We start from the raw sequence: 72,089 nt of genomic DNA on the forward strand, positions 1-72,089 counted from the left end.
TAATGTAATTATGATGTGCCTTGGTGTGTTCCTCCTTGGGTCCAACTTCTTTGGGACTCTCAGAGCTTCTTCAACTTCCTGAAAGACTATTTCCTTCGCCAGATTGGGGAAATTCTCCATCATTATTTTTTCAAATAGGTTTTTAATTTCTTGCTCTTCCTCTTTTCCTTCTGGCGCCCCTATGATTTGGATGTTGGGATGTTTAAAGTTGTTCTGGAAGTTCCTAAGCCTCTCCCCATTTTTTTTTAATTCTTGCTTTACATTCTGTTTTGACTGAATGTTTCTTTTTTCCTTCAGCTCCAAATTGTTGATTTGAGTCCCAGTTTCCTTTCCATCACTGTTGATTCCCGGCACATTTTCCTTTATTTCACTTTGCATAGCCTTCATTTTTTCCTCTAATTTGCAACCATATTCAAGCAATTCTGTGAGCATCCTGATTACCAGAGTTTTGAACTGTGTATCTGATAGGTTGGCTATCTCTTCATTGCTTAGTTCTATTTTTTCTGTAGGTTTTTTCTGTTCTTTCATTTGGGTCATTTTCTTTTGTCTCAGCATGTGTGTTTTGTAGTAAGGGGCAGAGTCTTAGGTGTTCACCAGGGCAGGGCAACCTACATTGCTGCATCGTGACCATGTATGTGGGGGAGGGGTCCGAGAGGAAACTGCTGCTTGCTCTGCTCTCTGCTGGTTTTCATTCACTTCTCTTGCTACCCACAATCACATTGGTTCCTTCTGGTGCTGATTCCTGGGTGCGTAGGTTTGTGAACATTCTAGGACCCTGTGGGTCTCTCCAACGAACTTTCCTGTGAGGCTGGGAGTTTCTCTTGCCGCCTCAACCCCCACAGGTGTTTTCGGTCAGAGGCGTTGAGGCTTTATTTCTCCTCACTGGTACCCTGGGTTGTGTGGTCTGTCTTGCTCCCCAGTTGTTCCTCCTGGCTTATCTGCACTCGAATGTGGGACTACCCTGTCCTTTTGGAGTTTTATCTGTTCTTTCCTTTGGGCCATATTTATTCGTCTTGGCGTACCTGTTACATTTTAAGGGCCAGAGCCTGGCCTGGCCTGGCTGGCATAGCTCAGTGGATTGAGCACGGGCTGTGAACCGATGTGTCACAGGTTTGATTCCCAGTCAGGGTACATGCCTGGGTTGCAGGCCATGACCCCCAGCAACCACACATTGATGTTTCTCTTTCTCCCTCCCTTCCCTCTCTAAAAATAAATAAATAAAATCTTTTTTTAAATTTTATTTTAATCATTGTTCAAGTATAGTTTTCTCCCTTTTACTCCCAATCCAATAAATAAAATCTTAAAAAAAAAAAAAAAAGGGCCAGAGCCTTAGATATTCACCAGGGTAGGGCAATGAATGTTGCTGCATTGAGACGCTGTATGCGGCGGAGGGAAACATGACGGCTTCCTTAGCTCTTGACCTGTCCTCCGTCACTTCCTGTGGTACCCACAGCAAATTGGGCCCTTCCGGTGCTGATTCCTGGGTGTGTGGGTTTGTGTATTTCTAATACCCTTTGTGTCTCTCCAGCATACTCTCCTGTGAGGCTTGAAGTTTCTCCCACCACCACTATCCCTATAGGTTTTACAGCCAGAGGTTTTGAAACTTTCTTTTCCCTGCATTGGAACCCTGGGTTGTGTGGTCTGTCTTGCTTCCCAGTTGTTACTTCCGGTTTATCTGTTCGCAAATGTGGGACCAACCAACGTGCTATCCACCGCCTAGCCCACCCAGTCCTCTAACCACAGCCTTGTTGCGTGTCCTCTCCTCCCCAGCTGCCCATCTACTCACCTCCTATCAGTCTGAATGAATGTTTTGTCTTTAACTCTTTGGTTTTTGAACTTCAATACATTTAGATTTTTTGGCAATTATGATTATTTTTTGTTTTTAAATTTGTTGTTGTCCTTCTTTTGGTTGTATGAAGAGGCAAAGTATATCTACCTATGCCTCCACCTTGGCCAGAAATTTTAAAAAGTGTTTCAGAATTGGTGGATTAACTTCCTATTGCCACTATAACAAATTATTGCAAAGTTAATGACTGAAGATAATGCAAATTTATTTTTCTTATTAATTCAAAAGGTCAGGAATCTGAAATGAGTTTCATTTAGTTAAAATCAAGGTATCAGAAGGCCTGTGTTCCATTTGGTGGTTCTAGGAAAGAATCTGCTTTCTTGCTTTTTCTTAATTTTAGAGGCTGTGTGAATCCCTTGGCTTATGAGCCCCTTTTCCCATCAAGTCTAGCAGTGTAGCATTAAATTTCTAATCTCTCATCTCTGCTTCCTGTTTCATATCTCTCTTTAACTCTGATCCTCTGCCTCCACTTATAATAAATGATGTGATTATATTGGGCCTACCCAAATAAACCAGTTTATAATGCCCCCATTTTAAGACCTTAATCACATCTTCTTTTACCACATAAGGTAACATTGTCACAGGTTTTAGGGATTAAGACAGGGGCCATTATTCAGCCTGCCAAAGATGTTCTTTTTCAGTGGGAGTAAATTCCCTTATATTCCTACTTTGTTGAATGTTTATATCATGAAACATTTTGGATTTTGTTAAAGTATTTTTTTTCTACATTGATTGAGATGATCATGCCATTTTTGTGCTTTCTTCTATTAATAGTATGATTGATTTGTATATGTTTAACCAACCTAGCTTTCTTACAATGAATCCCACTTGGTCATGAAATGTAATTTTTATATATTTCCAGATTCAATTGGGTGGGATTTTGTTGAAGTTTACGTGTCTATAGTTGTAAGAGGTATTGGTCTGTAGTTTTCACTTCTTATGTCTTTTTCTGGTTTTGGTATGTATCAACATAATTCTGGTCTCAGAGAATGAGTTGGAAATTGTCCCGTCCTCATTTTTTTTTTGGAAGAGTTTGCAAAGACTGTTAATTTTTCTTTAAACTTGGTAGAATTGAACCCAGGCTTCTCTTTATGGGCTTTTCTTTGACTACTAATTCTATCTCTTCACTTTTAAAAGTCTATTTCTTCTTAAGTAAGTTGCTAATAATTTGTGTTGTTCTAATTTTGCATGCTATTTAAAACTATTTGAGCCCTGATCAGTGTGGCTCAGCTGGTTGAGCTTCATCCCACAAAGTGAAAGGTGGCAGTTGAATTTCTGGTCAGGGCACATGATTTGGTTTCGGGTTAGGTTCCTGGTTGGGGGATTTACTAGAGGCAACCGATTCATGTTTCTCTCTTGCATCAGTGTTTCTCTCTCCCTCTTTCTCCAAAAAAGTAAAAAAGAGAACTATTCGAGAAGAAATTTTTACAGGACTTAAGTTACCAAATTTTCGTGAACCAAGTCATTGGCTGCTTTTTGTAAATCAGAAGTGTTCATAGAAAGTAGTTTTTCTGATTAAAAATGAAAATTGTTAAGGTACTCTTATTAACTTTTTGTATCTCCACTTTAAGTGTAAAATTAGGACATCTATAATTTTCTTAATTTCTATTCGATATGTGTGTTCTCCACAATAATTGATGCTCTCATCTAGTGATTTGTACATTTTTAATTATTTACTTTTATTTTTCATTTCTTCTCAAATTTTTGAAGAATATTTGCATCTCTCTTTTTTTGCCCATTTGCAGGTAATATTTGCATCTCTTGATAAAGTTTTATATTTATGTAGCATACTTTAGTTCTTTAAAAAGATTTTATTTATTTTTAGAGAGAGGGGAAGGGAGGGAGGAAGACAGGGAGAGAAACATCAATGTGTAGTTACCTCTCACATACCCCTACTGGAGACCCAGCCTGCAACCCAGGCATGTGCCATGACTGGGAATTGAACTAGCAGCACTTTGGTTTGTAGGCTGGCACTCAGTCCACTGAGCCACACAAGTCAGGGCAATAAAACATACTTTCTAAGTTGGTTTCTTTCATTACTATTAAAAATCATAAAAACATGTATATGGGAACACACAGTTCTTTTTGCTTCAGGCTCTAATATGGCTCAGCATAGCACTGCCAGTTTCTGTCTTTATTTAAAATTTTTGTTCATGTTTTTTTTGTATAAAACTTTTTAAAATATTTCACATATAATTTCACACCCATTTGAATGGGTGTAATCAAAAAGAAAAAAGATCATTGGCAAGAATATGGAGAAATTGAAACCCTCATACATCGTTGCTGTGAATGTAAAATTAAGAATAATTTGGCAGTGCCTCAAAAAGTTAAACCCAGAGTTACAATACCACCCAACAGTTCCATTCCTAAATATATGCTCATGGGAATTGAAAACAGTTCCACACAAAAACTTGTTCATAACAATGTTATTTATAATACCTGAAATGTGGAAATAATCAACTGATGAATTGATAAACAAAATGTAGTGTATCCATACAATGAATGAACCTGGAAAACAGTATACTAAAGTAAGCCAATCACAAAAGACCACATATTATATAATTTCGCTTACATAAAATGTCTAGAATAGACAAATGTATAGAGACAGAATATAATTTTGTGGTTGCCTAGAAGTGGGAGGAGAGGAATTGACTGGAATGAGGACTGACCCTTAATGGTTACAAGGTTTCTTTTAGCAGTGATGAAAATGTTCTAAAAATAGATTATGGTGATGGTTGTACAACTCTGTAAATAACTGAAAACCACTGTGTTGTGTATTTTAATAAGTGAGATTTATGACATGTATATTAAAACTCAATAAAGTTGTAAAAAATAAATAAGTAATTAAATTAAAATATTATTTATCTTGAATACTGAGGTTTTTATACCCTCTTAAATTTTGTATCAAAACAAGTGTCATACTTTACCCTAATCTCGGTTCTGGGACTCAGTGACTTCCAAAAGCTTATTGCAGGAAAGCAGGCATTGCCCAGAGGCTGAAATTCCAACCATTAGAGATTGTTAGTTAGGTTTTCACTCCTATTAAAATGTTAATTCCCCAAGAGGAAGAGGGGCATAGAATATCTGAGTAAGTATTGTTCACCATTGACATCTTGTAAATGAAGTTAATGGTTCTTTTCTCCAGAGCTTTCTTTAGGAGAAAGTAGGAGACCCTAAGGCTCTGAAAGGGAGAAGCTAGTACAGATGGGGGATATCAAGATAAAAAAGATTGAGTGTCATGGAAGCAAACTCTGCCTTTTTAATATGAATGTCTTATGATCAATCTATCTAATAGTTATTGAATACCTACTCTGTGTCAGGCTTTTTATTTAGTGCAGGGTTATAGCAGTGAAAAGGGCAGACATGTTCCATGCCTTCAATGATTTTACAATCTGGTGAGATGGAACAGTAAAGACCCTATTTTGTATAGAAGGCATGAAATATTACACAGAGGTGGCAAAGTATTGGGTTTGCACAGCACTATAGTTTAGAAAGCACCTTCTTATCCATGATCTCATTAAATCGTTACAACAACCCTTTGAACTTTGTAGAGCAGAGATTATTGGTATTCTCATTTTACACAGGAGAAAACTGAGGTTAAGGTAAATGGTAGTCAGGACTACAATAAGTTTCATTTTTTCACTACTGGACTTGTCTGACAAGGACCTGCCTATTTTCCTTGGCTCATAGTGCTGGAGCTATAAGAGGTGTGAGTAAATGAGCTACACTTTCTATCCTTCACATCCTTGAAAATCTACTTTCTTGAATATTTCTAAAAACTCAATAAATACTTTTAAAAAATTAGGGAGGCCTGAGTGTATATATTAGGCAAAAAATATATACACATTGTACAGACACATTAGAGTTCTTCATGAGTCTTTTGCCAGCCCCTTGCTTTAGCCAAGTAAAATAATAAATGGCATTATTGATCACTTCTAATAAAAAAAAAACTCAGTCTATTCAAATATGAACTAAAGTTCTCTGTTCTTGGTTAATTTCAGGGAAATCCAAAACATGTTTTTGATATACTTGCATTTTTCTCATAAAAATATTTAGAAAGGGCTATGTGCTGCCCCAATGCCTCTTGTGGCCTCTTTAATAAGCTTTCTAAGTTGTCTTGCTGTTCTTAAAACTAGGCCCTTCTGTGTCAAGGATGGGTATTTGTTTTTCACATGGCAGAGTGCTACCCTTTAGCTCAAATACGCTATAAAATTTAATTAAGTTTGAAAGCTTTATCTAAAGAATGAAAAGCAACATTCTAAATTTGGTCATAATAACCTTACTCAGATTTCAGGCTTCTCAATCAGATCACTTTCACACTTTGAATTTAGATTCTAGGCACACCTTTGAGACTGGATTTTAAACTCAAAGCCAGGTTAACTCTCCTTGCCTTTATACTCTTCTACTTAAAGCAAACAAATGAAAAAACAATAATTACTCTTCCTTAATGACCACACAAGAAGATACTGGGCTTTTTTTTTGGAGTGTATAAGATTTGGTCTAGATTTTTAAAAAGCATCTCAACTTGGCCTTAGAGTGAGACTCTCTGGGTGGAGTGGTTTAAAGATGACCCTAATATTCCAAGGCTGTAAATGTCTGGATGTTGAAATAACTATAGATTTAGAGACTAACTGATTTAGATGAACTGGTAGGGCTAAGGAAGCTGACAGGCAATAAAGACTATAAGAAAGTTTCTGAGCATTTATAACAGTAGTAACTAACAGATAGTGTACCAGGTATTAGTCTAAGAGCTTTACATATATCTGCTCCTTTATTTGTGCAGCAACCCTAGCATATCAGTACTATTATCTCAATTTATAGATGGAAAACATAAGGCACTAAGAGGTCAACAACTTGTCCAAAGTCACACAACTGGCAAGTGACAGAGCTAGTATTTAAACATGGACAACTAAGATCTGGATGCATATTACAGTATATAAGCCCTTAATAAGAGACTGGCTCCTTTTTCCCCCTTCTCTCTCCTAAATACCAGTGCTCAGGTACGTGAAACTCTATAGACATATATCCTTTTGGCTTAAGGTTTTATATTCTATTAAAATGAAAACAGAGTATGGTCTGTTTTCAGAATGAATGGGTTTTGTTCCAAACATTTGCTTTTAAGTTCTTGGAAACTCAGAATGCATTTTCCCATAGAAACAACATTATACACAGTAATTAAGTTTTCAAACCAAATTGTGGAAATCTATTTAACTTTTGTAAAACTGAAGCATAGAAATAATAGGACTGACCTGAGCTTTGGGTCTTAGAAAGGAGGTCCTGTTGTTCATAAGATGTAGCATAAAGGGAGGAAAGGAAGGGTTATCTTCCATTTCTTGACAGAGAACAAGTACATCAGCAAAATACTAAAAGAAATGTGTGTTTTCTAGTCTCTTGCTTTATAGAAACCCTCTCCCCAGACTCTCGAGTGCCAAAACCCTCAGACTTATCTTAGGAGATCACATTTGTACTAGTTTCTATTGCTACATAACAAAATATCACAAACCTAGTGGCTTAAAATAACAGCCATTTGTTAGCTCACAGTTTCCTTGGTTCAGGAGTCTCCTATATGTTAGCTGGATACTGTGCTAAGGTCTTACAAGGTTAAAATGAAGGCATTGCCCAGGGCTGCATTTCTCATCTGGGCCCCAAGGTCTTCCAGGCTAATTCAGGTTATTTACAAAATTCAGTACCTTGTATGCATAGGACTGAGGTTCCTGCTTTCTCGCAAACTTCAACCAGGGACCACTCTCAGTTCCAAGAGGCTGCTCACACTCCTTTCCATTTATCCTCCACTTTTAAACCAGCAACACAAAGTTTCTTGTCCATTGATCCCACTAGTACCTCAAACCTCTGACTTTCTGTTCTGCCATTAGATGGAGAAAACTTTCTACTTTTAAAGGTCTCTCTGATTAGATCAGTCCCACCCAGATAATCTCTCTATCGTGTGGTTTATTTTCAGGCAGTATGACAAATTTATGAGAATAATTCAGGCCACTTAGTAAAAGATTTTTTTCAGGGCAACGGACCACCACGTGGTCACACAAGACGTCTTTGGGAGCTTACTTCTATCCGTTTCGATGTCTTCTAAATTGTTCCTATTTATCACAGCTATTCCCCTTCCTCCCACAGATTTTCTGCAAATTAATTTTATTTTCTTCTCAATAGCTCAACTGCCAATGGCATTAGGGGCCTTGGAAGGAGGGAGGCAGGGGAAAGGAAGAGAAGAGATGACAGTAGATGGTTGAATGGAAGTATCATTTGTGAACTAAGCATTAAACATTTTAAGCTAAGGACTGTGAAAAATATAATTGCAGAGGTTTGTCAACCTAAAAATAAAAGGACCTTTCAAAGCGAGAGGCAACCAGCATTTATCGTATCAGTAAGTACAGCTATTCTGATGCAAATGTTCAGGCAGAAACCCTATTAAGAGACAAAGGCAATGGGTATTTAGGAGAAAGGACGGGAAACCACTGCATCAATAGAAGGCAGGCATATATGTAGATAATAAAACATGATGTTATTTCTAAGCAACGTTTTTATTTCAGTCCAGTAATGATAATATCTGCTTTCATGTTTTCTTTGTAAACAGTTCTTTTGCAAGGCACAGGGTTGCTTAGGCCCAGTCCAAAGGTTATCTTGCACTATTTCAACATTCCAAAGCTCTGATGCATAAGACGTGCAGGGCAGTTCTTGTGGAATGGCTGCTCCAACTTTGTTTTATGCATTTTTATTTATTTTACCATGCAAAGTATTTTTAAAATATTTTATTTTTATTTTTAGAAAGAGCGTAATGGATGGAGAAAGAGAGGGAGAAAAATATCAATTGGTTGCTTCCTCTGTGCCCCCAAGGGGGAACCTGGTCTGCAACCCAGGCAAGTGCCCTGGCCAGGGATCAAACCTGAGGCCTTTCAGCCTACAGGAGGATGCCCAACCCCCTGGGCCACACCAGTCAGGGCCATCTAAAGTATTTGTTTAACAAGGACAACAGAAAACTCTCCTCACGGAACTATTGTAAAACATTCTCAGTGGGTGATCATGGTGGTCATTGTAATATACAATACAAAGCAATTTCCTCAGAAATCTGAGAAGCACCAAATGGGACCATTTTTTTTTAAATGTCTGCTTTTCAAACAAAAAACCCCCCAATAACATGGTGGGGGAACTTCCCCAAGTCTTAGGTGGCTGATAGTTGTGTACGGGAAGGTCGGCCTGTCCAGTCAATTCCCCAGCCCTGGGCGGGATTCAGCCTGAACCCCTGAGCTGCTGATCTCAATTTTGTTCTTTAACCGCGGCGAGGCGCTTGGAAGGACCAGCGAGCACTTACTCCCTCTCACCCCCGGGAGGGCAGGGGTCTGCCGGTCCTGGAAGATGTTGGAAGATAGAGGTTCAGCGATAGAAGATGTGATCTTTCGCTGAAACACAAGCTGCCTCAGCTGCCAGGGCCCTGATCTCATCTTTGAGAATGTGAGCAGAGTCCTTGCAGGGAGCCCCTGGCCCCTGGAGGGGTCCCGACTTGAGATTCTGAATTCACCTCTAATTCCAGGTGCCAGATATAGTCAGAGGACGTGCTGGAGGAACTCCACTCGTTTCATCTTGTGGTTTGGGCGCAGGATGGGCACCAACTCCTTGAGGCGCAAGCAGCAGCCGTTCATGGTTCGTGTCGTAGAGCAGCACATTGACTTGCTGTTCCTACAACAGGGAGAACCACCTGCGCATCGCGAGATGGCCACGCAGTGCTCAGACAGGACAGGCAGCGCAGCACCTCGCCTTGTCAGTGCTGCCCGCAGTCTCGTTGGCCTTCAGTGCTCAGCTGGAACCAGCAGGGATTGCAGCAATGGCACTGGCAACGTTGATGATTCTGGCGACCAGGTAAGAGAGAGAAGGTAGGACCTGGGTTCGCAGAAGGATATTTAAGTGCTAAAAAAAACCAAAACAGTTGTAGAATGTTTTCCAACTTCATTTTAAAGTGGCGCCGCCAATATTATTGTTTATGGGTTTCAGGTAGGCTCTTTACCCTACAAATGACTTCTAACAGTTCACTAATTGCCCAAGGAGAACAAATCAGGAGAACTCTCTTATCACCTTTAGTTTAGGGCCTTGAGAGCAGAGCTTGAGTTCCTCAAAGGCACTAGTCATTCCTTGAAGAGACCTTGATTTCATATAAATACAAGGAATCTTTCTTGCTCTCTCAAGTTCTACATAAGTTTTCAGTTTTATTCATTTGTTTTTCACTTACCTTGAATTTTCAAGTGGATGGTAGTACCTATTTTTGTTTCACATATTTAACATATGGCCACAAACAAAATGAGGAATTCAATGCATAAACCAAATGCCAACTCCTCCTTTACATTCCTGGTTCTTTCACTTATATTCCTGAACATTCTGGAATTATAAAAATGAAGGATACCAGTCTCACCTTAAAGTAGCTTGCAGTCCAGTAGAGGAGCTGGAACATATAGAAGTAACAGTGATATTGAGGCTGTAAGTACCAAACAGCTGCCATTGCTTCCTGAATAAAGTCCAAGTTCTTTGGCCTAGAAGCCAAACCATCCTCATCTGCCTATGTCTGCTCTAGCCTCATCTCTTACCACTCTCCCTACTTCACCTAAAACCACTTTACACATTATCTCATTATACCCATTCTGTGGATATATACTCTTGCCTGGCCTTTGCTTGCACCCCTGCCTTCTTCTTCACCACTCTAAATTTTACCCATCCTTCAAGGCCTTGCTCCTGAATGAAATCTTTTCTCACCACAGCAATCTTTTCCCTTTTCTGCACTATAATGTTGACTATCAGTACTGTTCATTTTGCCTTAGAGTACAACTTCTTTGTGTGAAACCTGTTTTTTATTCATTTTAGTCTCTTTTCTCCCATCAAGACCAGAAGGGGTTTAAGGAGTCTGAAAATTTAAATCTCTGTATTTCCCATAAAGCCTGGCTCAGTACTCAGTTCAGATTTGGTTAATCTACTGATCAGGGTCAGGAAAGGGAGGGAGAGTGGTATGAAGTGACTTTGTAAAGGACACTCAGGCCTCTTAGAGAAGAATGTATTCACAGCTCACTCTAGCTAGCTATTTCATTCATTCATTCATTCATTCATTCATTCTTTTCAATAGGAGAACCACAACAGAGTCAACAGAGTCATTTTCCTCTCAAAAGAGTAAAGCCAATTTCTATAGTAAATCTGGCCAAGTTGTTTCTAGGAGGCTACAGCACCAACTTGAGATCATATCTTTTTTTTTCTTCCTTCCCTTCTGGTCCCCACCCCACCAACCCTATGTGGTCACTAATATTTTTGTCTGTCTCTGTCGATTTTCCCATTCTGAAATTTTTTATTTATTTAAAAAATTATATATATATATTGGAGACCATGTCTTCTCTTAAACTCCCACTTCCAACTCAGTGGAAAGAAAAAGCCTAAATTTTAAAAAAAGCTCATTTATGGAAATAGAAAGGCAATTTTAATAGAAATTCAATACTTTTTCTGCAATCAGAATAACTGGCAGAAATGGGTCCAACCTGATGCTTGGAATGAAGGAGAGAGAACACGTTCCAAGAGCCTTCCCTGTGCATATAGAGAACTCTTGCCCCTCTCGAACTGTGTTACTTTGTGGGGCTGCTGCTTGCCACACTTCTTACAGAAAGTCTGGCAAGTTTTAGGAACGTTCACCATGTTTGTGAGAGCACTGTTGGCATGGAAATCTGTAGCTTTCTTTTATTTGTAGTATTTTTGTGTGGCTTTGGTATCATAGAATGAGTTAGGAGATGTTTTCTACTCTTTTATTTTTTGAAAGAGTTTGAAAACTATTGATGTTAATTCTTTTTCAAATTTTTGGTAGATTTCACTAGTGAAGTCATATATGCTTCTGGAGCTTTCTTGTTGGGAGGTTTTATGTTATTGACTCAATCTCCTTAATTTGTAAAGGCTTGTTCAGGTTTTCTGTTTCTTCTTGGGTCAGATTTGGTAGTTTGTATGTTTCTTGTAATTTGTCCATTTCATCTAGGTTATCAAATTTTGTGGCTTTCAATTGACCATAATAGTACTGCATCTGTGAAGTTGTAGTAATGTCTGTAACTTTTTAAAAAAAATTACAGAACAATGTCAATAATTGTCTCCTCTTGCACCAGTAAAACCACAATAGGAGTGCAGGTTGCCATCCACAAAGCGGCAGCTCAGCTAGGAAATGAGGAGTGGTAGGTTGGTAAGCAAAAACACCAAGTCTTTCAGCAGTGTTTCTTCATTAAGCTCTCCTCTGCTTGCTCTAGTTATTTTTTATTAGTTTGAAGAGTTCTGAAAATGTTGATTCTGACAGTTTATTCCAGTTTAATGTTTGCTTCAGTGGACGATGAATCCTTGGAACCCCTCCTCCTTCATTCTCAGTGATGTCACCTGCCCCCAACATTTCATTTTGATTAGGGAAATTTTAAGTCCTGCAGTAAGGATGAAAGAATAATGCAGTGAGGACCCACCACATAAACTCTACCATTAACATGCTATTATACTTGTTCTTAATCATATAGCCATTTATCTATCAATTAACCTTATTCTTCGATGCATTTCAAAGTGAATTTCAGACTTCCATATACATTTTGACACTTCCATTTGTATATCATGAATAGAATTTAATATTTCTTTATAAGATTTTAAACTTTGATTTAATTATATATTATGCATAGTGAAATTCACAATTCAGAAGTATATGCTCACTGAGCTTTGACATGTATAACTCCATGTTCTTTTTTTATAAGCATAAAAACCTCTCCCAACATTTTAATATATACTTGAAGGACACCATAAATATGTGTGTGCTGGGGCAGGATTAGAGGAATTCTCCAAATACTCTAAGGAGGTTCATAAGACCTTGAGCTAAATAGAAGATTGTTACAGAGCATGTAGGCCAACTTTACTATTTGATGATAATCTCCATAGCATCCCCACAAAATCCACCACTGGCTTGCATACTTTAAGGCATTGGCCTCTCACCAGTTCTGAAGGTAGGCTGCTAAAACTTTGGATAGCTTAGAGTATTCAGAAACCCTTAGTTATATAGAGATACACACAACCAGGGTAATCATCTCTTTCTGCATTGCAGACTGTCCTTACGTTTGTAAATAGCCCTTCCTCAAGTATTTTTTTACATAATGTCTTTGTTCCTTTAACTGCATTTCACTGATAATGACCGCCAATTAGCCTGCTAATGTGATTTTGAATGCTTTATCAAAGCCCTCTTTAAAAGGCACTGTGTTGAAACCAAAGACAAACTTCCAGTGAGGGGAAGGGGGGTGTTCAAATTAGAGGAAGTTGAGTACTTTTTGCTCTTCTGGTGCTGAATTTGTGTTAAGACCTTGGATTCTTCCCCACAGGCTGACTAGTTTCTTTAATAATTTCATGCTGCCATCTGGTGACTAAATCAGGTAATTCTTACCATTTGTTTTGAACTCCAGCAGAAAGGAAGCAGAGGTTAACAAAGTGACAAACTGGAGGAATCTTCAAAAGAAGACTTGATTTTTTTTTTTTCTCCCACATATGCCATGCATTTTGGTTAAGTAAAGCCGAAGGCAATAAATGGCAGGAGAAAGCAGAGTTGCTCCAAGATATGATACAGAATCCTAAGGAAATATTCTTTGGGAGTCCCTTTCTGTGTAAGTAACCTGATTAAAATACAGTCATGCCTTGATACTCGTCAGCTTCAGAACTCATCAAATCCTGTATTTGTCACGTTTTGATGAAAAAAAAAAGTTTCAGCACTCAACGCTTTGCTTGGGTCACACTTGATACAAGTTGGAAGAGTCACCATGCTGCCCTGCAAGAGAAAATGCTTCATCCTTTGATACTCATGGGTTTTGGCACTTGTCGCAAGTTCCGGAACGAATTAACAAGGAGTACTGAGGTACCGCTGTATATTATGAAGTTCATGGGCCCATGTGAAGTGAGGTAATTTAACAATGAACATTTAGAATAATGAACTGAGAAGAGATACTTTATATATTTCTTTATTCAACAGTTCATGTGAAAATTACTTTATTTTGTTTTACAAAAGCACCTGTGATCATTTAATGAACTTTCCTCCATGTGGCTTTTCAAGCTACCAAGACACAAGCCCTATGAACACCCTTCATCTTCTCCTCAGCTCTTTTTTGAAGAACTTGGTCTTCATGATAACAGGCTGCTTTAAGAACTTTCCCTCCCCCAGAACTTTGTAGTAGCTTGATCGCACCACGTCAATGATGGGAGCTGCTCCAGTCTGGTTTTTGGCAGCATTTACTTGTGTGTCTGCTCACTGACCGAGGTCCACAGTTTATCAAGACTGACAGAAAGGCAGATCTGGTTCCTCTTTAAGTGGTAATGGTTCATACCGACTTCCCTGAAGTAACCCGAATGATACACATCAAAGTTGATTCTGAGATGAAGCGTGCAACCAGTGCTACCTTGACCTCCTGGATGCTTTCTGTGCTTGCCAATGTGGCTGTGGCTGTTGCTCATATGGCCCCAATGTTTCCAGGCCTTCCTCAGTCTGGATGACTTATTGGTGGCAGAGATTCAAGAGCTATAATTCCTCATAATGTCCACATACCATCTCTTCCTCTGCAGTTCCGTTTGACTAGTTTATCAGCAGTAGACCGTGGTAACTAGAGCCCAAAAACGTATGTCCGAAGTAAGTGGGAATCACCCAAAATCGTCGTGTTATCATTTCGGTAGCTTAATCTTACTCGATCTCATGGAAGATATTACTGTGATAATCAATGGAAGTGATTTGCTACCCTGGCTGTTGAACCCTGGGACAACCTGTTTATAGCTCTTGTCTTTTCACCTTTTATGATGTTTTTGACAAACAATGTTTTAACTTCATAAAATAAAAAGTTTTTGGTAGTTGATTCTCTTTGAGTGTTGATATTTTCCATAACTTACAATCTAAAAGTATAGAATTGTAGAAAATTCTATTCGACAGAGCTGTGTTTGGCAGACCTAGTTACCTTAACAATTGGTAGCCTGTGTTAAAGACACAATAAGCTGAAATAGGTTAAATTCTATAGTGGGGTCAGATTCCTAGTGATACTATTATTTCATAGCCTAGAGAGGAGGAGTTTAAGACTGGTGCGGTGGCCTGATAGTATTGCTGCTGGTGGTAATCAGTTTGCTTTTTAGGTCTTCCTGGTTAATCCAGGCTGAGATCTCAGGTGTTGATGGAATACTACATATACATAATCATTTTTTATTGATGACTTAGTGATATCAAAGTAGTTGTAGCTACTACCTTTTACAGGTATCGTTGTTATTCTTCAAATACACCATGATCATTGCAGTGACTTAATATTCCATACAAATCCCACAGTTCTCACTAGAGAAATGTAACACACAAAGTAGTCTTGTCAACTGAGTTATTTCACTAAAGTACAGTCTGAGTCCAAGTATTTCTACTCCGGGATCCTCATGCTGCTACTAGCTTTTTAAAGCAAAATGAAAGAAATCAACACCCCTCAATGTCAGTTTACCAATCTATACAATGGAATAATTCTTTCCCTCTGTTTGTTTCACTAGGAACTTGTAAAAGCTTAAATTGGGATAAAATCTTATAGCAAGGGTTGTTTATAAGCTTTTGCTCTCTAGTTTATTTTTTTGGGTGTTCAGGAAGTCTCCTGTAGAAAATTATCTTTCAGAATGACAATATTATTAAATTCTCTGTGTTAAGCATTGTCTTCTCAAGAGTACCACTTTTGTAACAAAATATCCTTCCTTTGGCAAGACAAGTCAGATTACTCTTTTGTGTGAACTGAGAGCACTTAGAAAATGGAGTATACCCTTTAAGAAAGAATATTTGCATACTTTATTATTTATCTGGAGACCGGAGGAAGTGTTTGCTTCATAGTATCATTTTCCAGTTCAGCTAGTGGGAGGGCAATGTATCCTTTGACTATCTAGGAGTTATTGTGTGATACTGATCACAGATAGTACTCCTTGATTATTTAGGAACCAAATAGGCATTCTGTGAGATTCCTTTCTTTCCATTCTCTCTCTTGCTCTCCATCTGACTTATAAGCACTTCCAGTATCTTATGATCAGGGACCATACAAAGACAGTACTGGATCAAGAAATACATTGACTCTGAATCATGGTGTGTGACCTCAGGCACATCATGTAACATTTATGGGTGTCTTTCATAATCCATAAACAGGAATAAACCCTCACACTCACATTAGATAATGGAAGAGAAAGTCCCTTGAAGAGGGTTCTAATCTTCTAGCCCCTTCTTAGTTTCTTTGGTTCAGAAGTTTGGTGGGGAGTTTTACATTCTGGCTGAAGAGGGTATTTGGATACTTCATTAACATATCAAAGCTCTACCCCTCCCTATCTTCTTTTTCAAAACCAAACTAAAGTAAAACGTTTTCTTTTGTTATGCTGTTTATGGAGAATTTCAGCATCCGTTATGTAATTTTATTTATTCAACATCCCTATTTTATGGGTAACCCATTGAAGTAGTGGCCCCTAGAGTATTCATGAAGACTATTTACAGCCTATTCTTTTGGATATGTGTCTGTTTTCTTGTAATTTCCCTTTTTGTCATTTGTGAATAAATTTTAAGCTATCTAAACCACAGAAATGTCTGGCTTTCAATCTTCTAGGCCACGCCTCTTCCACTCCCTCCGCCTTCACTCTCCACCTCCCTTACTTTTTAAAGCGCTGCAGTTTGCTGCTGACGCCATTATTTCTTCTTCTTCTCTTGAGGTGGAATGGACTCTTGCTTATTAGCAGATGTCTTCACCCATGAGGTTCTTCTCTCTGGAACATTTTCCAGCTTGTACTGTTCTTTATGGCACATTTCTTTGAAAAAAAACAAAACAAAACACCGAGATTCTATAGAATACTTTAAAAATTCTAGATTTTCTTCCAGTATTTTCTTGACAGTTCCCTATTTTTCATGTATTTGGGGTCTTTTTAGGCCACTTTCTATTTTAGAGGAATTTTTCTTTGCAACAATCTTTGGTTGAAGCTTTTTTTTGGGGTCGGTTTTTTTGTTTTGTTTTGTTTTTCTCTTCCGTTTTCTATTCCTTCCACTTTTGTATGTTTTGCCTGTCAGGGTGGCGGACACCCGGTGGTATTTATTCGTTTTTGAAAGTTTGCCCATCGGGGCGGTGGATGCCTGCTTTTAATTTTTTACCCCCCCTTAGCCCATCGGGGCCTCGGATACCTGCTGTGTACCTTTCTCCCCCAAATATTCTGGCCCATCGGGGCAACGGATACCAGCTATTCAAAAATATTCTTTTTTGGCTCATCGGGGCCTCGGATACCTGCTTTTATTATTTTTTTTTTCCCTTGCCCATCGGGGCCTCGGATACCTGCTTTAATTTTTTTTTCTTGCCCATCGGGGTCGTGGATACCTGCTTAGATTTTTTTTTTTTTTACTCGCTCGAAAACTGATTGTTTTCTGTGGTTTGTTATACTATCTGGAATGTCTACAGATTTTTGCTGCTAATCGTTTGGTGTTGTGTGAGTGGATCTACGGCTTTGGCTGGGAGATGACTTTGCAGTTAGGCTAAGGGGCTAGTTAGGCTGGGAGGAAATATGGCGACCTGCCACTTTAGGATTGCTATGTGGCTCGGCTTATGGTTGAGCTCAGTATCAACTAGGGAGGCAATAGGGAGACCGGGACAGGCAGAGGCAGTTAAGTGTATTGCATATGCTAAGTATTCTGAATGAACTGATTTGGGGCTTCTTTGGTGCTTAGCGTGAATAAGAATAGGGTCGTCCCGTGTTAGATTACAAGGGGCTAGTGAAAGTGAGAGGGAAAAGACCCGAGGGCAGGGTTTAAAATGGCGACTGGACTTTGCAGTATTGCTCAGCATGGCTGTCAGCTTTGTTAGTGTCCAAAATGGCGTGTGCAATTTTGCCGCAGTGCTCCAGTGGCGGGAAGGCCACATCATGGTGGTGTCTTTGTTCTAGTGCGCAGCGTGGTGGTAGAAATGCTCTGTTACAAGTTGTAAAATGGCGGCGCAAATACGTGAAGTGTAAAATATGGCGGGACTGGATTTTTGCTGCATGCATTTCCTGACAGGTTTTGTCGTAGTGACAATATGGCATGTAGATATAATGGCAGTTTGTCACGTGGACATCCTGGCGGGGTTTTTTTTGCGCGGTACATTCTTGGCGGGCTTTCTCCAGGTGGGCCTGCAGCATTGTTAAAGATGGCGAACATTTCCGCATTTGCTGCAAAAAGTGAAAGTGGGATGGTCAGTGTTGGATTGTCACGTGACCCACCCAATCAGATAGGGTGGTACAATTGGATACAGCCAATGAATGGAGGATGGAATTAAACCAATTTAGCGTGACTCCTCGAGGGCCATCTGTATTTAGCCAATCAGGAGGTAGAAGCAGAGGTGCCACTTTCTTAAGTCCGCTCCCAGCGGGTGGTGCCCAAGGTCTTTCGAAGGACATTTGGCCTTTCCAGCTCCCTCCCTTCTTACCAGCTCCCTCCCTTCTTACCAGCTCTCTCCCCTCCAGCACTGCCACTTGCCATGCTGGGTAAATAGTTGTACGTGTTGAGCCTCACCCCATTCCTCTGCATTGGTACTGTGGCCTAAGGCTAGTCTACTCCCTCTGGCCTCTGCTCATAACACTATAGGAGCAGTGCTCCATGCCTGCCAAGTGTGAATATGGCGGAGAGTCGTGGCAAGGACCAAAATGGATCTCAGATGATCGTTGGCCAACAGGTGGCAGAAGAGGAATCCCTGCTTTCTTCAAGAGGAACACCTACCCCGTGGCTAATGCTGGGGTTGGAATTTAATTTCTACTTACTTTTTGGATGTCAGTCATAAATAGTTCCATTATGTGTTTTGCTATGTTTAGATTTAAGCCTCAAGAGACTATTATGGCTTCATTTGCAGAATTTATTTCAATTACATTTAATGTGTAATTGTTCTTTAAAATTTTCAATTTCTTTAAATGTCAAACTTTTCCTTCTAATGATTTAATATATCCAAAGTCAAATAATTTGGCATTAAAATTTCTTCAATAATTTTTCTTTTACTTTAAAGTTGACTTAAACTATTTAACTTTGGATTTTTGAACAGTCTTATAGCACATAGTTAATTAAAAGTTAACTTTATGACCGAATACAAAAAAACATTTGAGGGTCCATTCCAGTTTCGGCCTTGCTTTGTTCCCATCTTTAACGCTGCACAAATTGACTAACAACCAACCTATCAGGCAGGAAACTAGAATTGCTCTAGACTTGTTTCCTCTATTCAAACCTATGTTGGAGCATTAAATGTCCACATTTTCAATTTTCTGTGGTGACCTGCCTCCAGAGTCCCGAGCCATGCCCCCAGAACTACTCCATCTAGCCTTAGTCTTTCCAAATCTGCCCCCACCAACCCCGGCCCCGGCCCCGGCACCAGCTCCAGCCCCAGCCCCGGCCCCGGCCCCGACTCCGGCCCCGACTCCAGCCCCGGCCCCGGCCCCGACCCCGACCCCTACCCTGCCCCGGCCCCGGCCCCGGCCCCGGCCCCAGCCCCAGCCCCAGCCCCAGCCCCGGCCCCGGCCCCGGCCCTGGCCCCAGACCCGGCCCCCAGACCCACCCGGACCCGGCCCCGGCCCCAGCCCCGGCCCCCTACCTCTCTCTAAATCCACTCCAATTATTGATTCAGTACTAAAAATAAGTCATCTGTCATCCATCCCTTGCTCATCCGTTAGAGTGTGATGCCTTACCTGCCTCTAGTATTGCCGATCGGTGCTGACTGAGTCATCACTTTCAATTAATGTACAAAATTCCACTTGTCCATTGTCCCATGTTAGAACAAGGAGTCTATGCACCATTACATTAAGAAATGTTAATTAATCAAGAGTTTCATACTAGACAATTGCCCTTAATTCTAGTTACTACTCATCTTCCCGATCCTCTGCCCTTTAAGAGAGGAGAAACCATTCCTCTGTCATTGCTGCGGTAGTCACAGTACCAATTCTTTTGGCAGCATTTATATACTGTGCTGACCACATAAACTCTTTGCACTGAGTGAAATTATAATTATCCTAATCGTGCCAGTCAGATTATATTCCAATTCGAAAAACTTGCATACTGCAGTGGACGCAGAAAACCCGTCTTTGCTCAACAGTTAACATACTCAGCCCTAGTTGCCATAGCCTTGTCCAAAACCACCCTACTCACCATCTTTGCCTTGCGCCTGAGGAGTCCTGTTGCTCTAAGACAATTAAAAAACCAAAATGTAATTTTACATTGTCTCACCTGCAATCAGCGATCCTCCATACCTTTAGTGTTGCAACGAGGCAGTGCCATCTGAGACCACGTTCCGTGAATAAGTAATCAGTAGAATTCCAGTTGGCCGTGTCGCTGGTAATTACAGAAATCCTTTGCAACTTCGGGCTATTGCAGAGATGTTAATGCTCAAGGCCGTTTACTTTGGAATATTAATGGATACAATTGTTCGTGGTCTTGCCTAACAGGTAAGACCCACCCATGCTCTTTTCATTACTTACAAGCTTTAAGAATATGTAAAACACTCATTGCTCATAGTCCCTCCCACCCATTAGTTTAGGATATCCCTAATCTCTGTAGCATTGTATTTTCTCTGAAAGAGTTGATATGCATAATTGCATATATTCATACTCCTGTGCAATAAAAAAACAGGAATCCTACCCCATCACACCATCTAGGATATTACTAAGGAGTGATTTATTCAAGAAATTAGCACTTGAACAGTAAAATTTCAGTTACAGTTATCCAAAGTATTACTCACTTGAAAGGTCCACTGTATCCCATTTGGTAGCTATAACGTGGGCCCAAAACTCAAGGACCCTTCGCTTGAGTTAATAATATCCATAATTGCTTTTGCCCGTGTCTGAACTAGCCACAGCAACTCCCTTAGAATTCCAGCAGGAATTCTCAAAAACAATGTACGAGGAGGACAGATTACGTGCACAATTCTAATTGATTAGTAGTGACCATTGTATCAGGAATGAAGCACCAACTTTACATCTGAAAAGTGATACTTAAGGCTCTTACCACAAATTATGCACAAAATTGTCGGTCCCCGATTTCTCCTGTTAACTTCGATCCATTGTATACCTAACTCTCTTACATTACCACAGAGGGTACTTGGAACTGTTAATGTGCTCAAATGCCACTGCTGTACTCAATGTTACTAAAGAATCCACCCGTGATGACTTTGTACTAAAAGAGAAGGTCCTTGGGGCAGTTAATGTGTATAAATGCCACTGCTGTTCTTTTGTTACTTAGAACCCGCTAATCCTCGCTTTGCATTAAAACCGGGTCCTTGGAACAATAAATATGATTAAATGGTACTGCTGTACTTTATTCTTTTTTTATCCCCATGCAAAGACATTTTTTTTCATTGCTTTGAAAAAGAAAAGGAAAGAAACATCCCATGTGAGAGAAAAACAATTGGGTCCCTCCTGCACAGGCTCCAATAAGGGATCAAATATACAACCCAGGTATATATGCCCTGACTGGAGATGGAACCAGCAATCTTTTGGTTTAAGGGACTAAGCTCCAATTCACTGAGCCACACCATCCAGACACCGCTGCTGCTCTTATGATAGTACAAAGCCCACTCATCCTCACTTTGCATTAAAACAGGGTCCTTGGGACAGTTAATGTGCTTAAATGCCACTGCTGCACTTTATTCTTTATCCCCGTTTGAGGACATTTTTTCATTGCTTTGAAAGCAAGAGGAAGGGAGAGTGAGAGAAACATTGATGTGAGAGAGAAACATTGATCAGCTGTCTCCTGCACACTCTCCAACAAGGGATTGAATACACAACTTAGGTATATATGCTCTGACCCGAGATGGAACCAGGAACATTTCTGAACCTCCAAACTAGTGAGCCACACTGGCCAGGGCGCCACTGCTGCTCTTATGATACTGCAGAATCCACCCATCTTCATTTCGCATTAAAACAGGGTCCTTTGGGGCAGTTAATGTGCTTAATTTCACTGCTTCTCTTATGTAACTGGACCCACCCATCCTCACTTTGCATTAAAACAGGGTCCATTAGGCAGTTAATGTGCCTAATGCCATTGCTTCTCTTATTACTATAGAACACACATATCCTCATTTTGTATTAAAATAGAGGGTCCTTAAAGCAGGTAATGTGCCTTCTGCCACTGCCGCTCTTATTTTACTATGGATGCTAGTCATCCTTGCTTTGCATTAAAATAGGGCTCTTGGGGCAGTTAATGTGCCTTATGCCATTGCCTCTCTTATGTAACTATGGACCCAGCCATCTTCACTGTGCATTAAAACCGGGTCCTTTGGGTAATCAATGTGCCTTCTGCCATTGCCTCTCTTACATGTAACTATGGATCCACCCATCCTCACTGTGCATTAAAACAGGGTCCTTTGAACAGTTAATGTGCCTAATGCCATTGCCGCTGTTATTACTATAGAACACACATATCTTTACTTTGTATTAAAATAGAGGATCCTTGGGGCAGGTACTGTGCTCTCTGCCACTCTAATTTTACTATGGACCCAAGCCATCCTCACTTTGCATTAAAACAGGGCTCTTGGGGTAGATAATGTGCCTTATGCCATTGCCTCTTATGTAACTATGGACCCACCCATCCTCACTTTGCATTAAAACAGGGTCCATTCAGCAGTTAATGTGCCTAATGCCAATGCCACTGTTATACTATAGAACACACATATCCTCATTTTGTATTAAAATAGAGGGTACTTAAAGCAGGTAATGTGCCTTGTGCCACTGCCTCTCATGTAACTATGGACCCACCCATCCTCACCGAGCATTAAAACTGGGTCCTTGGGGCAGTTAATGTGCCTAGTGCCACTGCCACTCTTATTACACACATAATCCTCACTTTGTATTAAAATAAAGGGTCCTTCAGGCAGTTAGTGTGCCTTCTGCCACTGCTGCTCTTACTACACACAGATCCTCACTTTGTATTAAAATAGAGAGTCCTTTGGGCAGTTAATGTGCTTTCTGCTACTGCAGATCTTATTTTACTATGGACCCAGCCATCCTCACTTTGCATTAAAACCAGGGACCTTGAGGCACTTAATGTGCCTTCTGCTACTGCAGATCTTATTTTACTATGGACTGAGCCATCCTCACTTTGCATTAAAACAGGGTCCTTGAGGCAGTTAATGTGCCTAATGCTACTGCTGCTCTTGCTACACACAGATCCTCACTTTGTATTAAAATAGAGGGTCCTTTGGGCAGTTAATGTGCTTTCTGCTACTGCAGATCTTATTTTACTATGGACCCAGCCATCCTCACTTTGCATTAAAACCAGGGACCTTGAGGCAGTTAATGTGCTTTCTGCTACTGCAGATCTTATTTTACTATGGACCCAGCCGTCCTCACTTTGCATTAAAACCAGGGACCTTGAGGCAGTTAATGTGCTTTCTGCTACTGCAGATCTTATTTTACTATGGACCCAGCCGTCCTCACTTTGCATTAAAACCAGGGACCTTGAGGCAGTTAATGTGCTTTCTGCTACTGCAGATCTTATTTTACTATGGACCCAGCCGTCCTCACTTTGCATTAAAACCAGGGACCTTGAGGCACTTAATGTGCCTTCTGCCACTACCGCTCGGAGGCATCCTCACTTTGCATTAAAACAGGGTCCTTTGTGCAGTTAATGTGCCTAATGCCACTGCTACTCTTACTACACACATCCTCACTTTCTATTAAAATAGAGGGTCCTTGGGGCAGTTAATGTGCCTTCTGCCACTGCCGCTGGGAGCCATCCTCACTTTGCATTAAAACAGGGTCTTTTGTGCAGTTAATGTGCCTAATGCCACTGCTACTCTTATACACACAGATCCTCACTTTCTATTAAAATAGAGGGTCCTTGGGGCAGTTAATGTGCCTTCTGCTATTGCCTCTCTTATGTAACTATGGAGCCCACCCATCCTTTGCATTGAAACAGGGTCCTTGAGGCAGTTAATGTGCCTAATGCCACTGCTGCTCTTACTACACACAGATCCTCACTTTGTATTAAAATAGAGGGTCCTTTGGGCACTTAATGTGCCTTCTGCTACTGCCACTCTTATTTTACTATGGCCCCAGTCATCCTCACTTTGCATTAAAACCAGGGACCTTGACGTAGTTAATATGCCTTCTGCTACCGCCGCTCTTATTTTACTATGGCTCTTATTTTACTATGGCTCTTATTTTACTATGGCTCTTATTTTACTATGGACCGAGCCATCCTCACTTTGCATTAAAACAGGGTCCTTAGTGCAGTTAATGTGCCTAATGCCACTGCTGCTCTTACTACACACATACCCTCACTTTGTATTAAAATAGAGGGTCCTTGGGGCAGGTAATGTGCCTTCTCCTCACTTTGCATTAAAACAGGGTCCTTGAGGCAGTTAATGTGCCTTCTGCTACTGCCTCTCTTATGTAACTATGGAGCCCACCCATCCTCACTTTGCATTAAAACAGAGTCCTTGGGGCAGTCATTGTGCTTAAATGTCACTTTCCTGATGTTATTACAGGACCCACGCATCTTGACTTTGCATTAAAACAGGATATTTGGGGCAGTTAATATAAGTAGTGCCTCTATGTCTTTTAGTTACTATAGAACCTACATATCTTTACTTTTTATTAAAACAGGTGATACACTAATAAGTTCTACAAAATAATATAGCAATGATTTATATCCTGAAAAAAAAAGAGGATCCTTGAGACAGTGAATGTGCTTATATGCCACTGTCGGCCGTTTTCTTAGTCTGGGACCTCATTTGTTTCCTGTATGTGCTTTATCACAGAAGGTACTTGGGACTGTTAATGTGCTTACATATGGTTACTGTCCCTTTTGTTACTCTGAAACCCTGTCTCCCATCTCTGTGTAGCCTGGGAGCAGAATTATTACTGAAATGTGCTTAATTGCAGCTGTGGTGCCTTCTGTTGGTGTCTTTTTTCCAGCCCTTTCCATTCTGCATACAGCAGGGGATGCTTAGGCATGTTAACAGGCTTCATTGCAGCTACTGTCCTTTCTGTTAATCTAGGATCCCATACCCTCCAAGTCCATTTACATTAACTGGGAGTATATTGGCTTTTTTGAAGTAACTTAATTGCAGCAGTGGTCTCTGTTCTTTGTCTAGGTTCCCATCTACCTCCTACTCCTTTACAATACCTGGATGGGCATTTGGGACTGTTAATGTGCTTGATCGGAGCTGTGATCTCTTCCGTAATTCCAAGATCACATTGTGTCCTTTTCCCTTTACCTTACCAAGGAAGGTTTTTGGGACTGTTAAAAGTGATCAGTTGGAGTTTTCCCTTCTGTTAGTCTAGGATCCCACCCCCTCCAACTCACTTTGCATTACTACAGTAAGTAGTTGGGACTGTTAATGTGCTTAAAGGCAGCTACAGTCCGAAGTCAATGCTCTTAAACATCTTTTGGTTAAATGCAGGTATAGTGTCTTGTTAGTTTAGCAACATATTACCTTTAACTTCCATCGTTTGGGACTTACAATTTTAATTGTAGCTGTGGTCCCTTCTGTTAATCTAAGATTCCTTTTCCTCCTACCATGTTTCCTTTACAATACAGGGTACTTGGGACTGTGAAGGTCTATCCCTCCCTGTTACATCTGTTATCCTTACAGAAGAGGATCTGAATACCAAGACTCCTACTTTTGCACCGTTGACGTGCAATTGCTTTTGTCCGTCCTCCTCTGCAGGGGATATAGACCTAACTCATTTTCCTTGTGTTCAGCAGTGGATGCCCTTCACTAAGGACCTTTGTTACTACCATAGTTAAAGTGAATCTTGATAACTGGCCACAACTATGTCTTTCATTTATGACCTCTGTACCTTCTTCATTGTACAAGAGAGTGTGTTAATTACCTGTTACTTTTTTCTGGGACTATTTATGTGCAAAATTTCAATGCTTGGAAAGTTCATGTGCACAAATGTAATTTTGTAAGCATGTCTTATACCAGATTGACTGGACCCTCTTTGCTTTAGCACAGTGAGATGTTGTTCAGCTAATAACCCCTCTTTTTGGACTTCAGTGTTCAAAGTTGCAATTGTCCTTCTGTTGTGTTGGAGGACAATTATGTCCCCTTATTCCCCCTTTGCATTAGGGGCACATTAACCATGAATGAGCTCTTCTCTTGAGATTATTAATGTGCATAATTAATTGTATTTGTCTGTGGACTTTGGCAGTAGGAAAGGATGCTCTGTGCCCCTACCACTGCCTTTGAATTACTGCTGAGGAGTGGTATCATGACATCAGCTCTTGAACAGTTATCCAAAGTACTGATTATTATGTATGACCCTATACCTTTGTATACATCAGGGATACTGACTCACCAAGGCCCCTTTTTTGGACTGTTAATTTGAATATTTGCAATTACCTATGCCTTTTTCTATTACAGTAGGATATCATTCCCTTACACTCTCTGCATTACTGCAGGGGCTGCTGACCCCACAAAACTTCTAGGAATATTAATAGGCACATAGCAATTAGCAATGGGTTTTTCCTCCCTGGCCTTGTTAGGAAAGCACCCCCAGCCCCAATTTCCCATGGCACCATAAAGTATAAACATTACAGTATGCTCTGAACTTGTCCTTCAAACAGCAATCCAGACTCCCCCTCCTTTTACATTGTTCCAGAGCATAAAATTCCTAGTAGTCCTGATGTTACCCTTCCTCTCCTGACCTCTTGCCTGTCCTTGGACCCTAATGGACTATTAACCAGTTTCAGGTGTCCAGGTGTCCAGCCATTACATAATATTGTGGGCCCTGCCCCGCCCCGCCCCACCCTGCCCCACCCTGCCCCGCCCCATCCCTCCCCTCCCCGCCCCACCCTGCCCTGCTCCTTTTGTATTATTGGTGAGGATTGTTGACTGGTCAAAGCCCTTTCACTTGGACTTAGATGTATGTTGACAATCCCAGATGTCATTGGTTTACCCAGTTTATATTTCTCTGGTGCTTCAGTTGCACTTTCCTTGGTTCCACCCATCTGACATGAACCCCTCCACTTCCTTTTTTGCATTGCTTCTAAACAATGCTGACTACCTCAAGGCTCTTCTGTGTTGTTAATTAACACAGTAATGATTGCCCCATTTTTTCAGTCCATCAGCCCAAGCTCTCCCTACCACTTTGATGTTTTGTTTGTGCAGTGTTGATTACCAAAAGCAGGCCTGAACTAGGTATTAGGTGGTCCTTCACACCTTTTCTTGCATTTGTTAATGATCCAAATTCCAATTATTATCCCATTCTTGGGGACAGGAGCTATCCCTGCCCACCTCTGTTACTGCTTTACTGGGCAAAATGTTCAAGGCAAATCAGGCCCAGGGAGCTGGATGGCCACCCTTTATATTTTTGATTTTTAAAAAAATTAAAAGATTTTATTTATTTGTAGAGAGGGGAAAGGAGGGAGAAACGGAGAGAAATATCAATGCGTGGTTGCCTCTTGTGCGTCCCCTACTGGGGACCTGGCCTGCAACTCAGGCATGTGCCCTGACTGGGAATCCAATTGCTGACCCCTTGGTTCACAGGCTGGTACTCAATCCGCTGAGCCACACCAGCCAGGGCTATATATTCTTTATTTTGTATATATATGTAAGTATTAGTTGAGAGTTGTCTGCCCAGGAAGGAACGTTAGTGCTTTCTGCATTCTTTGTTCCAAAGCAGGTTGTGTGGCTAAGATTCCCTACTCTCCCACTGTATATTGTTGTTCTGCAGAGTCAATTGCCAGGATACAATAAAAAAGTTCCTGTTAATTTTTTATTAAGAAAGACATACGAATTGCAAAGTGGTATTGATAACCTGGTCATTAACTTTTTGAAGTTAAAAACATCATCTACCTGATGACCAGTGTCTCTCATTTTACTAAGGGTGGTGGGTCTGTGGATAGACCACTGTGACACTTAAGACCAGTATTTTTGGGCTCTACCACCATCTTTAAAACATGCCTTGTTTGGGCTATACAACCATTCACTTTTAGAAAAACTACCTAAATTTTCAAATCCTTAAATTTCTTCATCTGAAACACCAACCAGCCCCTACTTATTTCAAGAAGTTCAGTGTAAAAGAATGAAATGAGACAACACATATTGAAGTGCTTTTGAAAACCATTGATAACCTTATTTGATTAACATATTACATGAAATGCACCCTGTTTAATTGTGCTCATGTAAAGTATTCTTAAGCACCACACTGAAGAGAGGACTTAAAAATGATGGCACCTGTTTCCCTGTTTTATATCACAAGAAAATAAGCTAAGATGTAATCGGTCTTGTGGATGTAAATTCCAACAGTGACCCACCTGGTAAAAGTGAGTAGCCTAGCCTCTAGTGTGCAGGTTGTGGTGGCAGAGAAGTATTTAATAAGGAACTGCTGAAGCAAATAACTAGTTATTGCAACAGCAGTTCTTTGTAATCACTGAAAAAGGGTACTATTCCTCTGAACAGGATGTCAAATGGTCAGACCAGGTTAGGGTGCAGTTTGCACTACTAGCTCCTTGGACAGCTGTAAGAAGAGTCTCTGGCTCTTTAGAATACTGTAAGTACTACTTTGTAGTTATGAAGTAATCTTTTCCCTATTCTGTTCTCTTTCTCTTAGATGCTACCTATTAGAAAAGTCAGAAGTTTCCTGTTAAGTTTCCTTTCCCAGTTCTCACGTCATCTTCTATAAATATGTATCTCACCATATGAGTTAACCAACAGAATTATAGCATTACTGTTGTGTACCTGGCTCTATGCTAGGTTACACTTAAGTGATGTAGTGCTATATTTAATCTCATCCCCTATATAGTTGTATTGTTGAGGTAATACAAGCACATTTGAATAATTTTAGGAAATGATAATCATGTGCTGTCTTGTATGAATTATAAGTTAAAATTTAATAAAGGGAGCCCACCAAGGTTTGAAGTTTATAAGATAAATTTAAGAAGTTGTGTTTACTCTTTCTCTTTGGTCCAGGATGTGATTAATATTGCAGCCATCTGGGTAGTCCAGTTGGTTTATTTAATGCCGTTTGTTTTTTCCCTCTTTTGGAGGCATGGAAATTGATTAAAGAGATAAGGCTTAGTCATTGTGTTTGGCTACATGCCAGGGCTGGCAAATTATTGATTGTTAAATCTCATTATAAGCTTGAGCTTTACAGGGTTTGTGGATTTGGGATATAAATCTGATACATTGGCTCTTTGTACATTTTTATTCTATCTCTACCCAAGGACAAATGAGAGTGGTGATGATGCCTTTATAGTCTGAAATATTTGTGGAACCTGTTTGACAAGAGGGCAATGGAGAAATATAAGTTTTATAAGAAAACCGTGACCTTGCCCACTTTATGAAGTTAATATACCCTCTTCCTCTTTGCCTTTTTCAACAAGTACCTTGGCAAGCAAAAAAGCTTAGCCTCCCTGATAAAGGTACAGCTAAAAAATATGAATATCAAATTTGAAACATTTTTGTGTACATCAGTGCATCCTTACAAGGAACAAGAAGCACAATAATGAGCTGGGCTTCTCTTACTGGCCCCTTTTACTTGATATCCATACTTCTTCACAGCTTGTTGTGTGTCCCTACCCATCCCCACCAAGTGCCTAATGACATTATTTGTCTGACTGACTGGGTAATATACAAATGGTCCTGAGCCTTCTTAGAAACATGTTCTGTGCCATTGTTTCTCACACCAAAGTAATTTGTCAAAATGAAACACTTTTTACAGGAACAAAATTCTTTGAGATCCTAAAGAACATGTGTTTTGAGGACCATTGACTTAAGAAAGTTATTTGAAATATAAACATGTTTCCCAATTTCAGTATATCTCTGTGAAAGATATATATATAATATATATAAAATATACGTAATGTTTTATATAATTTACATAGGACTTGGGGACCATGAAAATATATCCACAAACCTCTAAGGTTCTTATCACCCCAATTTGAGAAACACTGGTCTATGCTCATGAGATCTTTTATTGCTATTAATGAAAATGTTATTCATTGTTAACATACAACTCTATTTATTGGAATTTGTTTTAAAGGGATGAATTCAGAGCCAGTTCTGAACCCCCACTCAGGAAGCACAAGTCAATTTTAGGTGGATTGAAGTCTGCACTAGAAAGCATCCAAAGGTGAATTTGGGAGTTGTATTTCAATTCCTTGCTCAAAATAAAATCTCTAGCAGGTGTAAAAACAGGTGCTCTGGAAATGTTGGCATCCTCAAAATCAAGATATCTTTTGTTAACTCAGCAAATAGTTATTGGGCCAGGTACTGGAATAAATAGCAATACCAAAGACATGATTCAAGTGAAAGAATTTGCTCTCTCATGGAGGATGCAGAAGTGAGCAAGTCATGGTATTGGGCAATTTGATGAGTCCCATAAAAACTTTGGGAAGTTCTGTGGTATATACAGAAAGAAGAGTGGATGGAAACACTCTTACTGAGCCAAGTGATGTCAAGGGGAAAATGTAAGGTGTTCCTAGGGAGTATCTTGGTCAGGGAATGTGTGAGCTGAAGGCTTACAGGGCACTGCTCCATTATTACTTCTTGCAAGTGCATTTTAATAAAGCACGTGTTCTACATCAGGTGGATTGCTGTTTTTCACGGGTTTGGGGGCAGAAGAAGTGAGATGGTGGTAAAATTATTTTTAAAAGTTGTGAACTGGGAATAAGAATAGCTCAGCTTTGGTCCTGTCTCTAACCTTGGATTGGATCACCATCCATGTCAATCTCAGTGTCTAAGGACTACTGATGAATTAAGACAGGGACTTGAATTGGATCCCTCAACCCCTGAAAATATTTTTGTCATTTGCAAAATTTTCAAAGGATCAAAAAAGAAAGCACTTAAAATTCTCTTGCCATTTCTCTAAATGGTTATTCTGATTTTTCCCCCTGACTTTCCTCCTTATAGAACCTTAATATATAGGATTGGAGGAAGTTTCCTGACCCCAATTTTATGCATCTTTTTCCATATTCCCCTTTAGTTTTTCCACCCATCTTTCTGTGAGTTATTTCTCTAATCACACCCTGATTCAACATAATTTCTTTTCAGGATATCTGGGCCCTGGTTTTCAAATGTACATCTGGATGGGAGTTTGTTACTTGAAGTAAAATAATTAAATGTTGATCTGTGGTGGCTGCTAAGATATTCTTATTTTTGAAGGCATTCTGAAAAATATTTTACTGGCTTTAAGAGGGATAAACTGTTATTAGAACTGAGCTGTTTCCCCAAACCTTATATTCTTGGATGGCAAAGAGACTGCCATGTATGGTTACACAGAGGTGATGCCTTCCTCTGCCTCAAATATTACAAACTGAATTGGAAGAAAACTTTAGTTTCCCACTAACATATTCTTGACTACAGACAAGTAGCACTTAACACTGGCTTCCTTCCAAACCCAACTCAATTTGGATCTCAAGTATTTGAGACTTAGCTAACCTGCTGAGTTAGCAAATTAAACTTCAATGGCCATGTACTGTATGTATTATTGTATTGGTGCCATTAAGAAAGAGAGAAACACATCAGTTGGTTGCTTCCAACACACAACCTTTTGGTGCATGGGATGATGCTTTAACCAACTGAGCCACCCAGCCAGGACCAGTTAATTAGCTATATTTTTATTGGTAATTTATATTATATTTTACTCAATTGCTCTTCCTAGACTGCTCCAAATTAGAGCTCTGAGACATAGAATGTTAGGTTCCTCGTGCATCCTATACAATTAAGTTCAATAAAGAAATCTTCACTGTTTTGATGCCTACTTTGGAAATGACTTTGATTTCCTCAAAAAGTTAAGATGTGAAATTGAAGCAAAATTTGAATTTGACCAGTGCTAGATTTCTTTTTCTTGAAGATTTTATTTATTTATTTTTAGAGAGGGGAAGGGAGGGAGAAATAGAGGGATAGAAACATCAATGTGTGGTTGCCTCTTGTGCCCCCCCTACTGGGGACCTGGCTCACAGCCTAGGCATGTGCTCTGACTGGTAATTGAACTGGCAACGCTTTGGTTCACAGGCTGGCACTGAATCTACTGAGCCACACCAGCCAAGGGTAGTGCTAGATTTCTTAGATAATGTGTAGGCTTAAAGTATTTTCTTTGACCAACTAGAATACCATTCTTTTGGTCTGTCCAGAAATATTTGAGGCTATGAAACAGAGTAAAGTAATACCCTCTTATTGCATAAACTAATCACATGCTTTTAATAAAATAAGGATATGACTGGCAGATCACTGTACATTATGAGATTCATAAAATGTATACCTGACTTTAAGCCACAGCTTTGAAAACTTTTGGCATACTGTATTTTATGCTGTATTTGTTAGTATGACCGCCATTGTACAGTGTTGGTGTGCAATTACTCTATGATCTGTACATAATTAAAATTTTCCAACCTTATATACTCCCTTTGATTGAAAATTAGTTATTAATGCACTACCTTTTTTTAATAATGGATTGACTAAGTCTTTCCAGGAAATCTGTTGAATAATAATAGGAAGAACTTAATTGCTAAAGTCTTTTAAAATAATGTTTTGATATTATGGGTAATTGAATGGGCCTTATGTATTTCAACTTTAAAACAAATCCCTATAAAGAGAAACGAAAGAGCAAGTCTATTGGCCAGATTTACAAACAATGATTGTACAAATGAAATTCCATTTTGCTTGCTTTTTAAAAACTGCATTTTATAAGCCTTCAGCATCTGGTTGGGAGAGTTAAGAAAAACCCCAAAACTTATTTTAGAACAGCTTTAGAGTTTTATAGAATAATTCTAAAGCTATTACAGAGAGGTCCTATGTACCCCATACTCAGTTTACTCTATCAACATCTTACAGTACTATGGTATGTTTGTCATAATTAGTAAGCAATGTTGAAACATTATCAGGGAAATCTCATACTTCATTCACTTTTCTTCTATTTTCCTCTAATGTCTTTTTGATGTTCCAGGACTTTATCAGAATACCACACTGCATTTATTAGTCATATCCTTCTTGGGCTCTTACAGGTTTGAGGACTAATGGTCAAGTATTCTATAGTGTCCTTCTATTGAGACTTGTCTGATGTTCTCATGACTAGACTGGGTTTGTGAATTTTTGGGAGGAAGACCACAGAAATAAACTGCCACTATTATTTCTTAGGAGTTTATACCATCAACATAAGACATGACATACCACTGTTGATGTTGATTGTGATTACTTAGATTCTACAATTAATATTTTTGTTATATTTGATTAAACTCTTGAGAAACTTCATATGCATACTTTAAATTCATGGAAGTAATTTTTAAGTTAAAGGGTATGAAAAAATAACTTTTTGGCTTAGATCTATAATAAAACTATAAAACACAGCAAGTGTACAGAATAGTAGTGAATGAATGGCTATTAATATGTAAAAATAGTACTACTCCTATGGTGTTGCTCCTTTGCAGCATGGTATGTTTTCACTGTTACATGCTGTGATAATGCACTTAACCAAATTGCTTTTATCAAGCTGCTACAAAATCTTATTATTATAGCACATAGCAATAGTATTTGTTTTTTATTAGGCACAAAACACATTGTTTTCCTCTGTTATGTTCTTTATACTCCAGGCAACAAAACTAGTTCCATTTGCCAGCAGTCTGGCAGTGCAGTCCTCCATTATGAGGCAGTCATCTAGCTGATTCATGATATACTTATGATGAAATAAATATAGTAAAAATTCTGTAGAAATCTGTATCTCTGAGACTACTTGCCCAGACTCCAGAGTGAAAATAACCTTTGAATGGAGAGAAGATCTGGGTTTACTTATCACCACCCATTAGTTGTATAACATTGAGGGTGTCTCATCTACTGCCCTTCCAGTTTCTTTGTGTAGAGAATGGAAAAGTACTGGAATACATGATTAGTAATATTCTTTCTAATGGTGATAATTCTGTGATTTGTCTAGTGTTGGAATATCTGAACCAGGTGTCTGCCTATGCCACTTATTTTTTATGTCTCAAGTACCTTGACATTTTACCGGGCTAACGAATAATGGATCAAGAATCTAAAAATTCTTTTCAGTGAATATTGAACCCTAATGAAATGTATGGTTCTGTACTAAATTGAAAATGTAACTACTTTCTTTGGCCTTAGAGTCCCTTTAAGGGAAAGGGAATTCTCCTTGTACATGTCATCACTATAACAGCATAGAAAACTAAGCTTTTGATGCTAAAACAGCTACACTCAATAAATATGGTTAGAGTAGCTCAGAAGATCTTGGAAGATGAGCAAAGTTGCTTCCTTTGAGGTACCTTAAGTAGACAGTGTATAAATGAATTTGATCTTGGATCCATTTAAAAGTTCTTTGGTAAATTTTGCTTTCACATGGTGTCCATTTATCATCACTCCTGGAGTCTCAGGAGGGAGCACAGTAAATATGTGTAATGTTTAACTGGAAGCCTGTATTTAGGGATGAAGTATGTAATCTTAGGTTAAATAAGGATGGGGAAAGATTTGCCAAGAGAATTTTAGCATGTTCTGCTTTTATTGAGAAAATCATACAATACCAGTTTGGCTTCACTGGACATTATCTAGAGAATCCAGTGCTGAGTAAGTGATCTTTCACATACTACTATGAGATTTTGTTTTTGATATCGACATAAAGCCCCTTATAAATAATATGATAATTCCTGATCAGAAATCTGTACTCCATATCTGGTTCTTTCCATACCATACCATACCATACCATACCATACCATACCATACAGAGTGCTTTCAAGATTACAAACCTGGCTTAGACTTGCTTCAGTGAGCTCCTGTACTATACTTATACTATACTATTGCAGCTCACCAAATATTAAAAATGGTCAAGGCAATTGTAATTTCAGGAAGTAGTAGCAATTGCTCTGTTACCTTGAGTATCTTAAAATATTTGACCTTTAGGCCACAAATTTAGTTAGCCCTTAACATGGGTATTTGTTTGATCCATATTTTTATTTAGTTCTTTTCTTATACACTTGTCTAACCTTCTGTGACAGTGCCAGTGCTTGACATCACAGGACTTTGGGGAGACTGGACAGGCTAGAAATAAGAGACAGGACATACTTATACCTAATGATTCAGGTTAATGCTTCCTAGTTTTTGTTGTTGTTGAAGTTTCCTCAATAGTTTTGGTATCCTATCCTACTGAGCCTTGTGTTTCTCCTCAAGGACATTATGAGCATGTAAGACCTGAGGAATTCAAGCAGTTTTAAGAAGCTGTATATTCAGCAGATCCTTCTTCTGAGAATCTGGATAAGCTTCATCTAATCTAAAGGTGCCTTGTAGGTCACCTGGAGAAAAAGGTAGTTTGGGGAGTTTGTTTTGTTGTGGGAATTCTGTCTTTGGCATTAAGGACTTTTAACTTCCTGTAGGTCTCTTTTTAAAAACAGAACAAGAGCCGCTTTTCATTGATTCTTACAGTTTTTTCCCCCATATATACGTGCATTTTAACTTTCCAGAATGAATTTGGCTTATTATTTTATTTATCCTTTAGAGCTAGGTTACAGTGAGGTCTATAAGGGCAAGCATACTTGATCCCATTTCATAAATGAAGAATTAGAGACACAAAACAATAAATTACTTTCAAATCTCATAACTATTTAGGAGAGAGAACAAACTTATGCCTTCTGATTAACAGCCCTTGACAATTATTTCTACTTTCCTTTGGCATACTGGTAGTAAGTCCTGAGGATTCATTTTGAATAGTACCAACTTGATCTATGTCATAGTCTTGTTTTGGCAGGCTTAATTCTATTGTCACTGTCATTCCTTTACTATCTTATGAAGTTGAAAGTTTGTTAGTTTGAAAAGTCATGAAATTGCTAAAAGTAAAATAACAGATATCCAAGGGCCTGTGTTAAGCTGTTTACTGGATTCCTAACCTTCTATATTTTGTTTTTCCTTTGTAAAAAATATTTTATTTATTTATTTAGAGAGAGGGGAAAGGACGGAGAAAGGGATGGAGAGAAACATCAATACATGGTTGCCTCTCACATGGCCCCCACTGGGGACCTGGTCCTCAACCCGGGCATGTGCCCTGACTGAGAATCGAACCGGCAACCCTGAGGTTCACAGCCCAAGCTCAATCCACTGAGCTATACCAGCCAGATGTTTCCCCTTTTGTGTAGATTTGCTTAGCTGTCACAATAACTGTCACTGTAAAGATTCTCAATTTGAATATGGTAGTGTCCCATCTATGAAAGTTGTTTAAGGAATTTACCATGCGGATTGAGTAGAAAGCAATTCTGTTTACCATGGCAGTGCTCTAGCATATGACTACTTAACATACGAATTAAAATCAAGGAATGCTACAAAACTAGCTGAAAGAGACACTTTGTGGTATAATGCTCTGCCATTAAAACAGTGATTTATAAAAGAAACCTGAGGCAATGTGAAGAAGAGTTCTTATAGAACTCAATAAGATCAGACTGTACTGGAGCTTTTCTAAGTAGCTTGATAGCTCTTTTGGTTAAGAAATCTTTAGCTTTCCCGTCTATTATTTTTAACCCCTTAATTTCTTGATCAGTCACTATATTTTTATGGTGGGAACACCAGAACATAAATAATTAACACTATAGAAGATTGTTCATTAGTAACGACTGGAAAATAAAGCACAGTAGGGGAATTTTGGTAATTATTCAGCTCTAAATTTCTCTTTGAGATAGATGAAGAGAAATTCAAGGAATGGAGCTGGAATGAGTAGGAAAAAAATTTTTTTAAAGGCTGGTATCTAGAATATAGAACTCTCTACAGTTCTCAATCTTTACCCCTCAATCCATATAAAAAAAGGGGTAGACATCATTTAATTTAGCCACCAGTTGCTGTTTGAGACAGACTTTCATAGTATACTGCATTAAAGTAATTTATTTTTCTCTCATCTCTTCTCCAGATCTTCCTCAGAAGAATAGGCTTGTTGCTTTACAGTGTTAGTGACCCATTCCCTTTGACGATCCCTAGGTGGAGATGGGGCATGAGGATCCTCCAAGGGAAAAGCTCACTACCATTGGGCAACAATCCTAGGCTAGGAGTTTCTATCAAGATTCTTTCTTGTGCCCAGATAGGAAGGTGGAACCTCAAGATATCCTCCACGTTAGAGGTGAGTAAGCTGTCTCCAAAAGCACAATAAGGATACCATCTTTAATTTTTCAGTATACATTGCTTTTAGCTTTCCACTGAGATTGTTTTTATCATTATCAACTGTCTCTGCTTTGGTAAAAACAGCTTCCTAACTAACCTGGGTAGTGACTGTGTATGTGATAGGTGAAAATGACGTGAAGAGAGTAGCAGGCTGCAAAATTTAGGGTGTTTAGACTAGGACTATAGTATGTTGTATAGGCTTACAGCTAAATTGTTCCTTTAGGAGAACATGGACAACAGCTGCTACATCTGCAATATTGATCATAGGAAATTCATCATTCTGGACCCTGTGGTCCTCAAAGTCCCCCTGAGGCTGTGTTGTGGAATTTTGGAAATCATTCACATACTTCAGGGTGCCTTGGGATGTCTGTTGGATAAAACAAAAAAGAAACTGTTTGAGAAGATAAGTAAGAGTTGTATCTTTTTATTTTGTGTTTGATTGATGGAAGCTTCTGAAGTACAAATAAGAACCTGACCAGAAATTGCACAAAGTTATCTATTGTGAGGCAAATCTAAAGAACCAGAACCCTGCATATACTCGAGGTCAGTGAAGTGAGAGGCTGATTAGGGGGCTGCAGGTTGAGAGATGGAAGTAACTATTCAGTGTACTAAGTCCTGATTGTAGAACTTCTGGTCAAGATGGCCGTGTAGGTAAACATGGCTCACCTCCTCAAATAACCACATCAAAATTACAACTAAGCTATGGAACAACCATCATTCAGAACCATCTGAAATCAGCCTGAATGGAAGTCCTAAATTATAGAATTAAAGGACAAACCAACTATGGAATTAAAGAAGAAGCCACATTGAGATTGGTAGGAGGGGCGGAGACGCTGAACAGCTGATCCCACATCTATATGTGGCAGATAAAAATCAGGAGGGATACCTCAGGAGCAAGGGATCCCAGCCCCACACTAAACTACTCAGTCCAGGGTTACAGTGCCAGGAAGATAAGTCTCCATAACTTCTGGCTGTAAAAACCAGCAGGGATTGAGGCTGTGGAAGACAGAAACTGCTGGAGTCTTAGGCAGTTCCTCTCAAAGGTCCTATGCACAGACTTATTTAGATACATTTCCACTGAATTCCAGTGTTGGGGCAGCAGACTGAAAGGCATCAGAGACATATGAGGAGGAATGGAATTGTTGGGCATCAGGGTGAGCGCTGGGTGGCAGCTCTTTCCTAGACAGAAGTGCTGGTAGAGGCCACTATTCCTTTTCTGAGCTCTCCCGCAACAGAGCTGGCAGGCAGGTGCCATGTCTTGAGTCTTCATCAGCCTGGCTCATACTGTTTACCCCACCAAGATGATTCCCTGAGGCCCTGCCCCATCCAGCGTTCAGGCCCACCCAAGCTGTTGCCAGTGGCTTTTCCATGCAAATGGCTTATCTCTGCCCATGCTTCAGATTTTCCTACATTCTTCCAGACAAACAGAATCTGGCTTTAGTGAACCCTGTACCTCTTGCTGAGTAACCCCAGGCTTGGCACTACCAGCCGCTGGCCTTGGTTCATAGCTTGGCATCTCCTGGGTACCTCTAAGCCGAGCATAAGTAACAGCCATCTGCAGATCACTTTGTAGCTTATGCTGTGTGATCCCGGATGAAACACAGTTGGCTGACCTTGGACATGCCAACAGTGATTGAGGCTCAACCGCAATAAGAGGATATACACAGTCCAGCTGGTGGGTGCATCTTGAGTGCCCAGCTTGGGTAATAGGGGAGGGGGCCTGTGGCACTGGACTCTACAGGACACCTACTACATTAACCACTATACCAAGCCTGGGAGACATAGCAGCTCTAATACATAGAAACAAACACAGGGAGGCTGCCAAAATGAGGAGACAAAGAAACATGGCCCAAATGAAAGAACAGATCAAAACTCCAAAAAAAGAACTAATCAAAAATGGAGATAAGCAATATATCAGATGCAGAGGTCAAAACATCGGTTATAAGGATGCTCAGTGAACTTAGGGGAACAGTAGATGAACCCAAAGAGAACTTTGACAACATGAAAAAGGACATGGAAACCATAAAAATGAACTAGACAGAAACAAAGGGTACACTAATTGAAATGAAGAATAATTTACAAGGAATCGACAGAAGAGTAGATGAAATTGAGAATCAAATCAGTGATTTGGTATATAAAGAAGCAAAAAACAACTGATCAGAATAGCAAGAAGAAAAAAGAATCCCCCTCCAAAAATGAAAAAGACATTGTAAGGAGTCTCTGGGACAACTGCAAGCAGACCAACATTCATATATCATAGGGGTGCCAGAAGGAGAAGAGAGCAAGAAATTGGAGACTTAATTGAAATAATAATGACAGAAAACTTCCCTAACATGTTCAAGGAAATAAACATGTAAGTCCAGGAAGCTCAGAGAGTCCTAAATAAAATGAAACCAAAGAAGCTCACTCCAAAGCACAGCATAATTAAAATGCCGAAGATTAAAGACAAAGAGAATCTTAAAAGCAGCAAGAGAAAAGCAGTTACTTACAAAGAAGCCCCCATAAGGCTGCCAGCTGATTTCTCTGAAGAAACTTTGCAGGCTAGAAAGGATTGTCAAGAAATATTCAAATTGATGAAAAGCAAGGACCTGCAACCAAGATTACTGTACCCAGAAAAGTTGTCATTTAGAATTGAAGGACAGATAAAGAGTTTCCAAGACAAGAAAAAGTTAAAGGAGTTCAGCACCACCAAACCAGTATTATATGAAATGTTAAAGGGTCTTTAAGAAGATCAAAAATATGAATAATAAAATCACAATACATACATATCTATCAATGATTGAATTTAAAAAACAAACAAGCAGAACAGAAACAGAATTATAGATACAGAGAACATATTGATGGTTGCCAAATGGGAGAGTGGTCAGGAGGCTGGGTAAAAAAGGTAAAGGGATTAAGAAGTACACGGAGTTACAGAATGGTCATGGGGATATAAAGGACAACATAGGAAATGGAGTAACCAAAGAACATATATGAATGATCCATGGACATGAATAATGGTGTGGGGATTGCCTGAGGGAGTAGGTGGGCTATATGGAGAGAGGGGGCAAAGAGGGAAAAATTGGGACAACTGTAATAGCATAATCAATAAATGATCATTTAAACATTTTTAAAAAATATAAAAAGTAAAAAAAAGTCTTGATTGTAAAGGCTTTGTACAGATTAGTATTCAACTAAAGAAATAAGGCTGTGGTTAATGGTGGTATTTCCAGCGTCTGACCAAATATTTTTATGCAAGACACTTTCCTATTTATGCCATAGTTTCTCATTCTGTTGAATGAGGAAGTTGTATTAATTTTATCTCTACAGACCTAAAAGCTTGAACTTTATACATTTCTAAGTTCTATAAAGACAGTTTCTATAACTCATTAATTTGAATCTTTCCATAACTTTAGCAAGTACTCGATTAATGTTTTTTATGGCATTTGTATAGTTTCTCTCTCATTTTTTGTAGCTCCTGATTGTTTCCTTCATATCTACCAAGTTATCTTTCTCAAAAGCAAGGCAGAGGACAAGAAATTGGAACACACCAAAAGAAGATCAATGTGCCTGGCACTCAAACATTTTAGAACAGCAGAATGAAGTAAGTTGTTGGTGGTGTAATTTTGTGAGGATTACTTTAGAGATAATAGCTGTTTTTTGGTGTTTTGTTTTTTTTTTTTTTTGAGATAGGGTATGGCAGTCTAATGAAGGGAAGGGGCCCGAATGTGAGATGGGAGGATGACCAGTAACCTGTACAGGCATACTTTGGAGATAATGCAGTTTGGTTTCACACCACCGAAATAAAGCAAGTATCACAATAAAGTGAGCTGTAAGCTTTTTGTTGGTAGAGGATGCTGCTTTTAATTTGTGTAAAAAAATGCAACCTTTGTGAAGCACAATAAAACCAACTGAAATAAAATGAGGTATCCCTTTATTACCAACTGGGTTTACTGAAGCAACTCAAACATATTAGTCACCACCAATATGGTCAAGGTTATTGTCACCATATCTATTATTTATCGTAACTGCATGAATTCTTTGCCATTCTTAGAAGTCTAAACATTTAGAAACTTAAAAAAGTTTTTGTTTTTTTTTGCTGAAAGGATGACTCTTTTTTTATCTCCCTGTGAGAGAACGTATCTGTAGGTAACGTTTAGTGTTACAGGAAAAGCCAGTGTTATAATTGTTAAGGGTGCAAAAATCAAGCCAGTTCCTTAAATGCATGGGGAAAGGTGAAGATATAAAATGAGCGCATTGACTCCGGCCTCTTAAAGAGCCCTTTATAATAATCACTCATCTGTGGCATCTTGTTTGGCTCTTGGAAATTCTTACAAACAGTGGTAGTAGAATGTTAAAGAAGCACACATATTCTGTGTTTAAATCTTTTGCCACTCATTAAGTGTATGGCCTTTGACAATTTAGAGTTTCTGATTATACTTGTCTGTTTATGAAGGTTAAGTGAAATACTGTATGTAAAGTGCTTAGTATGGTGCATGGTACAGGGTAAGTACCATGTACCAAGTAGTTTCTTAAGTTTATTTAACCAATATGAGTAACAACTACTACCATTTAGTGGCAGGTAGAGTTGGCACGTTTCGGTTGTATGTAAGAAATTTCTAAGGTAAAAAATGTCTGTCAGTAGAAGAACATCTATGTTGGTGGGTGGTTGTTATTATAATCATTATTATTGATAATGATATAAGTAGTATTGCTACCAATAATAGGTTATTAATAGTTATTAATGTACTTTCTGGTTTTCTTTTGTTCTCTTTTGTTCTCTTGTGATGTTTCTCATAGCTCTTGTGCCCCTTAGTGTATGTTTGCTCTTCTACTTCTTACCCATTTCTTCTAAATGTCTGCCTTGGCTTATCTCTTTCATTTATAAGTGTATATTTCTTTGCTTGTCTATTTCTTCCTTGACTGTCCTTGGTCTTTGCTCTCTGAAGTGTGTCTTACCCACTTCCATGTTCATCTTGCTTGTTTGTTCTCTGTGTATCTTTGTCTGATTTTCCTTTTTGTCATAACTTGTTTGTGTCTTGTCTTAGATCTCTCATTTTTTCAATTTGTTACCGATTATTTTCACTCTCCCAGATCAGGTTCTTTCATTGTTCTTACCATTGTGTCTGAGTCACATGCTGTGTGCTTTTTTCTCACTCCTTGTCCTATCTACCTCTCTCTCTTTTTTCCTCTTTGTGAATTGTTATTGTTTGTCGCCTTCTCCCCTTTTGTTGGTTTGACATTTTACCTTTTTCTGATTCTGGTCTCCCTTCTACTGTTTCTACTCTTTATCTTGGATTTCTCTTCTCTATATATTCTTTCTGCCTCTCTTGGCTCATTTTCATTCTTTTGTCCTGCTCTGTGTGCCTCGGTGTCTCTTTGTTCTTTGTGATCTTCCATTTCAGTGCCTTTCCTCTCTTTGTTCTCCTGTTTTATTGCTTTTCTTCTTCTACCCACTCTTGGGTTTTTCAGCATCTTCATGAGTCTGTGTCTCCCTTTTTCATATCCTGCAATCATCTTTCCTTGCATATTTTTTGTGAACATGTGCATGTATACCCATGTGTGCATGTTTGTGTATGTTTGTGACAAAGGGGTGTCCTAACCCCTTCCCAGTAGGTGCAGAGTATCTGCTATCAAAATAAGCATTGCAGAGCTGTTCCTGATGCCAGGCTCTCCTGTGAAATAATCCAAAATTAATAGAAGGCCCAAGGATCCAAAGACCTAAGGGCAGAAAATGGAAGGCCCATAATGGATAGAAGTCCCAAAGTAGAAGACAAGTGAGCTTGAGACTTGAGACCTGTGAACTACAATGGAAAACTGGTGTCCCAAAACAGATGGAAACCTCAGGCTCAAGACCATCAGAAGGCCTGAGAGTCATGACATACATACAGAAGATGGCCCTCTGTTGGACAGAAGACCTGACTCAATTGGATAGACGTCTTATGTCTTCAGTCAGACAGAAGGCTGAAGACCCAGGATGGGTGGCTGAAGGCCTAGGAGCAGGGACACATGGAAGACCTGAGATTTGAAACACAAGGCCCAATAACAGAGGAAATGCCAATATGAGAACCCTAAACCTCAACTCTTTTCTACTCCTATCATCCATACTCGTGAACATTTCAGTTCTCTCTTTCTAGTTTTTATATCTCCATTTAAACTCATTTTGAGATGCCCTTTTTGATGTTGTTATTATCTTGAAGAGCTATCTTTAGATTGGAAATATTATGTTGGGGCCAGTGTAAGCCAGGTTTTATCACAGTTTTGAGTCATTTGTTAAGGTCGATAATATTTTTAACTTCCATTACTCTTGGCATTCACTCCATTTGGGAGAGACTTATTGATGAAATTGTATTTCAGTCTTACTTTTTCCTCAGAAGCTCTAGGCTGATGAGAAGAGGAAAGCATCAGGCTACTGAGGAAAACATGCCAGACTATGTAAAGAAAATGTAAAGGGATGCTCCTGGGCAATGAGAACGATTAGAGAAGAAATACACAGATGTGCCAGCCTGTTCAGAAGCACTAGCCTGCAAACACCTGACTTCTTTGAGCTTGGGTGAGCAGGATTCCTGGGGTTTGGAATTTCCTAGTGATGGTTACAAAAAAAAAAAAAAAGAATAAGTGGGCCTGGAACAGAGTGTGGCCCCAAGGAGATAGCCTGAACTCCCTGCTCATAGTAGTGGCCTAATAATTTGGTAGTCTGCACTGATCCTGCCTTTGTGTTTAATACCAACCTGTAGGCTTAAAGGTGAGAGAATTTAGTAGTATTTAGGAGGCTTAATCCTTTTCTTCATTTCCCCCCCCTCTTACCATGAAGGAAGATCATTTAAATGATTGAGATTATATATGAAAGCAAGGTATTCTCATTAATACTGTATTGGCAGCCATGCATTGCCAGTATTTGAAAGAGTACTGTCTGTTGTGAAGCATTATGTACTTCGGGGGTTATCATACCCTTTCTGTAAAGGGTCAGATGTTAAATATTTTAGTCTTTGCAGGCCATATGGTCTCTACATTTTTTTACAATCCTGTAGAAAGGAAAAACTATTCTTAGCTTCTGAACCAAATTGATTTGGCCTGTGGGCCACAGTTACCTCTGATGTAAATGCCAGGCTCTGTGCTGAATAATATTAATTTCCTTGTGTGAGCCTGTCCTTGTGCTTGGCACTGAGGAATTAATGATTATTTATGATCACATCCAGGTGACCTGAATAAAAATGTGTGAATATGGTTTTAAACTATGACAGTGCTTAAAGACTTAACAAATTTCAGAGTTGATGAATGAATATTGATTATGTAGTATATTCATTCCACTGTATAGGCACTGGATGCAAGGATTAGAAGAAGCATGAATAAAGTGCTTTGTCAAAAGTATGTAATACTATGCAGATATTAGAAATTAAGTGATTGATAAATGAAAAATTGATATATTTGTATCCATGATGTTTCTGCTCCTTTGATGATTTTGAGTAAAAATACAGTATTCCAGGTAGCAGAAAAGAAAACACATGGAAACTGCTTTTAAAGCTATAAAAGCTACACAGCGAACACAGGGACTCATCTATTGTGATGACTTATAATGTGCCAGATAACATGCTAGGCACTATGGATAACAAAGGGGGAAAAAGTATATTCTCAATATAGAATTAAAAGTTTTAGATGAGGAGTACATTTTAAAGTGCTTTGTAAACTAAAGCACTAAATACCAATGGGTTAAATGTTTATGAATGAATAAATATTAATAGCCTTTTATGGGCCAGCTATTGTTTGAGGTTCTGTGAAATCTAAAATAATGCTCTCAAGTAATAAGGGGAGCTCTGCATTATTAGATGTAAGGAATTAGATACTGCTTATTTTAATCAGTCAAGACTTAGCTGGTGATGTCAAGTTATTTCCAGTATATTTTCCCATGTAACAGGAAAATGTAATGAATGAGATTGAAGCTTCTAAACTATAAAATGTTACATAAACACAAGAAATTAAATGTTATATGTGTGAATAAAACTGTGAGATAAACATTGTCTATAAAATTCTCACTGTGTGCTTGACTCACTATGAGAAAGCTAGTATAAATAATTATACAAACTGAAGGTTTCAATTCTTGTTGAGTGAATGAATCTCAGTTGCCTACTATGTGAGCTCACTGTTGTAGGCACTAAAAAGATACACAAATTGTCATTTCATTGTGCCTACAGTTGAGATAAAGGCAATACATGTTAGCATTTTGCAAAGTCTAAAGCACCATATAAATGTAACTATTGATTTTCTTATTTGTTGCTGATACTAGACTTATAAAATTGTATCACAGCTACAATGCTGTGAAAAAAGTTGGAAAAATTTTGAGGAAGTATTGTTAAGTACTGAATACTTCGAATATAATATGTAAAAGATTATGTTTATGATGAATGCAAGACTGGATAATAATTATCTGCCAGTCTTTTTGCTAGGCATTGAGGGTCTGAAGATGAACCATCTTTATTGCAATTCATAAGTCTTAAACAGCCGTGCATATATAAGCAATATCTGCTGAATGAATAAGGATGATTTACTCCCTTCATTCCCAGAGATAGCAACTAGTAATGCAAAAATTCATTCATTACCCTTATTACTGAACCTGTTACAGAGACTTGTGTGTAAATATAGAAAACCTAGTGTTCTATACAGATATAAGGAATTAACTTGGCTTAATTAATAATGACTGATTACTTTCTATGAGGCTCAAAATTACATATGCCCTAGTATATAAAAATCATTTTATCCTTATGGAATGTTCACAGGAGGAAATAAAGTAATATGTGTGAGATCCACACTAAAAGGCACTTAACCACTGCTAGGCATATTTAATGATGAAAACATGGGAAAAACAGAATTACGCAATGCAGTATGCAATAAAGGCCGGGCTAGGTGGAAAAATACAATCCAGACTGAAGTGCTACTTACTCCTTGTTAGCCTGAGTGAAGAGATGGGAATTTTTTTTGAAAAAAGCAAGGTGTCTTGGTTCTCCATCAGTTTTTTTAAATGCTGAATGCTGAAGATGGAGGTGAATTAGATCCACCCCGGCCTTGCTTAGACATTTGAGGATTAAAAATACATGACTCAGGTTTGCTTTTAGATTCATTTGACAAACATGTCATGTTTTATGTGGAATATATAATTCTAAGCCCTGAACACAAAAAGTGAAATGGGCCTGGTCAAAAGGTCTTTAGATCACAGGTCATAGTTGAAGATATGAAAACATCTTTGATTTTGAGTAAATATTTGTAGGCCTGTTTCCTGGGAAGTACTATGCTTACTTAATTAGTTGTGTAAGTATAGTTCGGAAAAACTATTGACTTGCCTTGGGAATTAAAAAATAGCAAAAAAAGGGGCATGGTTCTTTTAATATAAAATGAAGACATGTTCTCTAGGCCTAGTCACAACTTCACTTGCTCATTGGCCTAAGTTGAAGCCAGAACACTTATAAAAAGGCTCATGGTTTGTCCTTTAATTCATTAATTTAAGATTGTGCCTTTATTATAAACAGTTTAAGATGAGAATTGAGATAAAACAAGTGGTTTTGTAACTATTTGCTCATTGGATTGGCTTAAAATGAGGAAACCTTTTGAGCAATAAAATTGTTCTAGTTTTTACATATATTTTAAACACTTATTTACTCTGATTAAAGTACTGTCCTTAAGTGTTGAGGAGAGTGAATAGATTCAAAAGACCAAAATGTACTTGAACCTCACTTGCTTATGGTTGAAATATAAGAATAAATTTTATGACTGCAGGTCTTTTCACTAGCTAAAAATTCATTGAGCAGCTGTGATAGTAAGATATACCAAGAAGGAATGATTAAATAGATCACCTTTTTGGCGTCTTTTATAGAGTGGGAATGAGAGCTTTTTATTTATTCATTCATACAAACATTGGAGAAGGTGATGCTAAATGAAATAGATCTGGCACAAAAGGCACTTTGTCTTGGAGATGCAATAAAAAACAAGGAATGGAATGAAAACTCATTAAACAGAAGTGTCTATTTCAAGGCAATGTGCTATTTACCAGACAAATCAAAAAAGCTCTTAACTGAAAGTAATTTGTTTTTAACTGGTTTGGAGACTAGATATAAAAGAGTTTCCATTCACTTTTCATTTGTTCATTCATTCTACAAGTGTATTTGAGGACCTATTGTATATATGACTCTTTGCTCTGTACTCAGTTGACCCCAGAAACATAAAAACATGAATGTTTTCCGAGAGAAATTTTAAAACTTTACTTTTGGGTTGTTTTCTTTTTAGGAGTATGGCTTAGCCCTTGAATAACATTGTGTGGTTTAATTCCTACTCCATATTTCTTCTCTCACTCTGGCCACTACAATAAGCAGGGTTTTCCACTGAGCTTCCTCCTTAAGTTGCATGAACCCTCCTTATAGGCACTTCATTTTTCCTCTCTTGTCTCATGAAAATGGCTGTGGCCACTGCTAGGCAGAAGGAGGGGTGACAACTAATTCCCAAACCCCAGTCTCAATGGTACCAGACTTGGTGAACCACTCATACTCAAGTCACTACCTTTACCATTTAGTCTATTTTCAATTCTTTACATTTTACATTCTGATAAGTATATACTGCCTAAAGAAATCTCTGAAGAACAATCCCCAGGTAGTACATAGCAAGATTGGAGATGGAGACATAATTTCTCTTGCAACAGATTTTATACTTAAACCTTAGGTACTGCCTTATCAGCATCAAAACTGGCTCATGATTAATTAAATTATTGTAAGTGATAAGAAAAAAAACCCTGCTCATGAAAGGACTTGTTATGATAGAATAATGTCGGAATGAAAATGGCTTAACAATTTTTACATTGCTTAAATTTTAAGAATAATAAGAATTGGAAGTAATTGGCAAACAAATCTACGCCCAAATGGGCTTTGACCTTTTCTATTTTGAAATCACTCACAGAGGGTGGGATAGGAGGAAGAGTGAAAGAAAAGGTCAAACCTGTTTATAAGGCACCCTGCCTTTGTTTTAGATTGGTTAAGAAACACTCCTTTTTAGGTGGGGATTGGGTGCATTATTGGAAAATGCAAAGGAGAGAGTAACTACAAGCCTTCTTTTCGCAGTCGCTGGTATCCTAAGACTACCTACCACTACTGATAAAACAAGAATAAGAGAACATGGTACCATCATCTGATTTTTGTGACATAATGAAGTAGTGAACAAATTCGTTTTTGTAAGAAATGGCTACATCTCTATTCTTCTACTGAAAAGGGAACATATATGCCAAAATGGAAGAAACATTTGGACTGGTGAACTGATGTGAATTGTAGAATCTCTGAGCTTTGACTGTTGAAAATGTACAAATCATGCTCAGCTTGGGTGACCATCGCAACTAAGATTAGGGAGTATGTTTTCTAATGTCAAATAAAATGTACTGTTTTGAAAACTTGGTATTTTGGTGTAATAAGTTCTGCCTCATTGTCTGTTATACACTAGTTATTTCTGGGTTTCTTTTTTTGTTTTGTTTTTACTACCTTAATCACCCAGCATGGGTAAATCATTTGCTGTCTCATTTCTTTCTAACTTCATTTGCTTTGGTGAGGAATACTGAGAAACAAAGCCAATAAAATTGAGAAGCAAAAAACATTTCAAAGAAAAAGCAAGATGTGAATAGGGCATGAAAACTATTCCTAAGTTTTTGGTAAGTAGGATATATTCAGGAAGGAAATCACTATAATTAAAGAAGTGAACAACCCCAATCCCTCTGTTGGTGATAGGATCATTGGTGTCCTTAGAATTCTGGATGAATAAATACCCAAATTTTAGACTGGTGACTTTACAGGCATATGAGTTAGTGCAGTATTTATAGGCAAGAGTTTCTGTTCCTTTCCTGGCAATTATACTAGCATGTATTGCTTTTAGAAGAAAGACTAAAGCTATTGTGGGCCAAGTGATTATCCAGTACACGTGCTTTTAGTACTGGTGTCCAAAGAACTCTTGCCTTACATGTTATAATCAAATCTTGTTATTACAAATGTGTAGAATGTGATGTGATACAACTGCCTTATGATCTGGTGTGTTGCTTCTAAAAGGGAATGGGCCTATGTTCCCATTGCTACTTATTTCCATTTTTTTTTGCAAGGGTAGGTGTGGGACAGGGGTATAGCCCATGAGGAGAGTGGGTAGAGAGGTTAAGAAAGAGTTCTTAAATTATTTTTGGGTGTCCTCCATACCTCTGATTCTTTACAGCTTCTGTTTCCTTGGGTGGAGTTCCAGTGTTGTCATTTTATGCTTATTCTTGGGTTTGTGGTACCTGTGGTTCTCAAAATTCTCATTCAGTTGTAATCCTGAAATGGAGAGCAAATGAAAAGTACCATGTTTTCTGTTTAGTGAGGAAAGATCAGAAATGGAAATTTTAAAAGGGCAGCAGGAATAATTAGAAAACATTTGATAGTACTTTTTAGCTTTTGTATTTTCTGTGGGTTAAGGGTAGGGTGACCATCACTTCTAGTTAGGATGTTTTCTCCATGCCAAGCTACCACCACAGATTAATTTGTGCTTCCTGTCAGATTACTATTCTACCCTTGGTCATGGAAAGTTTTTCCCTGGTTTCATTGGGAAGGGTAATGTTAATGGTACTAGCAGAGTTAGGCAAGCTAATACAATTTGAATTTGAAAGTTGTGTAATATAAATTGGGTCTAAGATTGAGCCAGCCATTTTGTTAGCTGGGAATCTGCTAGGTGCAGATGTAACTTCTAAAAATGATGAAGGGTGTCAGGAAAACAACGGAAAGACCTTAAGACAATTTCTAGAGTTCCTACCAAATTAGGGAGCACCAAGACAGTTACATGGTGCCCTGGTAACCATATGACTATGTCTCATACCTTTAACCGTTCAGCTGTACTGCTTCCCTTAGTTTGGTAAAAGTGAGTTTTTGAGGGGTTCTTAGTGACAGTAGTTTCTGGGTTTGCCATAGTGTTTCTCCCAGTTACCAGCATTCCTAATGATCTTCCATTTACACAATCTCGTTTCTTTTCCATATGTACTCTGAATCAAAATCATAACTCTACTGGAGTCAAAGCCCTCATTTGAATGCGTAAATAAAGATCAAAGCAATGTGTAAAGTACATTGGAAAAGAGAGTTGGATTTGAGAGTACTTGGAAATAGATTACTACTTAGTGCTTGTCACTTTGGTAAGCTCAGTGATGAAGCAGAATTTGCAGGTAGGATGAAAAACGAGGGAAAATGTGGAAGAGGAATGTTAAAGGTAGGGTGGGTTGTGAAGACTTCACTTTATAAAAACTATTTAGATATATCTTCCAGGCCTAACATAAATCCCCCCCTTTCACAAGTTGTTTTTTTCTTTAAACAGTCAATGATTCTGACAATATCTCTGGAAGGTGAATGGCATTATAATGAGAATTGAGAAAGTTGTGGGATCCACATATGGCAATGAGCTATTGTGCCCTCCCCCTACTCCCAGAGGGCATATGGCAGTAGTTGTGGAGCTTAACGAATTGCTCTTCCATTACTATGCAGGTGGTCTCATCTGCATAGTGTGATTTTACTACAGTTAAATTCCATTGGACTTCATTTTGGTGCATATAGACATTAGCCATGTACTTCTTATTAGGGTAATTAGAATTATGTATGTAAACATACATGATACAGATGAGGCACATGAAGTCTGTAGGACATGACTCGCTCAAGTGTCACAGTGCAAACATTGCTGAGGTGAACCCATATCTAAGATCACTTAGTTTCAAAACTGCTTTTTTCACTATGGTCTATAGCCTCTTTTATAAGACAGGGTACATGCTTTTCAGGAAGGAGTGGGTTATTAGTACCTGTTATTTGGGAATACCTCTAATCATAGATAACTTTCAGGAGACTGCTTCATATCATTATGCTATGGAATGTGCAAAGGCATGGATTATAATTGCAAGAACAGCCTTGGGAATCACTGACTGAGATTCTATATTGCTATCACCACTTAAGAAAACATAAAGTCACCGAATCTCTTTGTTTTTGTTTCCCAGTAGTAAGTGGGGATATCGACTATCTCCTAGAGTTGTACTGGGTTTTAAAATAGAATATACAGGTAAATACAATAGTGTTTGTCACATAGTGAACAAATTAATGGTAGATATAATTGCTCGTTATGTGGTTGAAGTAAGGCCACCTTTTGGTGATTTACCCTGGCTCATTATAAATGAGTTCCTTGGGGATTTGGGGTTAGAAGACATGTGGTTTGCATTTTCCTAAAGAATTGGCCAGGCCTTGACCAGTGTGGCTCACTTGGTTAGTCGTCCTGCAAACCAAAAGGTCTCCAGTTTGATTCCAGGTCAGGACACATGCTTGGGTTGAGGGCCACATCCCTGGTTGGGGGTGTGCGAGAGGTAACTAATTGATGTTTCTCACATCAGTGCTTCTCTACCTTTCTCCCTTTGCTCTCTCTAAAATTAATTAATTTAAAAAAGAATTGGCCAGAAAGCTTTGGGGAAGTGACAGTTTGCCCATAATCTTAAGACTATTTTTGTGCTGATGGTCATCATGGACCTGTAAGGAAGAACTTGCCATCATTATTGTCTGTAACTACATGGTTCCAAGGGGACAGAATCTATTCAAGTGAGAGAATTATGAAAAATATGTGATTATTCCTATCAAGAGCAAGATTTGACTCATGGAGTCTTTAATACCCCTCCATATGTGAATAACATTTTATCTCAACTCAAAGCAGATGCAAGGGACTGCTTAGTAAATCCTGTATGCCTTGTCTGGCACAGTAACACATAGTATTTAGTGTGTGGACATAGGATAGTTGAAACCTGAGTCTGCAGGGAGGTAATAAGACCATGAGAGGCAGTTGTCAGGGTACTTTGAATGCTACTATTTTATTCCAAACCCATCTTCTCACTGTCACCCCTTTCTTGATTGAATACTCATTGGACAGAATGCATCTTACCTGGGAATTTAGTCTTGAGCTGTGAGAAGGGAAAAGATACAGAAAATCAGTGATCCCTCACCTATTACAGGAGTTACGTTCCAGAGACCCCCGTGATAGGCGAAAATCCGAGAAGTAGCGGCATTATATTTATTTTATTATTTATATTTTAAGGCTTTATAAACCCTTCCCACACTCCTATAAACCTTTCCCAGACTCTTAATAACCTTTCCTACACTCTTATAAACACCTCATATGCTCTTAAACACTTTCTGTACTCTTAAACCTATGTAATTTTAACAACATAAAAAGTTGTGTATGGGTGCTCACCAGTGAAGTATACAGTCGTTCCTCACTATATCGTGGGTCACTTATTGCAGCTTCACTGTATCCCGGGTTTTAACCGCAATACAGTTCAATAAATGAACCGTGACATAGTGAGGGACAACTGTAGATTTGAGGTGCCCTCTCTTATACTAAGCTGTTGCCTTCAAAAGGAAGAGAATAAAAAATAATGTAGCTGGCACTGACTAGTATTGGCTCAACTACATCCCGTCAGAAGAGATTTTCTGTAAAAGGTACTACCTATTCTTTGGTATAGTAATTAGACATCTATTTTGGGGTTTTAAGACAAGAGCTCGGACTTCCGGCAAGATGGAGGAATAGGTGGGTGCACCGTACTTCCTCGCACAACCAAGAACAGAACCACAATAATTTACAACAATGATTTGTAGTCATAATATCAGAACTGTTAGAGGATTTATCTAAATGGAAGTCGGACAGCCTAGAAGTTGAAGTAGACCCGTACATCCAGACTGGTAGGGGACTATGAGCCGAGCGAGCGGGCGTGGGGCTGGCTCGGGTCGCAGGCGCGCGTAGGTCGGGGGAAATTTGGCGCAAAATCGGCACGACAGCAGTCTGGGACGCAAGAGCGCAGTGGTGTAGCGGTGATCCCTGAGTACGCAAGCAGCGGCTGGGGGAATCAGTGGGGCAGCGACTGGGGACCAGGGCAGAGCTCACGGCCCAGAAGCCCAGGGAAGTGTCTGACTCCAGGAGAACGGAAGGGTCGCCATTGATCCCTCCTGTCCCCGCTCCCGCCCCTGCCCCCACATATAACGTCACAAGCTAGCGACTGGGGCGCCCAGGACCGGTGAACACCTAAGGCTCCGCCCCCCACCGTAACAAGAGCGACCAGACCGGAGAAAAAATAAATAAATAAGTAAAATAATAGGAGAGATAGGGAAAGACGTAAGATATGTTTCCAGCAGAACAGATCAGACCCCCAGGACTCATCCTTTTGAGTGACCAAGAAATAGCCAATCTATCAGATGCACAGTTCAAAACACTGGTGATCAGGAAGCTCACGGAGCTGGTGGATTTTGGATCCAAATTACATGAAAAAATGCAGATTACCATAAAAGGGATGCAGGAAGACATACGGGAGAAGAGCCAATTGTGAAAGGAAGGAATCTGAGTCTCAAAACAACACAGTGGACCAGAAAGAAGATAGAATCAACCAAGCAGGAGAGCATGATGAAATAAGAATTCAAAAAAATGAGGAAAAGCTTAAGAGCATCCAGGACACCTTTAAACGTTCCAACATCCGAATTATAGGGGTACCAGAAGGGGAAGACCAACAAGTGGAAAAGTTATTTGAACAAATAATAAAGGAGAACTTCCCCAAACTGGCAAAGGGAACAGCCTTCCAAGAAATCCAAGGAGCGCAGAGAGCCCCAAAGAAGTTGGACCCAAGAAGAAACACACCAAGGCACATCACAATTACATTAGCCAAGGTAAAAATGAAGGAGAGAATCCTGGAAGCAGCAAGAGATAAGGGGACAGTAACCTACAAAGGAGTTCCCATCAGACTGTCAGCTGATTTCTCAAAAGAGACCTTACAGGCAAGAAGGGGCTGGAAAGAAATATTCCAAGTCATGAAAGACAAGGACCTACATCCCAGATTGCTCTATCCAGCAAAGCTCTCATTTAGAATGGAAAAGAAGATAAAGTGCTTTTCAGATAAGGTCAAATTAAAGGAGTTCATCATCACCAAGCCCTTACTTTATGAAATGCTAAAGGGACTTATCTAAGAAAAGAAGATAAAGAAAAGACATGTATAGTAAAAGAACAGCAAACTCACAATTATTAACAACCACACCTAAAGCAAAACCAAAAGAAACTAAGTAAACAACTAGAATAGGAACAGAACCACAGAAATAGAGGGCACAAGGGGGGGCTAGCAGTAGGGGTGGGAGGAGGAGAGAGGGGGAAAAGGTATAGAGAATAAGTAGCATAGAATGTAGGTTGAAAATAGATAGGGGGAGGGCAAGAATAGTACGGGAAATGTAGAAGCTAAAGAACTCATAAGTATGACATATGGACATGGACTAAAGGGGGGGAAGGTGGGTGGGAGAGGGGCCACAGGGTGGAGGGGAGTGAAGGGGGAAATGGGACAACTGTAATAGCATAATCAATAAAATATATTAAAAAAGACAAGAGCTCTAGCCATGGGTGTCAGAAATGCATGAGAGATTGAAGCGGGAGAAACTGATGATCTAATTCAAGTGCCTTTATTTGATGCTGTGCTTGCAGGCAGGCTGAGTTGGGGACAGACTAAAGCCCTGGGGTGGGTGGGGAAGGCAAGAGTGGGGTTCTTAAAAAAAGCACCAGGTTTGGGGGGATATGGGGGAGGTGCTAGTCTCTTGTTCTTGGGTCTCAGGGTTTCAGAGCCAAGACAATAAGTTAGGTAAAGGGCCGGACTGTTCCCAGGTACGGGAGGGTCAGTCTGATCACCAGCCATTGTGGTGCCAGATGTCTGCTGTGGGAATTGGGAGAGTTTTGATGGAGCTGTGGGCTATCAATTGACTTGGGATAACTGAGTCATGGGTAGTCCAGCGGGTTAGAAGACTGGCCTGACCCTTTAATCAGGCATCTAAGGGGTTGAGAAGCAGGGCCTAATATGTAGAACTTACTTTAACTGTAGCCAAGTGGAAATGATCACTGGTACTATGGATGGCATTTGGCTTTGGAAAGAACCCAGAATAAATCATAAATACCACAGTTTCCAGCACAAAGGGAGTATGCTGGAATTGTACAATGTTCACAGAAAATAGCTCTAGAAGCAACAGCCTCATTAGGCACTAGATTGGTTACCAGTTCCAAAAGGTACAATAATCATACCATCAGCTATTCTGGAAAGGCTAACTGAGCAAAAGCCAAAGAAAAATCCCAATCAACTATGAGTTTCTCTCCAAATCTAGTCTGGAATCAGTCCCTTTATTTCTTCTTTTCTATCTTTTATCTTTTCACTACATTGCTAGGAGAATATATTGGACAGAATAGAGCACAGGTGGCAAACACAAGGCCCATAGGCCGAATCTAGCCCTCCACCTTGTTATATCCAGTCCAGCACCTTGTTTCTACCCAGTGGCAGTGCTGAGTTCCTTACCCCTGGTTAAGGAGTAGTTGCATTTATACAGTCCTAAAATTACATTCCGCCCTTTGAAGGCAACCACGAGGCTGATGTGGCCCCTGGTAAAAATGAGTTTGACACCCCTGCAATAGAGTCTGGATGATCTATGAACAGCTCATAGATTAAGTAGTAAACAAATATAGCGCATTGAAAAAAAAGATAATTAGAATAACCCCTTCTAGTCAATAGCAGGATTATGCTAAGTCAAGCACTTGAGCCATTTCATGCCATTTTTTTCTTTATTGTTTATAAAGGACAGAAACTTCTTTCTCACAGTTCTAGAGTCTGGAAGTCTGAGATCGGGATGCCAACATGTGGTGTTGTGCTGATAGCCCTCTTCTGTGTTCTAGGCTGTCAACTTCTAGTTGTAATCACATGGTGGAAGGGGAGAGGAAGTTTTCTGGGGTCTTTTACCTTGAGCCATTGAGCCATTCAGCTCCCTCTTTCCAATGCTGATCCTTGTGCACTTTTTCCTCCATCAAAAATATTTTACCTGTCAATCTTCAGAATGAGACAGGCTGGATGAGTAGCCAGTGTTAGAGGAAATAAACCCCTAAGAGAAGGCAAAGAAGAGGCCACAGGATTTAGGATAACAAAAGTAGGGTTTTATTAACCTAAAATAATACAATAACTAATAAATACTACAATAAACTGTTTTACATACTCACAACTGTAAACCTACTTTTGCCAAACCCTGTGTGTGTGTGTATTGAGAGAGAAAAGAAGAGCTGTACATTGCTTGTCTGGTGAGATTTCCCAGGTACAAGAAAGTCTTAATTGTCAGACCTGTATTTCTGTTTCTTAGTAGCTATTGTCTTAAATTATATTATCTAGAGTTGAGTCTTTAATTCTTTAATATATTAAAAAAACAAGGATTATGTTTATTTTATTTTTGTACTTGCACAGAACTTAACAACAGTTCCTTACCCATAGGAAATGCTGAACAAATATCTGTTGACCTGGATGTAAACTTCAGAACCCTCTATAAGAGAAAACATGACTTTCATTCCACACATAAGACTAAATCAGATTAGCTCATACATCACAGTCTCTTTCAACTCAATGCAGATAGTATTAGACAATCCCAGCACTCATTTTTGCTAAGGGTAGTCTTTGAGACTGCTAGTTGCTGCCCATCATCTCTTCTTGTTTAACACGTGTCTGCCCAGCTAGACTATATTTCCCAATCTCTTTTGCAGTTATGTAGCGAGATGATTGATATAGCCAATGAAATATAAAGGGAAATGACGTGTGCCATTTCTGGGACTGGCTCCTAAGACTTTGGATATGATCACCTCTCTACTCTCTTACCCCTTTCCAGCAGCTACAATCTAGATGTAATAGCCACCCATGTTCAACAGCACAGATGACAGTAATTCACTATGAGATAGAAATACAATGACTTGGAAAGAAACCAATTCTCTAAATAACTGTAAAACAGAGTTACCCCTCTGTCCTCAACTTTTTACATTAAGATGGTCAGGTAAGAAAGAAATAATATTTCTTTTAGCTATGAATTGTCTATTCTCATTCTTATAGTAGACCAATCTTTTTTCCCACAACTAAAAACAATTATATGCATTCCCACAATCTTTTTTATAGAGCATTTCAGTCAGCTACCACTAATAATTTAGAGTTGGAATGCATATGAAAATTTATTTACCATCCTAGCACTAAGGGATAAGTTATTCAGAGCAGATCCTATTTTGAAAACAGATTGTGAAGAAGCCAAGGAACAAAAGGCCTTCAGTCTCTGAGAAAAAAAGGAAAAGCTATTAAAAGAGAGTGAGACAATTCAGACCAACCTTACCTTTATAATCTTCCATCAGGTCTGCTCTATGGTTCACAGTATAAATGGGAAAGATGTGCTCAGAGAAGTAGTGCCTTTAGTTCTAGCCCAGTGGCTGGAGGGAAAAGAGAATTTCAAAAACAAAAGTATCACCCTGGCCAGGTGGCTCAATTGGTTGGAGCATTGTCCCCATACACCAAAGGGTTGTGGTTCAATCCCTGGTTGGGACATATAACTAGGTTGCAGGTTCCATCCCCAGCTGGGGCACATACAAGGAGGCAACTGGTAGATGATTGTTTCTCACATCAATGTTCCCTCTCTCTCTAAAATCAGTAAGTATATCCTTGGGTGAGGTTTAAAAAAAAAGGATATGCAGGCTTATAAAAATAACCAAAAGAATCATGTAGCATCTGTTCAGGAGGAAAGGATAGATTGATCTTTTAAAAAGGTCAAGGTGAGTTCTAAAAGTTTGGCTTGTTAATCTTTTAGGAACTTTGGAATATAAGAATGGGTACTAGTTCATGCAGTCCAGTACTAAATCTACATAAAACCTGTCAGGGGAATTCATGGAAACAACATCATGGGTTTAAAAGAAATAGGATATACTGTTTATCTTTAGTCTTTTTATGTTTGTTTTTCACAGTGTTACAGAATGCATATTATCCAGGGTGAGAATGATCTGTGGGCCATTTTCTGTGGTACAGTTTAGCTAGAAAACATATTAGATTGTAGGCATGTCATAGTGTACCTCTATCTGTGAAAATGGAAAGTAGGAAGTGATAAACATTGTTAGGGTCAGGGGTTTCACTGGGAAATGTAGATACAGAGGAACACAAATTTCATACTTTGTACCCACAAATTGTTTCACTATTGGTGGTAATATTCAATACTAAAACCAGCAATCATAGTCACAGATGATCTTGGTAACTAAAGGTCAACATAAGGATGTGTGATAATTTTGCCAGACATAACATCCACTGCTTTGGTATGTTGGTAGTCAGTCCCTAATGAAGATATAAGACATCAGTCTGAAACAGGTTGGTTGTCACAATCAGATTCCTTATTGATGTGATGCCCAGCACCATATGTATAACTTCTTCAGTGGCAGTATTGGCATTCCCATGGTTAGCTATTTCTTTCATAACTTCATTTCCCTTGGATTTGAATTTCACTTTCAGTATTATTAATTTTAATTTCTTTCTTGAATTTTCATTTTTATTGACTAGTTCCCTCCTTCATTGTACATTCTTGTTAAACATCATGTATGTTTATCACTAGAGAACAAACAACAGCACAAACACATGCTTTGCTCTCTGCATGTGAACTGAATAGAAGCTCAGTGACCAGTCACCAAAAGACTGAAAAAACTGATGTGATTGATTGTTGATAGTGATGTACATTTGTTATTATATAGTAATTTATGTACTGAAGAGCTAACAATAATATTTGTACTGTATTCAATTACTGACAGTCAATATACCATGGTAAATGAGAGTTAAACTGTGTTGTTGGAGGATTGGTATTATTGAAATAAATCAAGGCAACTGAAATCCATGCATTCTGTAACAGTGCAAAGAAGACTACCTGTATTTTTACTGTTTGTTTTGAATATTGTACATTGTAGTATGTATGTGAATGTATATGTGAAATTGTTTTAAACGGTGAGATGTCAATTATAAGTTTTCATATGTTTACTATTTTAAAATAAACCTTTGGAGAGTAATTACTTGGAGATTTCGATAGATGGCTCTATTTACATTGCACTAACTAACACATGCTAGATACCTGTTGAGAGAAAGAACAAGTGTTATCTGGCTCTTTTAGGGATGCCAAAGCCAGTGTTGCAAGGGAGAAGAGTATGAGCTTTGTAGAAGTGAAACAGGGTGCAAAGCAAGGAGACCCTGATAATAGAGCATAACCCCCACAGCCCATGGTGAGGGAGTGGGAGAAGGGAGAGCAGCCAATAAGGCATTTGAGGTACTTCGCATAACTATGGCAAGTCTTTCCTGAAGGGAAGCTGTGCTGCCACCCGGGTAAAAAGTCTGTGAGACTTTCTGAATGTATAGTGTTGAGTATGAGGTCACATAAGAAGCTCCGGGTGAGGATTTAAAATAAGGGCTGTCTGAAAGAGATTTTCTGCCATGTTGCCAGTAATGAAGGAGGACGTACATTTGCTCCTCTGAGGATTCAGCTGTGGCCTGAGCCAGCCATGAGGGTAGCAGCCATGTGGTTTGAAAGGATGTAGAACGCCCTCCCACCCCATCTGCCATGAAATCTGGTGTGTAAGGAGGTTTCGGATTAAGAGCAGGAGTAAGAAAGAGGAGACCTGCTGGGAAACGTGCCTGGAGAACACAGCAGGAGAGCTGATGGAATTGGGGGGACCTGCCTAACAGAGCACAGACTAGTGGGAAACTACTGGAATGCTAAACTGTGACTGGGAATGCTGAGCCACAGACTTCTGCTTTGCTGAAAGATGGTATCTCTGACTGGCATATTCTGAAACTGGCCTGGGTTGGCAAAGGGGGACAGGATTATGTGTTTGGGGGTGTTTGAAAGAGGAGTGGGACTTAACAGCAGAAACCTGCCATTATTCTGAAGTTGTATAACCTTTAAATAAACGCCTTTCCTTTTTCACCAAACTCTTGCACTGGGAGTCATACTTCTTGGTGGAGGGCAATTGGACCCCACAGCTGTTCCAGAACAGCATAGGTGGGATTCTGTGACAGCATCAGAGACTCAGTTACACCAAAACACTCATTATTTACCAGATCTTCTGGGACTGATTCATTTTATTCAAAACAGCAAAAAAGAAATTGATAAGCCAAATAAGCATTTTAAGAATATTTTATTCTTATTTATTTTTATAGAAAGAAAAGTGAAGGAGAAAGAGAGGGAGAAGAATATCAATGTGTGGTTGCCTCTCACACACCTCCTTCTGGGTACCTGGCCTGCAGCCCCTAGGCATGTGCCCTGACCGGGAATCAAACCAGCAACCCTTTGGTTTGCAAGCCAGCATTCAACCCACTGAGCCACACCAGCCAGGACCAAATAAGCATTTTGAATTACTGGTCAGAAATACCACAAATTGGATGAAAATTTTAATGATGGGTTTTTAGTAGTACATTCTTTGAGATAGGAGCCTCGACCTTGTTTTCCTTTGATCATATGGTGGGCTTGAGCTAATAATGAGAGTTAGAGGGCTTTACCTTCAAAGAGAAAGTGAACTAATGCTCCCATTGACCAGGGCTCCTTGAGAGACAGTATGCATATAATTAAAAACAAACATTCTAAGCCATCATAGCCCAATATTGTAGCCACTAGCCACATAGAGCTATTCCATGCTTAAAATGTAGTTAGTCTAAATTTAGATGTGTTGTTAGTGTAAAAAACACCATTTATTTTTAAAGTAATGTAAAAATATAAATTTTAATAGTGATCGCATGTTGAAATAATGTTTGAACATATTCATTTAATTAAAATGTATTATTAAAATAAACAAAAACAAGGATTGGAAAGCTATGGCTCACCACCTGTTTTTGTGTGGCCCATAAGCTAAGAATGGTTTTTATATTTATAAGTGTTTGAACAAAATGAAAAAAAAATACTTCATTATATATGAAAATTAAATGAATTTTAAATTTCAGTTTCCATACAGAAAATTTATTGGTAAACAGCCGTACACATTTTGTTTACATATTGTTGATGGCTGCTTTTGTACTGCCATGGTACTGCTGAGTGGTTGTGACAGAGAGCATATGGACTGCAAAACTTATACCTTTCATTATTAACTGGGATCAGTTTTGCTCCATTAGGAGATATTTGGCAATGTTTGGGAAAGTTTTGGATTGTCTTAATGGGGTTTTGTGCTATTGGCACCTCGTGGGAACCAGGCATGCTGCTATACCCCTTGCAGTGCACCGCAAAGCTCACTACAACAATGAATTATCTGATCCAAAATGTCAATACTGCTGAGGTTGAGAAACCCTGGTCTAATCTATTTAATCTGTCTTTTTACAGAAGACATTTTCCACCCCCCGGGCTTCAAACGAATCATTTAGATATGGCAGCAAAGGCATTGTACTAATTTGCTGACCAATGCATGTATGTCAATTTATATATTCACACGATCAATATTATATAACCAATACTTATATGACCAATATTACATCTCATGGAAATGAGAAAAAGTAGCTCAGATAAGTAGTCCATTTGTTTGCAGTACTTGTATATCTGGTTTTAAAACTTGAGCCACATATTTTCTCATTTTACCTAGTTGTATTTGAATAATCACATCCCCTTAAAAGGGTCAAGAATTGCCAGGATGAAACATCTTTGGGGAGTGTGGGCAGACTTTACCTTTGTCAATGTTTATAATGAAGTTGAGATTGACCTACTTGGGGATGAGAATATGTGATACTGATAAAACTGAAAGGTAAGAATAGAGAACCTACAAGAGTGAAGGCCCAGTAATTGGGAAAAGTGAAGGGCGTGATGGGGGTGTAAATTGTGGCTGTTGCTGAAAAGGCTTGTGTTGGAGACTGAAGCTGCTCTGCTGATGGTGGCATTGACATGGGGATAGTAGCATCTGGGGGAGATTATTGCTTGCTTTCATGATCCCCAAGAAAGGTGGTCCAAAGGAGGCATGTAATTATGACTGTGTGATTGTTATACTCAAAAGGTCATCACAGAATCATCTTGTACTTTTGTGGGGTTGGAATTGCCTTGGCCTGCTAGATAGTATTAACCACTGAAGACACTATTCAAACAAAGTGATCTTTGTGTTTACATAGTTTGGACAGTGGTGGGGGCGTGGGTGCCTTCAAACACAGTAGTTTGAGAAGACAGTTTTAAAAAATGCTAACTTTATAAATTATTTAGTTGAAGCTTCCTATTTTAAAGCAGAGGACCCTGAGGTCTGAGAGCTTAAATTAAGTACTCAAAGTCAGAGGATATGTACAGAGCAACAATTTGGACTCAACCCTGGCCAGAGACCTAAGTTGGTTAGAGTGTTGTCCTAATACACCAAGGTTGTGGGTTCAATCTCCAGTCAGGGCACATACAAGAATCAACCAATGAATGAGTCAATAAGTGGAACAATAAATTGATGTTTCTCTCTCCCCTTCCCCCCTTTCTCTCAAATGAATAAATAAAAATAAAAAAGAAGTTGGACTCAGATCTATTAAATACCTGTCTAGTCACCATGTTGTCATCTTCCTTTTACCTTCCTAGAAATAATATTCCTAGAAATAAGATAAGTAGCCTGGACAATCTACAATCCTGAGTTTTCAGTTCTGGAGTCATAAATGATTGTAACTGTAGACGTCCAGCTAAGATGGAGGCGTGGGTACTCACACTGTGCCTTCTTGCACATCCAAAATAAGGACAACAACAATTTAGAAACAAAATAACAAACAGAACTGAGGGAAAATTTTACTGTATGGAAGTCCAACAACCAAGGAGTTAAAATAGACACATTCATCTAGACCAGTAGGAGGGGCAGAGTTTGGCCTCTGAGCAGAGAGGGGTCATGGCAAAGAAGAGCAGTGGCACCATGCGCGAAAGGTAGCAGCTGACAAACACTGTGCATGCAAAACGGAAGTCAGTGGGTGGACCCTGGGTGCTCAGGGAGCAGCTGGCAGACCCCAGGCTCGTGGTGGCAACCGGGAGACCCAGCAAGGCGGTGATTGTGAAGGGGGGCACCGTGCGCAAGGCAGCTGGTAGACTGGGTGGTCCCACATTCGTGCAGAGATAAACCAGGTGAAACTGGGGACCGAGACAGACTGCACAACCCAGGGTCCCAACTCCAAGAAATAACGCCTCAAACCACCAATTGAAAACACCTCTGGGGGTTGAGGTGCCAGGAGAGACTTCCAGCCTCACAGGAGAGTACATTGGAGAGACCCACAGGGTCCTAGAACGTGCATAAGCCCACCCACATAGAAATCAGCACCAGAAGGGCCCAGTTTGCTTGGGGGAAGGAGGGGACTAAAATCAAACAGAGAGGGGAGCATGCGCCATTTTTCCCTCTCAGACCATGCCCCCAAACACAGCATCACAAAGCAGCGACGTGAGTTACCCTGCCCTGGGGAACACATAAGGCTCCACCCATAAATGTAACAGGCATGATGAGACAAAAAAATGGCGCAAACGGAAGAACATATCAAAGCTCCAGAGCAAATACTTTTAAGCGATGAAGAGATAGCCAACATATCAGATGCACAGTTCAAAGCAATGGTGATCAGGATGCTCACAGAATTGATTGATTTTGGTCGCAAATTGAATGAAAAAATGAAGGCTACACTAAGTGAAATGAAGGAAAATGCACAGGGAACCAATAGTGATGGGAAGAAAACTGAGACTCAAATCAATGGAGTGGACCAGAAGGAAGAAAGAAAGAACCAAACAGAAAAGAATGAAGAAACAAGAATTCAAAAAAATGAGGAGAGGCTTAGGAACCTCCAGGACATCTTTAAATGTTCCAACATTCGAATCATGGGGTACCGGAAGGAGAAGGGGAAGAGCAACAAGTGGAAAAGTTATTTGAACAAATAATAAAAGAGAACTTCCCCGATCTGGCAAAGGAAATAGACTTCCAGGAAGTCCAGGAATCCCAGAGAGTCCCAAAGAAGCTGGACCCAAGGAGGAACACACCAAGGTACATCACAATTACATTTACCAAGATTACAATAAAGGAGAGAATCCTAGAAGCAGTAAAAGGAAAGGAGACCGTCACCTACAAAGGAATTCCCATCAGACTGTCAGCTGATTTCTCAAAAGAGACCTTGCGGGCAAGAAGGGGCTGGAAAGTATTTCAGGTCATGAAAGGCAAGGACCTCCATCCAAGATTGCTCTATCCAGCAAAGCTTTCATTTAGGGACTTCCAGCCAAGATGGAGTTACAGGTAGACCCACTGTGCCTCCTCGCACAACCAACATAGGGACAACAAAAATTTAGAAACAGAATAACAACCAGAACTGACAGAAAAGTGAACTGTATGGAAGTCAGACAACCAAGGAGTTAAATTAGACATGTTCATCCCAACCAGTAGGAGGCACAGTCTGGCAGCCAGGTGGAGAGAGGTCGTGCGAGGCACAAAGAACATTGGGACCAGGTGCGTAAGACCGCAGTGGGCTGACCCAGGGTGTGCAAGTGGCAGCTGGCAAACCCCAGCCGAGGGGTTGCAACTGGCAGACCAAGCAAGGCGGCAATTGTGAAGCAAGGCACTGTGCGCAACCCAGGATCCCATCACTGGGAAATAGAACCTTTGGGGCATTGATTGAAAACACCTGTGGGGGGTTGTGGCACAGGGAGAGACTCTCCCAGCCTCACAGGAGAGGTTGTTGGAAAGACCCATGGGGTGCACAAGCCCACCCACATGGGAATCAGCACCAGAAAGGTCCAGTTTGCTCGGGGTGGGGGGGGGGAGCAAGGCAAGAGACTGAAGTCCACGGAGAGCAGAGCAAGCGCCACTGTTCCCTCTCAGACCCCACCCCCACATACAGCATTACAACCCAGTGACTGGGTTGTCCCACCCTGGTGAACACTTAAGGTTCTGCCCTTCGTATGTGCAGGCGTGACCAGACCCCCCCGACACCCCCAAAAAGATGGCTCAAACAGAAGAAATAAAAGCCCCAAACCGATCCTTTCAAGCAACGAAGAGATAGCCAACCTATAAGATGCACAGTTCAAAACACTGGTGATCAGGATGCTCACACAAGTGGTTGATTTTGGTTGCAAATTGGATGATAAAAATGAAGGCTACAATAAGTGAAATGAAGAAAAAATGCACAGGGAGCCAATAGTGATGGAAAGAAAGCTGGGTCTCACATCAATGGAGTGGACAAGAAGGAAGAAAAAAACATACAATCAGAAAAGAATGAAGAAATAATTTTAAAAAAATGAGGAGAGGCTTAGGAACCTCCAGGACATCTTTACACATTCCAATATCCAAATTATAGGGGTACCAGAAGGCGAAGGGGAAGAGCAACAACTGGAAAAGTTATTTGAACAAATAATAAAAGAGAACTTCCCCAATCTGGCAAAGGAAAGAGACTTCCAGGAAGTCCAGGAAACTCAGAGAGTCCCAAAGAAGCTGGACCCAAGGAAGAACACACCAAGGTACATCATAATTACATTAGCCAAGGTAAAAATGAAGGAGAGAATCCTAGAAGCAGCAAGAGAACAGGAGGCAGTAACCTACAAAGGAGTTCCCATCAGACTGTCAGCTGATTTCTCAAAAGAGACCTTGCAGCCAAGAAGGGGCTGGAAAGAAGTATTCCAAGTCATGAAAGGCAAGGACCTACATCTAAGATTGCTCTATCCAGCAAAGCTTTCATTTAGAATGGAAGGGTAGATAAAGTGCTTGTCAGATAAGGTAAAGTTAAAGGAGTTCATCATCACCAAGCCCTTATTATGTGAAATGTTAAAGGGACTTATCTAAGAAAAAGAAGATAAAAAACATGTATAGTAAAATGACAGCAAACTCACAGTTATTAACAACCACACCTAAAACAAAAACTAAAACAAAAACCAAAAGAAACTAAGCAAACAACTAGAACAGGAACAGAACCACAGAAATGGAGATCACATGGAGGGTTAGCAACAGGGGAGTGGGAGGAGGAGAGAGGGGGAAAAGGTACAGAGAATAAGTAGCATAGATTGTAGGTTGAAAATAGACAGGGGGAAGGCAAGAATAGTATGGGCAATATAGAAACTAAAGTACTTATGACACATGGACATGAACTAAAGTTGGGGAATGTGGGTGGGAGAGAGTGTGCAGGGTGGAGGGGAATGAAGGAGGAAAATTCAACAACTGTAATAGCATAATCAATAAAATATATTTAAAAAATAAATAATTGTAACTGTAAATATTTAAAAAGGAAGATTTGGGGCCTATAAAGGAATTCACTAGTATTTTAAAGGTATGGAATAAAAATAATATAGGAAATGAACCTTGAAAATAAACAAGAAAAGAAAATAAAGATACAGAGGAACTTGAAGATTTCTTTCTGGTAAGATAGGAGCAAAAACGGAAGTAAGTGATATCAAACATATGTATAGCTCAGCCTGAGGACATTACCTGGCCAGGGTTCTCTGTAGCATGTTTGAAAGTGATGTTTTTCATTTTCTTAAGAAGTCCTGCTTCTCCACTGATCACATTAGTTGCTTCACTTAATTTCCTGATAGTAAAGTACATGTTTCTCCATGTGTAATTTACACATTCATTTATGGGATTATTTGAATAATATATGTCCTCCTCCCTGTCTAGGAAAGAGAATAGAAGCCAAGGTTGATTTTTCTTTTTACATTTTTATTGTTGACACTATTATAGATGTCCACATTCCCTCCACCCTTTGTTCACCTCCACCTAGCCCCCCGCCATCTTAGGCAATCTTCACACTGTTGTCTGTGTCTATGGGTCATGCATATATGTTCTTTGCCTAATCTCTTCCAGTTCCCCACTTCCCCTTGAGATCTGTCAGTGTGTTCCATGTATCCATGCTTCTGTTTTTATTTTGTTCATCAGTTTATTTTGTTTATTAGATTCCACATATAAGTGAGAACACACGGTATTTGTATTTTTCTGATGGGGTTATTTCACTCAGTATAATCATCTACATGTCCATTTGTGCTGTCACAAAAGGTAAATGTACTTTTTTTTATTACTGTGTAGCATTCATTTGTGCAAATGTACCATAGCTGTTTAAAAATTATTAATTTGAGTGAGAAAGGATGAGAGAGAGAGAGAGAGAGAGATCAATTTATTGTTTTGCTTATTCATGCATTCACTGGTTGATTCTTGTATGTACCGTGCCCAGGGATTGAATCCACAATCTTGGCATATCAGGGTTATGATCTAACCAATTGAACTACCAGGCTAGGGCCTACCACAGCTTTTTTATCCACTCATCTACCGATATGGGTAACTTTTGAAACTTGGGCTGTTTCAAAATCTTGGCTATTGTAAATAACACTGCAATTAATGTAGGGGTGCATATATTCTTTCAAATTCTTCTATTTGGGATTCTTAGGATATGTTCCCAGAAATGGGATCACGGAATTGAAAGACAGTTCCATTTTTAGTTTTTTGAGGAAACTCTATACTGTTTTCCACAGTGGCTGCATCAGTCTGCATTCCCACCAACAGTGCACAAGTGTTTCCATTTTTCCACATCCTTGCCAGCACTTGTTGTTTGTTGATTTATTAACGGTAGCAAATTCTGGTAGGTGTGAGGTGATACCTCATTGTGGCTTTAATTTGTATCTTTCTGATGATTAGTGATTTTGCATATGTCCTCCTTGGAGAAATGTCTATTCATATCCTTTGCCCATTTTTTAATTGGACTGTTTGTCTTCCTAGTGTTGAGTAGGAGGAGTTCTTTATATATTTTGGAAATTAAATTCTTGTCTGATGTGTTATTGGCAAACATGTTCTCCAATTTAGTGGATTCCTTTTTTATTTTGTTGGTGGTTTCTTTTATTGTGCAGAAGCTTTTTAGTTTGATGTAGATCCATTTGTTTGTTTTTCCTTTGTTTCCCTGCCTTAGGAGATATATCAACAAAAGTGTAGCCACATGAGATGTATGAGACTTCACTGCCTATGTTTTCTTCTAGAATTTTTATGGTTTCGTGCCTACATTTAAATCTTTTATCCATTTTGAATTTATTATTGTATATGGTGTAAATTGGTGGTGTAGTTTCATTTTTTCCATGTACTTATCCAATTTCCCCAACACCAGTTAATGGAGAGACTGCCTTTACTCCATTGTATGCTCTTGCCTCCTTTGTTAAATATTAATTGATTATAAAGGCATGACTTGAATTCTGGGCTCCCTCTTCTGTTCCTTTGATATATATGCCTGTTTTTATGCCAGTGCCAGGCTGTTTTGGTTACTATGGCCTTATTATACAGCTTAATATCTGTTATTGTCATCCCTCCAACTTTGTTCTTTCTCAAGATTGCTGAGGCTATTTAGAGTCTTTTGTGGTTCCATATAAATTATTGGAATATTTGTTCTTTATCTGTGAAATATGCCATCGGTATTTTAATAAGAATTGTGTTGATGCAGAGCCCCCTGAGGCAGGCAGCTGCTGGCAACTCCAACTTGAACCAGACTCCACCCCCTACCCCTGCCACCTGGCCTCCTTTTTGCCACCCACCCCAAGGGGCTACTTCACAGGGGAGCCCGGCCAAGTTCTAATCCCTCACCTAGGATCCTGAGCTGGGCCAGAGATAGCACTCAGAGGAGCATGTCTGTCACAGCCCAAAGACACGGGTGACCCTGGAGCATGTGGGCACCAAGGATAGCCCTTACCTCTTTAGGCCCCACAGAGGCCAGGGCCAGGAGTTTGAGCACTACCAGAGCTGTGTACAGCTGGCCCAGCCACGTGGCCTGCACGATCTGGGTCATGGCCCCTTGAATTTGGCAAGTAGCCTTTGGGTGGATGGAGGAATGGCAACAGCCACCAAAGCAACCAGCATGGAGTGGAAGGTCAAGGTACATGGCAACTGAACCTACTATGTGGCCAAGCAGTCTGTGTGTAATTGCCTTCTAAAAGCCTGGGCCCTGAAGATCCGAGAGGAGCACAGTAGCATGACCATGTATGACAATGCAGTGAGCAAGATGAAGATGGGCCACTACTGGAGCAAAGAGGAATGGAAGCAGCACCTGATCCGGGCCCAGGAGTAGTGGAAGTGGCATGAGTTCACAACACAGAGCCAGCTGGGGTGCCTGGGGGAACAGCAGAACTGCGACAGCAAGGCTGAGCACAACATTGTTGTCTTGAGCCACCACAAAACCATGAAGAAACAGAACAAGAAGATTCTAGACAACTGGATCACTATTCAGGAGATGCTGGCCCATAACACTTGCTGGGCTGATGGCAAGTGGGCTTACAACCCTCTGCTCTCAGTTACCATCATCTGAACCACCCAGATGGGAGCCAGCTGTACTTCAGACCCCAGCCCTCCACCCCAGCTCAAGTTCAGTGAGCCTCCAGGGACCCCAACCCATACTGTGCTTTAGAATCTAGTGTGTGTCTGTATGTGCACAGGTGTGCATGTACCTGTCTTTGTGTGCGCACAAGACTTTGTTACCAGAGAGAAGCCTCTGAGGAGCAGGGGCACCCCTTCGGCTGTGTGCATGTGTGTATGCAGTATGAGCCCAGGCACATGCATGTGCACACACTCATGCACACCCCTCCAGAGCTCTCTCAGTGTACTAGGGCACAGGGAAGTTGAGCTGAAAAGGAGGTGAATAGGATCGTCTTAAGCACAGGAGAATGTCCGCCTTCGGAGCTAAGCAGTCTCTCTCCCTGCTGGGAGCCTCCACCATTTGTAGACAAAGGCAACCTTGATTTTTGTGTTTTTTCTCCCTTTCTTTGCTTGCAAATTGTTGTTCTCTTTTGTGCACTTTCCTTGGGGACTGGCAGCTCCTCCTTTCAGCCTGACAGAGGTGGAATCCCCTAGTGAGGGCTGGGAGGAGATGGGTGGGAGGGGGGAGTAACAGAGATGGTTGAGTGGGAAGGAAAGGATGGTAAGGAAGGAAAGAATAGGAAGCAGCTTTCTTGCTGGCCTCCCCTCTGAGGTGCAGGGACAAGGAGCCTTTAACATGGTTTGCAAGGCTTACCCTGAAGCTACCTCCTCTGATGAGGAAGAGCTGAGACTGGGGAGACTGAGGAGACAGTGTCCATCCAAGAAGAAATAACTGAGCACAGGGCTGTGCCTTACTCCATATGGAGTGTGGCTTCTCTTCTGAGGGTCGTGCTTAGACATGAATGGTCCAGAAGGCAAAGCCCATCAGTAATAGCAAAAGACCTTTGTGACAAAAACCACATGGAGTTGAGGGAATGGCCTGGACCCCCGTGAGAGATGTGTCTGACCAGCTGGGCTGACAGGGGAGATGTCCTGTACCTCAGTTTGCAGGTGTGAACTGGGTAGCCCTCAGGGACTGGTGCATTTACTGAGAGCTGGCCTCAAGTTCCCCAGGCCCCCTTAGCCTCAGCCTCATATTGGAGTCAGATAGGCTGCCCATCCCTGTCCCCCACTGCCGTCACAACAATAAAGCAAGCTGTTTTTTAAAAAGATTTAATATATTTATTTTTAGAGAGCAGGCAAGAGAGGGAGAAAGAGAGGAAGAGAAATATCAATATATCAATCAGTTGCATCTTACACATCCACAATGGACTTAGCCTGCAACCAAGGCATATACCCTGACCAGGAATCAAACCAGCTACCCTTTAGCTCAAAGGCCAGTGCTCAGTCCACTGAGCTGCACCAGCCAGGGCTCCATCTGCCTTTTTATGGTGAAAAAAAAAAAGAATTGTGTGGAATGTATACATTGCTTTGTACAGACATTTTCATGTATAGACATTTTAATGGTGTTAATTATTCCTATCCATGAACATAGTACAGTCATTCCTTGGTATTCGTTGTCTTCAGAACCCCACAAACCCTGTACTCATCGCATTTTGATGTGAGAAAAGTGTTTCGGCACTCACCACTTGCTTAGGACTGTCTGCACTTACTAAAACTTGTAGGAGTAATGACACCGCCCTGCAAGAGAAAATGCTTCATCACTCATTGCTTGTTTGGGTACTCATCAGTTTCCACACTCATCACAAGTTCTGGAATGAATTAATGATGAGTATCAAGGTACCACTGTATATGCTTTCACTTATTTATATCTTCTTCAATTTCTTTCTTCAGTGTCTTATAATTTTCCTAGTATAGGTCTTTTATTATACATTCTTTTTTTAAAGTATATTTTATTGTTTATACTGTTATAATTGTTCCAATTTTCCCCCTTTATTATACATTCTTGATTACATTTATTACTAGGTATTTTATTCTTTTTAAAGCAATTAGGAATGGGATTGTTTTCTTAATTTTCCTTTCTGATAGTTCATTATTGCTGTATAAAAATGGAACTGATTTCTGAATAGTAATTTTGTTTCTTGCTCCATTACTGAATTCATTTATCAGTTCTAGTTGTTTCTTGGTGGGATCTTTAGGATTCTTTTGTGTACATCTGCAAATGAAGACAGTTTTACTATTTCCTTTCCAATTTGGATGTCTTTTATTACTTCTTGTCTGATCGCTGTGGCTAGGAGTTCCAGTACTATGTTGAATAAGAGAGGTGAAAGCAGCCATCCCTGTCTTGTTACTGATCTTAAGGGGAATGCTTCTAGTTTTTGCCTGTTAAGTATGATGCTGGCATTTGGTTTGTCATATGAGGCCTTTATTACATTTAGGTATGTTTCCTCTAGTCCAACTTTGATGAGAGATTTTATGATAAATGGGTGCTGGATTTTATCAAATGCTTTTTCTGTCTCAATTGATATAATCATTTTTATCCTTCAATTTGTTTATATGATGTATCACATTGATTGATTTGCAAATATTGTACCCACCTTGTATCACTGCAATAAATCTCACTTGGTCATGATTTATGCTTTTTTAAATCTATTGTTGGATCTGATTTGCTAATATTTTGTTGACTATATTAGCATCTGTGTTTATTAGGGTACTGGCCAATAATTTTCTTTAATTCTTTTTTTATTTTCTTAAATGTTTATTTATTTATTTTCAGCGAGAGGAGAAGGGAAGGAGAAGGAGAGAAACATCAATGTGTGGTTGCCTCTCACACACCCCCTGCTAGGGATCAGCCTGCAACCCAGGCGTGTGCCCTGACTGGGAACTAAACCTCGACTCTTTGGTTCATAGACCCGCACTCAATCTACTCAGCCAGACCAGCCAGGGCAAATTTTCTTTTTTTGTATTGGTTTTTTTTTTTTACTGTTTGCTTTTTTAAATCCTCACCCGAGGATATGTTTATTGACTTTAGAGGAAGAAGAAGGAGGAGGAGGAGGACAACGACAATGAGAAAGAGAGAGAGAGATTAATGTGCAAGAGAAACATCAACTGATTGCCCTGACCAGGGATCAAAACCCAACTTTTTGGTGCATGGGATGACACTC

General features: G+C 39.6%; 2 long non-coding RNA genes across 5 annotated transcripts; both read left to right on the forward strand.

Annotated features, from left to right (window-relative positions):
- Positions 1-23,869: 23,869 nt before the first annotated feature.
- On the forward strand, positions 23,870-24,523 carry LOC118498380. Its single transcript, XR_004900882.1, has 2 exons — positions 23,870-23,950; positions 24,216-24,523. It is a non-coding gene; the product is annotated as an uncharacterized LOC118498380 (long non-coding RNA).
- Positions 24,524-27,346: 2,823 nt separating this feature from the next.
- LOC118498583 lies at positions 27,347-48,351 on the forward strand. Of its 4 annotated transcripts, none has more exons than XR_004901068.1 (6): positions 27,347-28,360; positions 29,852-29,941; positions 34,981-35,114; positions 36,701-36,907; positions 40,403-40,531; positions 41,728-48,351. It is a non-coding gene; the product is annotated as an uncharacterized LOC118498583 (long non-coding RNA). The 4 variants fall into 4 exon arrangements; XR_004901069.1 differs by having other exon boundaries at positions 41,744-48,351; XR_004901071.1 differs by lacking the exon at positions 34,981-35,114.
- Positions 48,352-72,089: the final 23,738 nt, after the last annotated feature.

Source organism: Phyllostomus discolor, chromosome X (genome assembly GCF_004126475.2).
Source record: "Phyllostomus discolor isolate MPI-MPIP mPhyDis1 chromosome X, mPhyDis1.pri.v3, whole genome shotgun sequence".
Lineage (NCBI taxonomy): Eukaryota > Metazoa > Chordata > Mammalia > Chiroptera > Phyllostomidae > Phyllostomus > Phyllostomus discolor.